This window comes from Marmota monax, unplaced genomic scaffold (genome assembly GCF_021218885.2).
Source record: "Marmota monax isolate L192 unplaced genomic scaffold, Marmota_monax_Labrador192_F-V1.1 WCK01_AAM20220418_F8-fsc00010, whole genome shotgun sequence".
Lineage (NCBI taxonomy): Eukaryota > Metazoa > Chordata > Mammalia > Rodentia > Sciuridae > Marmota > Marmota monax.
In genome coordinates, this window is record NW_026692321.1 from 10,720,414 (window position 1) to 10,792,502 (window position 72,089).

Below are 72,089 nucleotides of genomic sequence, written 5' to 3' on the forward strand. Positions count from 1 at the left end.
CCCCTAGTGTGCTCTTTCATGGCATGCCACTCTTTTCATCTAAGAAAACCACCATATTTACACTTAGGTGCTGTATTTAGTTGGTGACTTATTTATTTATTGTCAGTCTACCAAGGAAAACAGAGTGTCAGTGAGCTGTCATATTTGTTGTGTTCATTTATTCCTCTGCACTCAATAATTATAACATGACGTGCTGCGTTGTGTTAACATATTTGTGCTTGCAATTGAATATTTTACAGTAAATTTCTAAACATGGCAATAGTAAATTAAAGTATATTATTAATACTTAAATTGTTAAATATTGAGAAGATGCCTTTCACACGTTTTATGCTAAGTTAAAATTCCATAATAGACGGTGAGTGAGCCATGTTTCATTGGTTATGTCAACTTTTTATTCAGATGCTTTTTGGATTTTTCTGTTGAGCTATCTTCCTTTCTGCATTGCTTTATAAGAACTCTTTACATAGTATACACACATTAATATTTAGCTGGTTTTCTATGCTTGCAAGTAACTTCTATTTTTTAACCTTTCAGTCTGAAGTGATTTTTAACTTGACGACAAATATTTTTGTGAAAATCTTTAAATTCTAATGTTATTGTTTTTTTTTCAATTTTTTCCATGATATTGAGTTTTATATCTTTAGATAGTATTTCACCACTATAAACTATTATCCTCTTTTATATATTTTTTCATATTTAGTTTTAACACCATTGAGACAATATGTAAACATTCTTCCACTAATTTTAACTGTGAATTCGTCCTATACAAACAAGTCATATTTACACGTCTGTTTATGAACTCTTTATATGTTTTAGTGATCAAAATGCTACCAGTATCATAGGTATTTGGTATTTTGTGTATGTTAAGACAGACAACTCGGTGTCACTCCTATTTAAAAGTTCCAAGGCTATTCTTAGACTTTTTCCACAAAGTAAATTTTAAAAACAAATTATTAATTTCCAAAATATACTTATTTAAGAAGACATTGAATTAGAGATTCTTTTGGGGAGTATTAGTATGTTTATTTTTCAATGAAAAAAAAATGGAAATGGGGATAAAATTAATTTATTTATATTCTATTTTACTTACTTATGACATGGTTTTCCATTTATACAATCAAACTTTTCATAGGTATTGTTGAGTTTTTTTATTGCTATTAATATTGAGATTTTTCTATCTTTCAGAACATCTTGCTGATGGGTTTTACCATGGCATGTAAAATAGCTATGAACATTTCTAGGTTGGTCTAGCATTCAGTTACTTCATTATATAAAAGTTTTAATGATATAAGTTTATTAATCCATAGATCAATTTGGATCTAAATTGATCCAATTCTTAATTTATATGGTAGTATAAATGATTTTTAAACTTTAATTTGTGATTATTTAGTGCTAATATACGAAAATACAATTGGGTTTAATACATTCATTTTGTATACTAAAAATTGTTAAAATTACACATTAATTCTAGTAGATGGTTTATAGATTATCAAATCTTCTCATAATATAACATTTTATTTCTCTTTCCATTCAGGAGAAATTTATTTTTCTTGTCTTAATATACTAATTAGCATCTCCAGTACAATGTTGAATAGGATTCTTTTAAATGAATAGTCTTCCCTTGTTCACAATCTTTTTAAAATATATTTTTTAACATGGACACAAAGTCTTTATTTTATTTATTTTTATGTGGTGCTGAGGATCGAACTCAGTGCCTCACATGTGCAAGACAAGTGCTCTGCCACTGAGCTATAACCCCTGCCCCCTTGTTCACAATCTTATCAGATAATATTCAGACTTTCAACATTTAGCATGAAGTTAGATGTAGTTTTTTAATAGATGTTCTATTTCTCAGCAAGTTCTTCCTCATTCCTAATTTATTGAAAATATTTAAAAGAAAAGTATACTGAATTTGGACAACCATTTTTTTTCTGCCCATATTGCAAACACTAGATTTTATAATTTTGTTTGTGGACATAAAAAATTATATTGATTAATTTTCAACATTGAACCAATCTGACATTTCCAGGATAAAGTCTTTTTGGTCATACTATCTCTCTCTCTTTCTTTATATATAAATAAATATATATACACACATATGTGTTTATGAATATATATTAAATAATGAACACATAACATATATATTCAATATTCAATACATAATATCATATACTTATTTAATAAATATATGTTATATACATAAATCTTTCTATCTTTTTATTTTAAATACAAAATATTTTTAAAGAATACTTTCTTTACCCATGGGGCATATTGGCCTCCAGTTATTTTTCTGGTCTTTGGTATTGGTATCTGGGCAATTCTGTTCACATGAAATGAGTTACGAAATACAACTCCTTTATTACTTTATGAAAACATTTGTGTGGAATTGGTATTGTGATCTCCCTTAAAGGATTCATAGAATTCATAGATGTGTAGACATCTAGGCAAGAGAATTTCTTTTAGAAAAGTTTTAAGTCATATACATGTCATATATTTTATGTAATATTTTAAACCATATATTTTACACATTTGTACATATATTTTAGGCCACATATAAATTGATTTAAGTCATATATAAATATCTGTTTATTTATCCCATCTAATTTTTCTTGGATTAGGATTTGAATTTGTTATTTCCAAAAAAGTTTTTAATAATTTTCTTTTTTATATTTTGATGTCTGTATATTTTAAAACATTTTATTTTTCTAAATTTTGAAGAACTAAACCTTTAAAGTATCTAAGTTTAATAAATTTGGGGGAAATAGATCCTTTATTAAACATTTCAATTTTTAAAAAAATACAATTGAAGCACAATATTGATTTTTCCATCACTTTCATATCAATTTATAGCTTATATTTTCTTAAATATCTATTAATTTTATCCTCCTACATTGGTACAATAACATATAGAACATTCTAATGATTTTCACTCATTACTCTAATACACCCCTATAAACTCTAAATGCACTGATACTGTCATTACAGTGCACTCAAAATATGCCAAAATTGTTATTTGTATTTTTTTCTCTTATCAGACTTGCCAATTTTAGTTATTTTGTTGGTCTTATGAGAGAACTGAATTTTATTTTGTTGAGAAAATCTACTGTTTTTTTTTTTTTTTTACCTTGTTTCTTTTATCCTTATTAATTCCTTCCTAACATTTTTGGTTTCTGTTGCTGATTTCATTTTCCTTCTGTTTTGGAAGTTTCCAATCTTTCTGGTAACTGACTTTCACATGTTTATTTAAGTATGTCTGATGCCTTTGAGTTTCACCTTGACCACAGCATGATTCCCTCAAGGAATCCTCTGTATGGAGGAGTCTCACTAAAAACATTTAACAAAGCACTAGACTGATCATTTAAATGATAGTATACATAAGTGTATTCATTTTCTGCTGGTCCAGTAGTGTTTCCAATCACCTGCATTTCCACTGCATGCCACATACGAACATGGATGCCAGGTGGTGATGATAATAATAAGGGTACCATGATGGACCACTACCCACAGAACTCTCCTACGTGACTAGTCATCCTAGACCACCATATCTGATCTCTACTTCACTCCTGCAGCTTGCTATTGCAGATAGGAACACAGGCCTACAACCCTCTTGTATCCTAATTCAGTCTCCCTAATCTCTAATACCTTTATGACTTTATAGTCTAATTAGCTCTTCCATTCACTTTTTCTCTTAAATTTATAAAAATTATCAAGATATGCTGTAATAGTAAATGTTATTTGAAAACATGTTTGTGATGGCTGTATAATATTCCACCATATGATCAATGGAACAATTTTTATGTTGTTCAACTTTTTAAAAATTTTTATGGAGGTACATTTTTTGTGGAGGGTACCAGGAAATGAACTCAGGGATACTCAACGACAGAGCCACATCTTCAGCCCCATTTTGTATTTTATTTAGAGATAGGGTCTCGCTGAGTTTGTTAGTGCCTCTCTTTTGCTGAGACTGGCTTTAAACTTGCAATCTTCCTGCCTAAGCCTCGCAAGCTGCTGGGATCCCATGTATGCACCAATGCACCCAGCTGGAAGTATATTGTGTATGCATCTCGATTGAAACCCTGGAGTATTCTAAGGTAAAATTTACAAGCAAAACAATATGATATCTTAAGGTTCCCTTGGTATTGCTAAATACTTTCCCCAATAACTAATAATTTTGTAGTTTTCTATTTGTGATTTTTATGAACTTGTGCTTCTCCTTCTCTACATAATACTTTGTAAGTATTTGTAGATTTTAGTGATTTTCTTACTGGTTTATGAGAATGCTCACAAAGAAAATATATCATTGCATACTTTATATGTAATATAAATATTATTTATGGAAGGCTCTAAATTTGTATCTAGTCAAATATATCAGATTTGACTTTTGTGTTTTTTTGTATTTATATCCTTGTAAATTTCATGTTATTTGTATGATCAATTAACTGTCCCTATGTACATGTTATGACTTATAATTTTGCAAATATATATATTTCACAAATAAAGTATTTGAGGAGACATTTTATCACATTTTAAACAACTTATAATTGTTTAGGGTACATTATAAAGTTTGATGATTTCAGGAGAATGTTTTTCTACAAAATGAGATTGTTTACCATAATTTGTTGAATAATTTTCATACTACCCATAGGTATGTGATTTGATAATGAGTCAAAATAGGCCACATAGAAAGTAAAGTGTACATTAATTATATTTCCATATATATAAAAAACTGAAAAACATAGATCTTTGATTTTTCAACAGAGTCTCACAGTTACTTTATTATTTCAAGAATTCAACATTTCATGAAATTGAGAAGTTCTTTCTTCCCAAGGCCTGTTTTGGACACTCAGAGTTGGAAAACTAGGAGAAACTTATAAGTGTGTTCTTTCTAATTCTGTACAAAATACCTCCTGAAATGATCATTTCAATAAATTCTCCATTCACCTCTTAAGACCTTGCATTTTATTGATTTTTGAATACCTAAGGCTAAAAATAATCATTTCAGCCATGCTGGATTATAAACTGGCTCTCCATGACTCAGCTCATGTAGATTAATAATTGGAGGCTTTTTCCTCTGTAGTAGAAGTAAGTAGCAATGAACCATCTGCATTTCTAAGGTCACCTCCCCCAAACTCTCTTTCATGCCACCTTCAGTCTCACAAAGTCGGAACACTGACTCTCATGAGTAAGTGACCACCCCCACCTGGGCCTCACTAGCACCTGGCTCTCTCACCAGGAGATTGAAATCATACCACTCAGTGATCAGAGCAACAGGGCCATTGTTGTAGGTACAAAATTTGTCAAGTTCGCTCAATGTGGAATATAAGGCACATGCAATTAAAATAAATTGTAACAGATAGCATGGACACTAACGGTCACAACTAAGCTTCAGCCTATCCATTCTGTATTAAATTCTTTGTTTTCCTCTAATATAAACTGACATTCTGTGACTGAGAGGACCATATTTGGCTAAAACCATGCAATGTTAAAAAAAAAACTGGATGAGTTTGGGTTATTTAAACATATCCTTTGTCTTTTAAATGAATTTTATAATATGCAGGAGCAGTAGTCCTGACTTAAATTGCACTGTACCATTTGTTTTCATACATCTACATTGCTCTTTTGTAAAATGATAGGGAATATACACAAGTATGTTCCTGAGCCTCAAAGTTTTGCATAAACAATCTTGTAAGGTGAGTTCACATTCTGTGACTATAAAGGAAATTCTTCATGCACACAGGTGTCTATCACATGGTCTGATATGGTGTTCTGTGCTTTCTAGAGATAGGATGAAAATCTGACCTTCTGTAAACAGATGATTTCAGATTCCACTCTCTGCTCTGCCATCGCTGTCAAAGTCTCATGCTGTTGCAATGTGCATAGCCGTTGGTTTTTAATGTTATATACTGAGGTTTTTTTAGTTGTTTCCCAAGGATTTTTCAGAGCAGCCTGCAACCTCAGTGATGCACTACCTAAAGTCATCAAATTCACAAGGACATTATTCTTCTTCACTATCTGGGAATGTTCTGTCTTAGGGAAGAGCCTTTGCCATCAAAGTGAGTGTACAACCCACATAATACCAAATGGCAATACTAGTGCTCTGGATCCCTGGCATTACAGGCATGCCCAAGGTAGAAAAGTTGGTCATAGGCTAATCCTGCTTCCAGCATGTTTAAAACAGAAGGAACAAAAGTATATTAGACTGGCTAGAATTAGGTAAGAGCTGATTCTTTCCACATATGCAGTGAGACCATATTTCTGGACCCTCATCCTGCCACTGTGTCTTCAAAGCTTATATCCTCATCTATAAATCCAGACTTTGACTTGGTATCTTGACATCAATTCTAGATTATGCCCTTTGCTGTTAGTGGAGTTCAGCCTTATCTGTACCATACTCTGAACTCTGTGGTCGACTGATCTCCTTTTCCTACTTGCCAAGTATTATCTCTAGAATGATCCAAATAAAGTTCACCAGAATAAGATTTTCACCTCCAACTGAATCTATTAAGAATAATAAAATAGCTTAAGGATTGATTTAATCAATATTTGAAATTAGAATGAGCTGCTGGAGAGCTCAGTGCTGCCTTTGCTCTTCTCATTTCCATTAATCCAAAAGAAGATAAATCATATTAACTAAATTTGCGGTTCTATATTGCATGGTTTTATAAACTAAGGAGAAATGATCCAGAGAGGGGAATTGGAAATTGGTGGCCATGGTTAACAAAAACCACAAGACTCATCTCAGCAGAGGAGAGGAACCCCTAAAAGAAGGCCTTGTGTTTGCTTTTTTTTTTTTTTTTTTTGACACTTCAAGGAGAAATAATGGAAGCAGAGGAGGCCCGGCAAATAAACTGGGGGATTTACGACTCATGTAGACAGATCACACCATTGGAAAGCTGCAATCTGTAAGGAAGAAAAGCTGACCTGGTTCCAGCAAAATGCATGGAACCATGCTTGGTCCTTTGCTGGCAAGTAGTTGAACTTAGAAAATAGCTCACGTGTGAATAATTCAGGCACCAGTTTTAGATATATTTTCCCTGTTCAGGGTCACTAGTCTGGGCCCTAGGAAACAGTTGGACACTTTGCTGGTTACTATCAGTGTGATTTGGGGCAAGGCATTCAAACCCTTTGAGCTACAAATGCCTTATTGATACAATGAGGATAATAATCATTTTTTATTTCAGAGGGTTACTTGAGATTGAGATGAGAAAATGCACACAGAAAACTCAACAAACGTGTTTGTTATCTCAAAGTGCTTGATGCATGTTAACAGTTTTAAGTTAGTATTTTTGAAATGATAAAATAAATGTATGAGAAATAAAAGCTGAGGTCCAGGCCAATTCCCAAACTGTTGTTTTAACCCACAGGAAGAAATGATGAGGCCATGTCCCAGGTAGGGATGATTAGAGGAACAGCTTAGAATAACAGCCTTCAGAAATCTGCAGTCTGGAGAAAAGTGCAAGGATAAGAAATCCATAGATTCCAGCAACAGAGGCACACACTCCGCAGAGTGAAATTCCGAGGGGGAAAGTATCGCTGAGTCTGCACTGCAGTTAGAAAGACCCGACAGAGGGGTTGATGCGTGAGGTGGTGCTGTTAATATGAGTGAGTCTGAAGAATCCTGAAGACCAAGAACAATGTCTGTGAGACCAAAGGGCTGGAAACCCTGGGGTGGGAGATTCGATCTATTTGAAGTAGACAGAGGAAGAGGGAGGAATGGAGGCAAGACAGGGAGGGAAAGTGGAGCAAGATGGGTCTAGTTTGTGAATGCCTTGAAGGCATGCTGGGGTGTTCCCATCACTTGGAAGATGAAAGTGAGCTGGACGATTTTACACTGAGAAAGGGCCACAACCACGGAACAGGATGTCAAGAAACCTGCAAGTGGCAGAGGTGACGTGGCTTTCCCCAGTCCAAAGTAGCCCTGAAGGAAAAAAACCTCCACAGCAGATAGTTTAAGGTTCAACCAAGTGGCACCTGCGGTTCACAGGGCTATTCTCTGAGGAGGCAGTCAGGGAGTACAAGCTACAGATCCCAGAGCTTCTGACGTTGGACGGACACTCGAGAGGATGTCCCGAAAGGAAGCCTCTTGCTGTAATCAGTCCCTGATTCCCTGGCCCATTGATCCAGAGGAGTTTGGATGGAGTCTTCCCAGGGCTCACAAATCCAGGACCTCTACAAACTAGAAAGACAGAAGCACCTTGAGAGATGAATGAAGCTGTCGGAAAGGAAACCCAGAGCCAGTGGGAACTGCTCGTTCTTCAAAACGTCTTTCTTGAAAAAGTCTGGGAAGGATCAGTGGGTAAAGGGTTCATATGTTCCATTTGGGGAACAATACAGAAGACAGCAGGAAAACAAACCCTGTCTTTGCAGATGTAACACTAAGAATGAACTCCAAATCCATGCAGTCCCTGCACCATCTTGGATATGCCTGGACCGTGGGATCGAGGACCTCCACTGTAAGTCCCTGGGGAAGTTGAAGGGATGTGGTGAGAGTCATGGATGCAGTACAGACACCACCAAAGCTTGCTCTCTCTCAACTGCCCTTTCAGGGGCTTTTCTTTGTGTCATTATTTTCTGTATCTTTAGAGGAGAAATATTTGGCTGATTTTAGTGCAGGCACTTTTCTGAATGCCGTGAGCTCATTTTAGTACAGCTTTGAAGGATCAACAAGATAGATGTAAAAATAACTCCCTGGCTGTTTTATTCAAAGAATATTGGTAATTGATTGCTACAGTCATACTTGAGAGGCTTTGACTGTTCAATTCTCAAAGGAAGTTCAAGCAAGTATATGAATTAATTCGTTTCAGCCAACAGGTATTGAGGATTTGCAGCATCATTTAAAATCCAATGGAAAAACAAAATTCTCTGTTATTCTTTCCTGAGCTGCAAACTGCACTATCAATAAAAGACGACTAATTTTCCAACCTCACTGCATGTTGATTTCCCATCAGCTTACTAGCCCAGAACAATAAAAATTTTTCTTATCACCTAAACTCTAGGAGTTTATCTAATATTCTCTAGAACACAAGCTTACAACCTTATGAAGAGACATAAATTATTAAAACTAAACTCTAGCCATGTCTTAAACTACTCATTGGATGCATAATAGAGCTCCCATGATTATGGTACACAATGAATGAAGAGCCAATATGGATGACGTGATCTAGGATGCAAGTCAGCTTCCCTGGGGTGTCGAGTAAGCACTGCACCCTCTAGTGCCTCTGTTTACCCATCTGTAAAAATGACACAATGGTTGTCCCGGAATCACTTCAGATAATTTAGGACATATTTTTAATGTGCTCCTGAAAAAATGTAATATACAATATGAAAGTCTGCTGGCGTTATCGGTATTGGAAATGTTGCAATTTAGACTGAATTTTACGCTGTCAGTTTAAAAGACTTGTTTTCAGCACTGGGTTCACTAATGCCTGACGCTTTCTAAAAATAACCAGCAATTTCAGTAAATTGTAAAAGGAGAACATTTGCACAGCTTCCTGTCAGTAAAGGCCATTATGTGCTTGAAAGAAATACCATTTAGATATGACAAACATAAACCAGGAAATTCTCTGTAACTAACATTGTTCAGCAGAGAGAACATTCCCATAGAAACTCACCGTGTCAACACGATCTCTCTGGGATGTAAAAAGACCTTTATGAGAACAAGGGAGAGTTCAGAAGACTCCCTGTAATTTTTAAATATTTTTTTTCAAGTATAAGTTATTAACTACCTTTTATTTGACAATAAGTGCTCTCTATATGGTAATGACTCCTCAGAGTACATCCCCAGTCCAGGTAGCTCTGTTGGGATTAAGTTTCGCTCATTTAAGAGCCAACTTTCTCAAGGTCATACATTTGTAAGTGGTGAGACAGGATTTAAATTCCAAAGTAAGTGTCTTTCCTTGACACCAGGAAAGATGGTCAAATTCAATATATTTAAAGAGGTCAAGCATTAAGTTCTAGTATCAAGTATAAAATGTCTCTGGCTTCATTCCCTCTCCATTCTCCTCTTCTTCCCCACACAGTTGTGATGGTGCTCAAATGGAGATATTTACATTTAAAGAAACAATGTGTATTGCAAAGTTTTAGGCAGTATGAGCATCACCGTGTTTCCACCAAACATTCTACAATCATGCCTGTGTTTCCTCATTTCCTCCTGCTGTGATGAAGCGGGAAGTCTCCTGCCACAGCCCAGTCATTGGCTTGTGCCTGCCCCAACCCCACTTTCTCCTATCCACACAAGGATTTTGCCCCTTTCCTATCTTCTTTCTCTCCACGTCATCAGTCTCTCATGTTCTCCTGGACCTTGCCCGTCAACAGACATTTTGCAGCATCTTTCATAAAAAAAATGAAGGTTCCTCTTGAATCCCACATCCTCTCCAGTTATCATCTGTCTCTCTCCCTTCCCCTCTAAATATGTATACTGAGTTGCTCACACATGTTCCTATAGTACCACATACGACAGTCTTTGATCTATTTTAACATGATTCTTTCCTGTCCTCTGAAGTCAGCAGAAATTATTCCCATTAAAGTCATCACTGACCCATTTTAAATGATTTAATTTGTTTAGAAGGGGCACCGGGGATTGAATCCAGGGGCACCTTACCACTAAGCGACATCCCCAGTCCTTTTTATTTTGAGAAGGGTCACACTAAGTTGCAAGGCTGAACTTGAATTTGGAAATCTTCCTGTCTCAGCTTCCTGAATCACTGGGATTGCAGGCATGCACCAACGCACCCAACAACTTAATCTTATTCAGCATCCTCCATCTCCCATAGTAACCCTCCCCAAATCCCCTTCTCTGTTTCTGTAGCACCACACACCAGCTGGTTTACCCACACATCAAGACTCTGAGCTCACTGAGATGCAAACTCCATCTCCTACACAAGTATGTCCTCAGCTTCTAACATTCCTATCATTACCTTCCTTATAGAAGTTTTTATTTATTTGCCTTATTTGTTAGTTTGTTTTGAAATAAACTGTCTGGACCTCCAGTTTTTTTTGTTAATTTGCTTTGACTTTAATATCAATTTAGATGGAGAAGATACTCTATTCCCCCCAAAATATAGTTTTCTTTATTTCCAGCTTAACAACAATTTATTTATGATGTGTTAGTTTGGGAATTCATATACATATATGTGAAATAAATGGTAGATATGTATCATTCTATCTTTAACTTTTGTAATTTATCACTCAATAATGATGTTCGTACTAGCCTCACAGTGAGGCTACTTGCTCTAAGTCTTATTCTGCATCTGTCCTAGATGAAGTTGTCCCATCAATGTAAATGCATTAAAATGTATCCTCTGTATTGCACAGTTACACACTTTTTGTTTGTTTGTTTGTTTTGGTACCAGGGATTAAATCCAGGGGGGGCACTTAACAACTGAGCCACCTCCCTGGCCATTTTTTTTTTTTAATTCTGAAACAGTGTCTCTCTAAGTTGCTAAGACCAGATTTGAACTTGCAACTCTCCTGCCTCAGCTTTCTCCCAAGAATTATAGATGTGCGCCAGCACTCCCCCTTACTTCTGCAAGTTTTGACAAATGCGCAGTTGTATAGCCACCATCACAACCAAAAACATACGGTGCAGTTTCATCATCCCAAAGAATTGCTCTGAGCCCTGTGCGGTCAAGTCCTCCTCAGTCCCCAGCTCTGAGCATGTGCTTTTTGCATAGGGAGTTAGTCCTGCCTTTCCCAGAATGTCAAATAAATGGAGTCATGTCATATGCATTCTCTTGGGTCTGGCTTCTCAGCACAAGGTTTTAGGAATTTTTCATGTCGCGTTTATCAGCAGTTCATTTCTTTTTGTTGGTAAGTAGTATTCTATTATATAAATGTACTACTTTTTATTTATTCACTGTTTGTGGCAGGTAGGCTAATAATCTATTTTTAAAATATTTTTTAGTTGTAGATGGGCACAATACCTTTATTTATTTATCTTTATATGGTGCTGAGGATCTAACCCAGTGCCTCACCTGTGCTAGGTGAGTGCTCTACCACTGAGTCACAACCCCAGCCCCAATCATCTATTAATAGTCTCCATGTTCTAATCCCTGGAGGCTGTGAATACATGACTCTGCAATCAGAGAGTTGGTAGCACTGGAAAGATCTGTGGCCCTCCTGGTGGCTCCAATGTAAGAGGCTATATGGGGATCAGAATGAGGCTTCCAGGGTCTAAAGATGGTGCTCAGCTGACAAGCACCTCAGTCTTGAACGACATGAGCTGAGTATTCTCAAAACAATGCAGCCCAACGGATCCTTTGATTTTAGTCTTCTGAGTCCTCTACTAGACTTATGTCCACCAGAAATATAAGATAATGAATCTGTGTAGTATTAAGCCACTAAGATTGTGGAAATCTGTTACAACAGCATTGAGAAACTGACATGCTAGTGGAAAGACACTGGGTTTTTTCCTAACTTGAGGTAATTAAAAAGAAAGCCACCATAACATATAAAGTACACATTTCTGAGTGAACTTGAGCTTTTATTTTCATTAAGTGGAATTGCTGAGTGTTGTATTCAATTTAATATTTAGTACGTATTTCATTTATTAGAAATTCTGAAACTGACCCCCAAAGTGACTTCATCATTTTGTAATTTCACAATTAATGTATAAGAGTTCCACTTATTGTAAATTCTCATCAGCACTTAGTATTAACAGGGACTTTTGTAAAAAAAAAAAATTTCAAAAACATTTATTTTTTAGCTGTAAGTAGACACAATATCTTTATTTTTATGTGGTGCTGAGGATCTAATCCAGTGCCTCATACATGCTAGGTGAGTGCTCCACCTCTGAGCCACAACCCCAGCCATGACAGGGACAGTTTTTTACTTGTTTGTTTACTCCAGTTTAAGTATATGTCATAATCTCATTGTAGCTTTATTTACATTTCCATAATGATTAATTACTTTGATGTGGTGAAGTATCTGTTCAAATTTTTTGCCAAGTTTTAATTAGGTTATTTATTTTCTTATTATTGGATTTTGAACATTCATCTATTCTGGTGTATTCATTATTCTGTGCTGTGTAATTAACTCAGTGGTTTTAAACAGCACACTTTTACGATCACATAGTTTGTGTTTCAAAAGTCTGGCCATGACATAATTGAGTCCTCTGTGAAGTGTCTTACAAGATTAATTTAAGATGTCACAGGCTACATTCACTTCTTGGTCTCACCTTGAGCTCAGGATTCTCTTCCAAGCTTTCCAGGTTCTTGGTAGAATTCAGTCCCTTGCTGCTTTAGATAGGACTCAGGACACTCTTTTCTTGCTGAATATTGGCCAGAGGATGCTCTCAGCTCCTGGGGCCACCCCCACACAGGTCTCACAGCATGGCTCCTCATTTCTTCAAAGCCAGGAGAATCTGTCTTTGGTTTCTGTGATGGATTCTGAGTACAGGAGTTCCTACCAGTCACATTTCCCATAAAATGAAACCTAATCAAGGAAGTGACTAGCCTATCACTGTCAGGCTAGAAGGTCTGCCAATGTTCAGGGGGAAAGGATTATCTAGGGTTTATACACCAGGGCTCAAAAATTGTAGGAACAGCTGAAAGTCTGGATGCAAGGCCATTGTCAGCAAGGTGTTTTGCAAATATTTCCCTGCATTATTTCACTTTTGGCACCCTTAAAAACCCTCTTAAGAATAGAAATGGTTAAATTTGAAGGCTAATTTTTCTTTTACATGTTGTTTTTGGTCTTGCATCTAAGAAATATTTGCCTAACCCCAGAATACAAATATTTTCTCCATTTTTTTTTCTTCTAGGAGCTTTACATTTTAGGTTTCACCTTTGAATATTAATTTTTCATTAATTTATATGGTATGTTACAAGAGTGTGAGCCTAGGATTTTGTGTTTTCCACATATTTATATAGATTGTTCCAAAGATGTTTGTTGGAGTATCATCTTTCTCTACCGAATAGCCCTTGCAACTTTTTCAAATATCAGTGTTTAATACCTATGGGGGTCTATTTATGGCTCCTAAATTCTTTTCCATTAAGCTACGTGCCCATCATTTCACCAGTGTCTGAACTACCTTATCTTATGTTAGGCATTAAAATTAGATGAAGAAGGCTGGGTGCAGTGGCGCATACCTATAATCCCAGAGGCAGGAGGATCACAAGTTCAAAGCCAGCCTCAGCAACCATGAAGCACTAGGCAACTCAGTGAGACCCTGTCTCTAAATGAAATACAAAATAGGGCTGGGGATCTGGCTCAGTGGTCGAGTGCCCCTGAGTTCATCCCTAGTAACCCCCCCCAAAAAAAATAATTAGACAAAGAAGTCCTTCAAATGGATTCTCCTTCAAAATTTCTTTGGCTATTTATATTTTTATGAGGTCACATTTATTTTATAGGATAAAATCTATTTCCCTTACTAGGCATTTTAAATTTTAGAATTAGCTTATCAATTTCAACAAAAATATTTTCCTGGGATTGTGTTGAATCTAGAGTTCAGTATGAGGAATATTAGCATATTAATAATATCAAGGCTTCCAACCTATGAACTTGTTACAGTTCCCCATTTATCCTTTAGTATCTTTTTTAAAAATATTTTTTTAGTTGTAGTTGGACACAATATCTTTATTTTATATATTTATTTTTTATGTTGTGCTGAGGATCAAACCCAGTGCCTCCCACATGCTAGGTGAGTGCTCTCCTGCTGAACCACAACCCCAATCCCTTTAGTATCTTTTTCTAAATTGCCGTAGTCACCAGCATAGAGTCTGAATATATATTTTGTATATTTTAATACAAATATTTCATGTTTATTGGTGCTACTACAAATGCTATTTTTTGAATTCAAAGTCCAATTGTTCACTGTTAGTGTATAGAAATACTATTAACATTTACACATTGACTTTGTGTCCTGACACACACCATTTTTTAGTTCTAGCAAAATTTTTAAGATTCGTTGAGATTTTTCTACCTAAATGGTCACAGAATTTGCAAATCCACACAGTTTTATTGCTTACTTTGCAATCTGTATGATTTTATGTCTTTTGTTTAATAAAAGAAGAGAATATGGAAACATGCCTTACCCAAATTTTGGAGAGAAAAAGTTCACTCTTTCACATTAATATATTGTTAGCTGTAAGTACATGGCAGTTTTTTATTATTATTATTGGACTAGGAAAAGTTCCCTCTATTCCTAGATTGTTGGAGAGATTGGACTATTAATGGATGTTGACTCATATCAAATACTCTTTGTGCATCTGTTAAGAGGATTATAAGGGTTTGTTATTATTCTGTTGATGTGATGAATTACACTGATTGATTTCTGAATAATGAACTAGCTTGGCATTCCTGGTATAAACCTGTTTGACTAGAATATATATCTTTTTTAATAATTACACTCTTTGGCTAAAATCCTAAAATGTTTGCCCCTAGTTTCATAAGGCTTATTTTTCTCTCATTTCTTTTAATTTAATATTGTTATATGTTTTGAATTTAGATTGATCTCAACCTCATAAAAATAAATTTGGAAGAGTTCATTCTTCTACCTGGAAAAAAATGTATAGATTTGGTATTTTTTCTTCATTAAATGTCTGATACAATTTGCCAGTAAAACCATCTAAACCTGGAATTTCTTTCCTTGGAAATGCTGCTTTTTATCATTCTTTTAACTGAACATTTATTTATGTAAAAGCTACAGAACAATTTGGTTTGTTTATTTTCTGAGTGAGCTTTGGGGTTTGGGCTTTAGAGGAATTTTACTTCGTCTAACATACAGGCCTGAAATTATTCATAGCATACCTTTGCTTTCCAATTAACATCTGTAGGTTCCCTAGTGATGTCTTATCTTTTATTTCTGATGTTGATAATGACTGTCTTTTTTTTTTTAGGACTTTTTTTTTTTTTAGTCTGATAGCTATGGATTCATCACTATTTAGTGACATTTTATAAGAATCAATTTTCAGTTTTGTTGACTCTCTTGTTTCCCTGTCTTCATTGCACTGAATTTTGCTCTCAGTGTTTTCTTTTTCCTTGTAGTGAGTTCAATTTTCTTGTATTTTCCTTTTTCCCCTTACATTATGGTTTAGATCTGAAATGTCTCCCCAAATCTCACTTGTTAATCTAGTGCTGCCTCTAGGTTCAGAAGTGGGGCTTTTGGCCAATGATTAGTTCAAAAGGGCTCTGGTTCATCAATGGGTTAATCCATTGGTGGATTAATCACTGATAGCTGAATGGACTATGGGGAGGAAGGGTACACTTGGAGGAAGTAAGTCACTAGGGGTGTGATCCTGAAGGTTTTTATCTTCTCCCCAGCTCCTTCCTCTCTTCTCTTCTCTCTGTTTCCCAGCTGCTCTGAGCTAAGCAGTTTACCTGTGCACACCCCTCCAACCATATCATTCTCCATATCCCAGGACCAAGAACTTAAGCTGGTAGACCATGGACTGAGAAGTCTGAAACTGTGAGCCAAAATAAGCTTTTTCTCCTATAAGTTGTCTTGTCAAGTATTTTGGTCTCAATGACAAAATGTTGACTAACACACTATTTACATGGATGGACACAATACCTTTATTTTGTTTATTTAGTTTTTTTTTTTTTTTTATGTGGTGCTGGGGATAGAACCCAGTGCGTCATGCATGCTAAGCAAGCACTGTACCCCTGAGCCACAACCCCAGCCCTCTACTTCCTTTTTTGAATGTTGTTGCCTTTCCTTAGATTTCAGGTTAATTGCTCGCTTTACAGCTTCACTTTCTGAAATAGATAAGAATTAAGATTTTCAAGCTATGGATTATTTTATATTTTTTTAAATATTTAAAATATTATATTTTTAAAACCTGGATTTTCCTGTCATGACAGTGGGACCAATATTCTTTCCAAACTTCTATATCCTAAATGGAAGCTAGAAATCCACAATTTTTTTTAACACAATGGAAACAATTTTTATAACACACTAAACAAGCCAATCTAGAAATCAATGAGAACCCTAGTTATGACAGATGAATCAGTGATAATGTTTCCAGGAAGTGTCCTATGCTCAAGATAATTAAAGAATCTCAAGGAAGAGTCAGAATCCATTCCTGTTCTTAAAGAGCTTGCTCTGTTGGGAAAGGATAGAACCACAGGAGAAATGTACAAAGAGCCAGTGCCCAACCTCTTTTCTGAACTCCCCTATTTCAGCTTCAACAATAGGAACAGGCTGTTCTGAAAGACTGTGGCTTGGGACATGACCTCATGGGATGTCACCCAGCCACCTCTGAGGAGCATTTGAGTTTGTGGGGAACCTTAAACCACCACCCAACTGCAGGTGTCTTCTTTTAACAGACCACTGCAAAAAGAGCATACTAACAAAACCTTAGGCAACAGATTGATAGAAGTTAGAATTCAATCTGGCTCAAAAATAGTGTTGAAAATAAACTATCTGATTCTCATTGGTCTTTGATGATGGTTGGAATACCCATTGAGTGATTAATTTCTATTTCTGTTGCTTATGCCAAGGTGGGGAGAAGGATTAAAAATGGAGATGCAAGTAGATAGGAACAAGAGGACAATCGGGAGCACAAGAGCCCAAGGAATGGTTAGCATTCAAATACATATGGAAGCAAATAGTTTTAAAATTCTCTGCAAAACCAGTTTAATCTTGGGTTATAGCATAATATGCTGTAAGGACAAACTTGGCTTTTGAAGCAGAGTACAGAAGAGAATAGGGTGAACCAGATGTTCAGATAAATTGCTGAGGCCCCACAGCAGTTTTACTTAATGCCACTCTATCATCGGCTTTAGTACAATTTAAGATCGAAAGCACAGTCAGACTGACAAACACATTTGCTCAAGACCTTCTCCGTTATAATTCCATTAATATCTCTGGGCCCAGAGCCAGACAGAAACATCTGTGAGGGATTATGATTTTGCAGAGATAAATGTGCAGATGTTCAAGATTATTTTTAAGAAAATTTATCTCTAAAATGTCATGATAACTAAAATGAAAAAATGATAAAATGTGATCAGGAATGATATAGAAGTGTTCGGGGAAAAGTGATTTTTAAATATTTAAATTGAATAAAACCAATATATTTACATGATCAAAAATTCGTTAAACAAGGGTAAAAGAAAATTTAAAATTTTTAACCTCAATTTCTTGCCCCCCCAAGTTTCACTTCTCATTTAGTTTCCCTTACAATAGTTTGTTTCTGTCTTTCAATAATTGTTAGTGGTTTTTCTCACTATTTTAATATATAAACTAATGGCTCCATTTCTTAAGCTATTAACATTATTCAAATACTGTGCCTTTATTTAAATTTTAAAATATTTGGATGATTTAATTGTACTTCTTCCCCATTCAGTTTCTTATTTGTGTTCATTTAAATCTCCCAGTTATGATTTCAATGTACCACCTGTACTTCCTCTAGCTCAGGTCCACTATTAGATCACATTCCGTGCCTCAGCACTATATAAAATGAGAATAGAGTGCCTCTGAGTCCTTCTCCTACACCAGCCTCACTCACTGTAGCCCCAACACTATTTCACAGTCTTCAATTTATTACATTTAAATTCTGCTTTATAACTATGATTAAGACATCCAAGCATTGTGTCTAGGAGGATAATAAATCCGAAAACCCAGTGAGACAATGCATCACAATCAAGTGGGATTTATCCCAGGAACAAGAAGGACTTGGTTTTCATTTTAAAAGGAGAGTAAATACAAATCATCCTATTTATAGAACAAAATGTACATTTTAATAGACGCAGAACTATCATTTGACAATTTTTACCATTCACGCAGGATTAGAAAACAAACTCTCGGCAGGCACAGTGGTGCATTCCAGCTGCTCTAGAGGCTGGGGCAGGAAGATCACAAGTTCAAAGTCAGCCTCAGCAACTTAGCAAGGCCCTCAGCAACTCAGCAAGACTCTGTTTCAAAATAAAATATAAAAAAGGGCCAGGAATGTGGCTCAGTAGTTAAGAGCCCCTTGGTTCAATCCCTGGAATAAAAAGAAAAGAAACTTTCAGCAAAATAATCAGAGAAGAGATCATTGTGACTCAAATTACGGACATACATAAAGAAACCTGCAGCTGTAAACTGTGCAGTAGTGAGACACTGACCTCCCTCTCGTGCTCAGAAGCGAGACAAGAAGGTCTGCAACTCCTGCCACAGCAAACTGATGTGCTAGTCTGTGTTCTAAGCATAGAAAAATAGAAATATAAACATTGGAAGGAAAGAAGTAAACTGTCTTTATTCACAGAAACATGGTTGTTTACAAAGAAATATACAAGAATGTTTTAGCACTGATAAGTAAATTTAGAAAGATCAAAGGATAGGGAAAATGATTAAAAACTAAACTGTATTTCCATATTCAAGCACCAAACAAAGAAGAAATCATTCCAAAAGATTGCAATAGCATTAAAAACATTAAATTTCTTGGAATTACAAAGATTTCCAAAACCTCTAAATTTAAACTATAAAATATTGCTGAAAGAAATGAAAGAATACATACATACATTGAGGGATATACCATTTTCATGGGTTAGAAAACATTTTGTTAACATATCTATGGATTCAGCACAATTCTAGCCAAAACCTCAGCTGCCCTTTTTATACAAATGGCCTATTCTAAAATTTATTTGGAAATGGAAAGTATTTACACTATTTATACTACGTAAAACAATATTTAAAAGGAAGGCTGAATGGAAGGATTCACACTCTTTTATTTTGAAATTGACTGTGACTGTGAAGTTAGAGTGTCAAGACAATGTGATTGAGCTAAATGGATAGAAAAATAGATCAAGGTAACAGAATAAAGGGTACAGAGAGACCCTTCTTCTATGATGAAGTCATTTTGGATAAAAATGCCAGGGCAATTCAATTGGAAAATGTTAGTGTTTTCAAAACTCCTACTAGAATGACTTGGCAAACCCTGGGAGAAAAGTTTATCTTTTCCCTAACACTGTTTACAACAATTCACCTTAGGTCCAAATGTAAGAGCAATCACTTCTAGAAGAATATCTAGAAGGAGAGTTTCCCAACTTTGAAGTGGGCAAACACTATACATAAAGCTAGCCAAAAAGATAAATAATAAATTGGACATCATTAAAATTTGTAACTTCTCCATAACAAGGTTGCTGTGATAATCAAATGCTATCATGGGTATGTCAATAGTATTATCATAAAGAATGAAAATACTATATAAACAATATAAATACTAAATACATTTATTTACTTTCAATGAATAGTCTTTATCAGCTTGCATTCTGAGCTATTCAATCCAAGAAACATGTTTTAGTATCAACTATGTCCAACCACCAAACGAGGCTCTAGGAATAATTAACCAGGTCATACTCTATGACCAGTACAAGGAACTGGCTGCTTGCCTAACAGCTTAAATTTGCTACTTACTGAATATGAGAAGAGCTGTCCTGGGGATAAGCAGAGAATATAAGGACATTATAGTCATTTCATTCACTTAAAGCTTTTTTAAACCTGTTCTAGGACCCAGAATGAGACAACCTAAGTGAACACCTAAAAGCTGAGGAGAAATCATCCAGGTGGAAAAATGAAGCATGGTGTTTGGGAGATGAAGGACAAGAGGCAGGTTGAAGTAAAGAAATATTTCATGCAGATTTTTTTTTAATGCAATGATCCTGGGGAAAGAGAAAGATGGAGATTTGATGGAGACCCAATTGTGCTCAGGATAACACAGGGACAGTGTGGGTGTGATAAAGAAAGAGATGAGAAATTAGGCTGGGTGTGAAGGCTGGAGTTGCTTTTTGAATATTATATTTAGGAGATTAGATTTCACCATGAGGTCAGTGAGAAGATAGGGTTGTTGGTTTGTTTGCTTTCAAGCAGGGAATCACGGGACCCACTGGACATGGCTAGCTGCCCTGTGTAGGGCAGGCTGTGCATACTGGCAGGGCTGTGGGACACTAAAGCTGGAGTCAGAGGCACCTGTAAAGAAAAGGACACGTGCAGATCATAGGCAATCATGCCAGAACGGAGTAGCAGCAGGTCTGGAGGGCACTGAGCACAGGAAGTATGAGGGAGACTTGAGGGAACTTCACTTCTGCATGTGAAGAGTAGGAGAGGGTAAAGAGTTGGGTACATCCCCATTATGCTGGGTGTTAAAACTTGGAAAAGACCTTAATCCTGTGTTGCAGGATTATCAAAATTAAGTGGGAAAGCTTGTCCACAAATTTGACAAAAGGTCATTCTTGGTGGATAAGGAAAAGATCTTCAGTTTAAATTTTAGAGTTCAAAGAGAGAAAAGGAGGAGAAAAAAATCATCCAATCATACTCATTTTAGACCTTTTCTGTTTTTAAAATTTTAGACCTTTACTTTCTTTCTTTTTCTATTTATTTATTTATTTATTTATTTATTTATTTATTTATTTATTGTGATGTGGGTGAGAGATGGTCTCACTATGTTGCCCAGACTGGACTCAAACTCCTGAGCTCAATGGATCCTTCTGCCTCAACCTCCCAAGTAGCTACATGGGCAAGTGCCACCTGACTTTAGTTTTGAATGCATTTTTATAAATTTAACTTGAAGAGAAAGGAAAAGACTATATCTAAGGGAAATGAGGGCTTAAGAGTAGAGGTTATTTATTTACATTTATAGTAGGAAATTTAGAACTACATTGTATAAAAGCTTTCCAGGTTAGCTAGAAGTATATTAGTTTTCTGGGAGTCTCTGAGATCTTAGTCTACGTCGGTGGTGACCTTGAGTCTATGAAGCACTGAACTTCAGAGCTCTAAAGTTTGGTTTAGCAATGTTCAGGAATGTAAGTTAAGGAGCACAGAAGTTGGTCCACTGGATCACTTCATGTTAATAATTTTTCAAGCGAATGTGACAAAGCATAATGAGGAAAGCTGATGTTATTGGAGTGAAAGGTCATGGTGTATACTCTGCACATAGAAAGGAACACGAACAGGGAAGCTGAGAGGCAACAAGCCAGTGTGGGAGTTTGTAGCCCACACATCTTGATAAGGGTAGAGAATTTAGCTACTCAGCAAGTCATTGAAAGGCACTTGCAAGGACAGGACGGGTTCTAGTTAGAGAGCAGCAGGTTGAAATACAAGATCTGAGAAGTTGAATAATGAATGCTAGGTGTGGCAAAGTCCAGAAGTGTGTAAATGAAGCAGGTGGACATAAAGTCTGACCAAACCAATAAGGCGAAGGTTTGCAATGGCCATCAGAGAAGACATGGAAAGACTCAGAATCATGGCTTGAATGGAGTGGTGAGGAGAGTCAAACATGGGGAGATGAATAGAAGTGAAGAAGGAGCAGAGGAATGGCACACAGAGGTGACTGCAGGCAGATGGAACAGCAAGGCAAGGTCACGGGCGCCCAGAGGAACATGGCAGGTCTTAGAACTATGAGTGCAAGCGTACCTGGGGGCACAGGGCAGAGGAAGAGACGGCCTGGGAGAGAAGGAGACTGCAGAGACGGGGACTTCCACTGTATCACAGAGGAACTTGTGAAACTATATTTCTCAACAGTAAGTAAACAAATAGCTAGATGTTCACAAGCATGTGTCCAGCCTTTGTGATTTATGTAGCAGGTTGTATACCAGCAGGGAAGTGAAATGGTACTGTTATCATATCTGATTTGAAAAAGTTATTCTTCATCTTCAGAAAACTTCTAGAATGAGAGACTTGATGAAGAGGTGACTTTAAAATGAATAAAGATATTTGCAGCAAGGGGAAAAAAAACGAGAAGACTGCCGGAGGAGACAGAGTTGGTCCATAATTAATATGAACATCAATCTTTTTGAAACGTTAGGAGGAAAGCCTATTCTTGCTGAAATAATTTGATTCACTGCCTCTTAAAATAGCACAGGAGGGAAGAGAAAGGGGCATTGGCAAGAAGAGGAGTGTGAAAACAAGAGTGCCTGCTGTCTTCCCATGTTTCCTTTGGTGCACAAAGTCCTAGGAGGGGAGATCCTGTCTATGTTACATATAGGGTCAGTCTGCTCCTGGCCCCATCCCCTGGGAGAAGCTGTCACTCACTCGTTGTTATGGTTTAGATATGAAGTGTCTCCCAAAAGCTCATGTGCAAGACAATACAAGAAAGTTAGAGGTACAATGGTCAGGTGATGAGAGCCTTAGCCTAATCAGTGCGTTGATCCTCTGATAAGAATTAAGGGTAACGGGTGGTAAATGTAGGTAGGTGGGGAGTGGCTGGAGGACCTGGGTCACTGGGGGCATTCCTTTGGCTTATGTTTGTCCCTGGTGAGCAAGAGCTTTCTGTTTCCTGGTTGTCATGTCCTGAGCTGTTCTCCTCCTCTACACCCTGAGTAGCAGAACTGGCCGCCATCTATACACTGAGACCTCTGAAACCATGAACACCCAGTAAACTTTTCCTCCTCTGAGTTGTTCTTTTCAGATCTTTTGGTAACAGTGGCCAAAAAGGTGACTAAAACACTGGTTCAAGCAGTAACGATAGCTCTGGGAAACAGGTGTTCCTTGGTCGATGTTTATTTCAAATGAAGTTCTGTTCCACTGGTATTTTAACCCAAAGAACCATCTTCATGATGCAATCTAGCAACATTCCAGACAAATGGTGACAATATGTATCACATAACATCAATTTGGCATATTGCACAATATAGCATTATAATTATCTTTTATTGAAAGGCTTTGGGATAGGAATATGCTATATATGTATCATTCCTGCCCATCCTTATACCAGCCCTATGAGGTAGACATACCCCGCATTTTGGAGAGAGGGAAATAGAGACCCAAAGAGGGTGTCAATATTTTAGAGGTAAGTGGGATCTTTGTGGCTGTGCATCCTGTGATCTTGTCACATGTCACACTATCTTCTGAGCATCAGCATCTCTAGTCAATGGCACTTCCTTAGAGAGGGTCTACAGATGACATGACAAATTACACCCTGTTGCAGCTCACAGCTATGCTCTTTCCACCTCAGTGGCTCTGTGATCAGAGATCAAACTTGAGACCCCAGGCTAGTACAATAAATCCATGCCATCCTTTACAACCATACCTGAAAGCTAAGCTCTGTCAGGAAGTGACTCAAGGCAAAGTGGTGATTTTTGCCCTTCCCAATACTGGAGAAAGACAATATGCCTAGTGATTCTCTTCATTCATTCATTCATGCATTCATTCATTCAACATGCATTTAGCAAGCACCATCTATGGGCTCTACTATGGTGGACATCCAAAAGATACAGAACATTAAAAAGGTGTCTGGGCCCTCAGTGTGTTCACAGGTGAGGGAAGGCAAAGCCAGCCATGAGGATACGCTACTGCAAAGCAGTGTGGCAGAGCAAGGATATTGTCATGCAAACTCTAAGGAAGTGTGCAGAGTGAGAGAAACAGAGAGGAGCAAGTGTGTCATAGTTGGGCCGATGGGTCTGGCGGAATACCCCTGTTCTCACATTCACTGACTGTTCACTGTTTCCGCAGAAGCGATGTACATCAGCTCTATGCAGGCCTCAGTCAGGTTGGTCCAGGAGCAAAGGAAAGATCAAAGACTCACCTTCCAAAATCATCTAATTTTACATTAAAATTTTTTTCTATTGAAATTCTAGCTATACTAAAATAAGAACAGAATATACTTGTTATTGCTGATTTCTCAAACTCAGTCCTCTCTTTCCAGATTTCTGAAGATACCTTTATTTTGAATACAAAAATTAGGAGTTGTACTCCCTGCACACAACAGAAGTTCTGGAAAATATAGGTAAGGTATTCTGTTTCCTTTTTTCTTTATAAAAATATAGTCTGGCAGCAAGCTCTGGTGAGATTGTTTTGGATGTTCACAAAATTCCCTGGGTTCTCTTTCTGTCCTTACAGAGTATGTTAAGAGAACTACTGATGTTCCAGATGGAACTTGTGTGGCCTAGGCAGCAAAAAGAGACAAGCAAAGAAAAAGTGACTGCCCCAGGGGTGGGCAGCAGAAAGAGGGCTGCACCAGCCCCGTCTGACTCCTTGTAAAGCAGCTTCTGTGGAAGACCACACAATAGTTTCTATTTATGTTTCAAAGACAACTAGTGTGTCATAAACTCATCTAAATGGACTCCCACCTGTGAGGTTCTAGAATAAAAAAACAATTGAATAACCAGTACTGCAGGTGCAAATATTACTCTCATACAATCACCAACATTTATTTTTAGAAAACTGCATTGCTTTGGTGTTTTAGGGAAACATTTATAAATCACTATGTTAATAAATTCTAATATAACCTGAAGAAAAACAGCTAGTGTGTTCAGCTCCACTAACACTAACACAGAGATGTTTATGGCTCCAAAACCAAAAAGACCTGCAGACAGACAGGAAGGAAATTAAGGTATTGCTGATTCATTTGTACCAACTGATTCAATTTATGAATTTACATTCATTATATTATTCTGCTTAATAACTTTATGTTGACATGTATAAGCACTGGTTCCTAAACTATGTATCTTTCTCTTAAGAAAAATGCAAAGGGTGGAAAGGAAAGAGGCTTATATTTTTGTGCTTCGATTCACTAAGCATTAGAGAAAGAAAGAAAATACAGCATGAAGCAAAAATGTAATCTGATTTGAAGTTGGTATTCTCTGCCTAGCAATTCCAACTAGCAAAGCAATCTACTGACTCAAAATAGTACCCTTCTTAAAGAGGAAACTGGAATTTGTGTACATGTGGGTATTTATGTATGTATTATGTATCTACATATGTATCTATATATGTATATATATGTATAGTATATACATTTAAAATATAGGCATATGTTATGCACAGGTGTCTTGAACATCTCATTTAACATCTCAAACATGTATTTCCTTCTAAAATAGGTGCTTGTATTTTAGGTGGCTTTATTTGTTTGCTTTACTTTTGCTAAAGAACACTACCCACTCCTTGAGGCAAATCCTTCCATCAGGAGGAGACTGCTCAGTATTTTATGTAGGGGAAACCTCGAAATGTTTATCATCACAGGAATGAATTAGTTCATCAAACTATTTCCATTGAAAATATTTGATCAACTTAGTCTCATACAATCATTTTAATCTCAGTCATTCTAATATTTGAATTTAGTAATTGCTGAGTCTACTATATTTTACAAAAGTACCATTGAACATATTATAGCAAATTAAATATTTTTCTAATTGAATAGCTATTTTGTCAATTTGTATCTATTTATCAGCTATAATACATGATAAGACATTAACTTATATATGTTATATAAAACTGACCGCAGAGGTCCCCAAGCTTCAGCGGGAGCACACATTTGTATTCTCAATGCTTGCAACAGTTGGTGGGCAATTATAATCTTATGTAGTAAGTTTTGCAACAGAAGCAAACGATCTGAACCTTGATTTTCTGAAATATAATTTGAGTAGGGAAGGTTGAGGGGAAATATTTAGACATGGCCAAACTCAACATCTTGGTTCCACAAAAGTGAGTAAACACACACACACATACACACACACACACACTTTCACTTGGGCCTGCTACTCTAACACAACTGAAGTGGATGATGATGATTATTTTTCCTAAACTAATTACTTTTTGGAGTTCCTTAGTGGAATAGGTATGAGAGTTACACTCAGTCTTTTAAAAGGGCTTTGGATTCTTCTCAGCTCTTCAAAAAATATGTTTACACAATTGTTTTGAATAAATATTAAATCAATGTACTATGCTAGTTTCTAAGAGAAGAAAACTAAAAATCATTTAAGTGCAAATATTTTATTCTTCTGACTTTGGAAGAGTAACCAGGTCTTTTTTAAAGCTGATATGCAGCATGGAGTATGTGTGAGTGAGCATATGTACTTGAACATGCATACCTGTAGGGGTAGTGGGGAGGAGGAGGTTTATATTTCCTGTTATTTTTTTTTAAATCCCTTTAAAAATGTGGTATACTTGCAGAAGCTATTGATGTTTCTTGCACCTCTCATTTTAAAAGAATGTAGAGCTCCTGCTTCCTGAAAAAGAAAAAGTTCTAGGAATGGTTTCTAACATCTTTGAAGATGCTTCAATCTGGCCACTGGATTAGTTTTTATTTGAGGGAGGCAGTACCTGCTGTGGACGCCTACAAGGCTGGACAGATGGAGAGGAGCAGATGTAGACTGGGTGATTTGGACATGGTGCCTCGCTGTTAAAATGAGCCCTTCACACTTCTGTGATCAGGGTACTGTGAGAATGCAAAGTCAGTATATGTGAAGTGCGCACCCCAGTGAGTGTCCTGAAAGTACAAGCAACCACTATCATTTAGTCATTGAAAAATACCTTGTTAGTTATCCCTCTTTCATTAATTGACTTTGTTTAATTAAAATCAACTGAAGTATAAGAAAAGAAGCGAACTTCTAGTATGAAAAGGAAATGACCATTGCAACAGGCCCCATCCATTTCCACAATGTTATTTACAAATATTCCTTAAAATTTCAAGTAATTTTTTTTCTTGCCCAGGGTGTAATTCAGAAAGTAATGAATATTAAATAGATATAACTGACAAAATATTAGCTGGATAAGTTAGGTCTAAATAAGTTGGACAAATATTTTCAAAATATTCCTTTTATTCCTTGATAAAGAAATATTTTGAGTTTCTCTAATTGAAACATTTTGAAAAGTATGTTTTCTGTCAAGCTGTCTAAAACATATCTTTTTCTTTCTACTATCTCTTTGCAGTGGAAAAAAGAGAGAACATTCATGAATAGAACTAATCAGACTAAAGTACAAGAATTTGTAAAAGTGTGAATTCCACTTGGAAGTTATAAAAGAAGACTTGTATAAATTAATAAATATACCATGTTTCTAAAAGAAAGATAAATATCATAAATGTATCAGTTCTCCATAGTTAATATATCAAGTCAAAATACCAATAGTATTTTTCTTATTAGTCACCTAAAAAGTTGTAAAATCCATCTAAAATAAATATTTTTAAAAAATGAGAAGCAACTCATCCTAAAATATGTTAGTGTGTAGTACAAAGTTGAAATGGTTTCAATAGAGGAGTAGTTCATAGATTTTGGTGGAAGAGGGTGATATTCTAACACTAGATCATTTCCTTGACTAAAACTTTCTATGCATTTAACCTGGCACCACAAATCATAAAAATACTTTGATTTATCAAAATATTCCTACTAACTGAGTAACAACAGGGATTTAGGTCAATTTAGATTCAGGTGACACCATTTACCCATATAAATAAAGCCTTCCTGAACTACACCGTGAAAATGTAGAAAGAATTATGGGTATATCAGAAAGTATAACAAAAGAAAGCAGTATAAATAAAATAAAAACTTTCAGAAGAAAGAGAAAATGACAATTTCTAAACCTGACTTATAATTTGAACCCTGTGTGGACTCAGCTCTCTCCAACCCTCCTTTGTGGGACCTGCTCCTTCACAGTTTTCCTCTTGTCCAAGAAGATGTATCCTTCATCCTGGTTATTCTATTCCTCTGTACATCTCCTAATTTGATATCCCAGGTTCTCAGCACAAATCCAGGAAAGGGAACAATAAGAAAATGATAGCCTTTATTCGGGGAGCCTGTTGCTTTTTTCACAACTACTTCCTAGACCAAGCAAGGTGTTTGTAGCTATAGGTCCTCAGTTCTATTCATTGAATAAACAAATACTCGGGGGAGAAGAAGGATGGCAGTGGCCATCAGTGGAGTTGGAAAAGGCAACAGCAGGGAAAAAAAATGATTGAAAACTCACTCAGTTGCAATTTGCAGAAGAAGAAACCGGAGATCAGAATAATGAAATAAGTCCTTGAGACCACATAGCTTACTAATGCAAAGGACTAAATGAATGGAAGTTAGTTTTTCCACTTGACACTTTTCTGAATATGCCAGAAAACCCAATGCACAACTAAGGTTGCAACTACAGATCTGATCATTCAAAAAAATTCTCTTCATATTAAAAAAAAGATGTAGACATTCTATGAACTTAACCAGAGAGGGGTTTTGAGGCAAATACATTCTATCTATAGACTGAAAATAATTTTGTCAAGTTTCCTGAACTTTGTTTGATGAGATCTGAACATAATCTTTTTGCCAAATATAAGGTTGATTTGGGGTGGAGTAGGATAGGAACTCATTTCTCCTTGGTTCCTATTTAATGCTATTTCCAACAATGCTTATACTGACCAGAACATTTCTTCCTAAAATACAAAGATACTGAGGAAAGGAAACAGGACACAAATTGCATCCAATTTTAAGAATAAGTGAAGAGTATTGTAAAACACCATTTACTTAATCAACATTTATTTTATTCAGCTTCTATTTATAATCACCTACTGTATCAGGGCCCAATACAAGGTGCAAGAGATGTAATGATAAACAGAAGCTATCCCTGTCCTTATAGAATTTTCCATGTAAGGATCAGACATGAAATTAAGATATCACAATGTGTTCTCTTGGGATCCAGCTACTTAAAAATATAAACGTGACCACATATCTGGATTACCCTGGTTAATTAAAAACAGCTTAGGAATTGAGATCTTCAGACAAATATATAAGTAAAAAATAATCTTTGATGGAAACTATGTTCAAATGATTAGCCTCAAGAGTTTATTTTTTAATTTATGTTTAGAAAAATTTCATCTTAACAACCACCAAGATAAACCAGACTTCAACCTCCTGAACAATACAAGTCTCATTAGAATGTGCACAAAGTTGACTGCAATGAAGAAAAAAATAAGATCTTTAAGAAAGATAAAGTAGAAAGTTTTAGAAATTTTTGAGGAATAGCAAGTTCTTTAACATTTATCAAATGACTATACAGATAGCTACACATATCTATACTGTTAAATGAGTTTACATATCTATTATCTCGTTAGGACTCCAGGACCTGATACCTAAGAAGTTTGATATCACTGTGGGGTGGTAATGGGGGAAGCAATTTTCATCAACTCTTCTATGGAAGAAGAAATTCTTTTGTACAGCAAAATGACAGAAATGGTGGTTCTTCCAGAAAAGCACAACTAATACAGGACAAAACTAAACAAGGACACCATCTCTTGGTGGCACCTCATTAAGATGAGTCCCAGGGAGTGCCTAGAAATTCCGACAGGCAATATTCTCTTCCTCAAACTCTGTATTTTCTTAACTGAGAGAAAAGAAAGGAGGACCGTGGAAAACTGAACTCTAAGGGAAAGTGATGCTGGCCCAGTCTGACAAGATCAGAGGCCGGGGTGACAGGAAGAAAGACTTTAGGAGAAAGCCAGACCCAAGGAGAACTTAGAACTCTTTTTAAGAACAACAGACCTCTTGTGCTGTGACAAGAATTGCTTATTTCCTCTAAAAACTTTGTTGAAGTCACATATAACGTTGGCAGATAGTCTTAGAGGATTGCTGTACCCCCAAGCATTATGCTCCTGGCTTTATGTCTTTGCCTTTGTATCTTCACAATGAATTAGCCTTGTCATCTCTTCTGTCCCTGACAGTTTGACATGCATCCATGTGTCCCCACAGCTGTACCATTCTTGACATCTAGATGAGGCTCTATGGCAGGAATCTCCTTTTGGATTTGTTCCTTTTTTTTTTTTTCTTTTTTTCTTTCTTCATTAGCCTACCATTCTTATTTGTGGAACTTCCAAAAGTACAAATGATCCAAAAACCTCGCTCTTTTATTTTTTATTTTCTTTTTTAGTTGTAGATGGACACAATAACTTTATATATTTATATGTGGTGCTGAGGATAGAACCCAGTACCTCATACATGCAAGGCACACACTTTACCACTGAGCCACAACCACAGCCCCCCAAAACCTCTCTTTTAAATGAGAGGAGAAATGTGATATTTATCCAAAGTACAACTTTTACAAAAGGGCTTGTGCTCACACTGGTGAATCTCAAGCTTGAGGTAACATTGGAATAATGTCAAGGTCTTGGTTGTCCTTAGATCATCATCAAACACCCAGTGCTGGTCTACACAGGGCAGCAATTGAGAAAAGTCAGGAGGCATTTCTGATGAGGGAGAAATCAATGTTTCCTGGCCTTGTCTCTCTGCTTTTAATTTCCACAGATGTGTAAGGTTGCTGTTCTGATCAATCTGACCAGGCATATGATAGCAATAATTTATCACGGAGTCACTAGAATTAAGGAATATATGGGAAAGTCAGCTACAAACCTAGGTGAATATTGACTTTGTCATTGTAACATAGGGAGAAGATTTGGGAGAGAAAAAGTTAAGGATAGAATTGCCAAATAGCAATAAAAGGTCAAAGGAAACTGTGTAAATCCAATTGCCCTGTCTTAGTTCTTTGGACTGAGTGTTTGGACCATTTTCCTGGTTACACAGGCCATCTCTTTTTAGAACAAAGAGAAAAGAGGATTGATGTCTATTTCTTATAATGTTAGCCACACAACTTCGCACTGTGAGCCGGGTGTGTGTTGATGTGTACATGTACGCACACCCAAAGTACTCAAAGTAAGCTCTGCACATTGCTGCCATAATAGATTTAATCCTGAAAGTAGCTCGGACACACACCCATTTGTCTTTAACTTGAGATCCCTGGCTCCATATCCTACTTTTATGAATTCCAGTCTCCCCTTTGCTTGGGGAATTCAGAGGATTCGTCTCCTAGAGAGGAGCTGAGTTTATTGCCCTTGGCTTCCTTTTTTTTCCTTCAACCAGTCCTTAGACTTTCTGAAGGAGCTGTTGAAGTTCTAAAAATGAAGAGTAGCTTTTTGCAGAATCTGGAGAGGGTTGAGGTGGACAAACAAGAACATCTGGATTTCTGAATACCTGGATTTTCTAATTGCAACACAAGGAGTGTCTGTTGGGCCTCTGCATAGGCTTTTTTAAAGTTTTTTTTTTTTTTTTTGAGAGAGAGAGAATTTCAATATTTATTTTTCAGTCTTCGGCAGACACAACATCCTTGTTTGTATGTGGTGCTGAGGGTCGAACCCGGGCCGCACACATGCCAGGAGAGTGCGTTACCGCCTGAGCCACATCCCCACCCCTGCATAGGCTTTTAATGTTAATTTCCTGCTTCACTAGAAGCCTTAGCCACTTCAAAACATCCCGGTTTGCTGGCCTCTATTTGGTACAAATACTGCCCTGAAGATATTGGGGTCCTTTTCATTAGGAATCCCAGCATTTACAAGGATATCCAAACTCAGGAGCATCTGCAAAGGGAAAATGAGAAAGGGTGGTGACAAAGTGCTCCAAGCTGATGGCAGAGATAGAATTATTATTAATGGGAAATCATTGAATTTTGGTTCCAGTTAAGCGTGAAACATTAAGCATTCCTCTAGCGTTTCTCTCTGTGGTATTAAATTGACTACAAATTGTGATTTTTAATGGAAAATATGATGAAGCATTCAGCTGCAGCCCAACCTACTCAGCTCAAATTCCCTCTTCCATTGTTTATTTGCTATTTTAATACTCCAGGCTTTAGAAACAAGAAAACGGTTCTTAAAGGTTTTGGGAAAATTTGCTAAGAATCCAAGCTAAGTGAATCATCACCATTCAATGTCACTTTTTAAAGTTTCCACTTAGCTTTCCATTAGGTCAGAAAAGGAATATTTATATTTTTTAGTGCATCTCAGCTCTTTGGGTACAAGCATGAAATGGCTTTATTTTTCCCAAAAAAAACTGCTTCCCAACTGTGCTGTGTCATTCCCCTTCCCTAATGGGTAATATCTTTCCTAATAATATCTTAGTCTTACTTCTAGATTGTTATAGCTTGGATCTGGAATGTTCCCCCAAAGGCTTATTTCTTGAAGACTTGTCCCCAGCTGATGACACTACAGGGAAGTGATTGAGACCTTTAGAGGCTGGACCTCTCTGGAATACCTGGGTCACTGGGTATGTGTCTTTGAAGGTTTTATTTTGTTTCTGGACCTTTTCTCATTTTTATATACTTCTTGGCAATGATATGAGGAGCTTTGTTATATCATGTATCCCCTCCCATGATATTCTGTCTCACAACAGGCCTAAAAGCAAAGCAGCCAGCCACCACCCATGGACTGAAACCTGTAAAACCATGAGTCAGAATAATTCTTCCCCCTTAAGTTGGTTTTTCTCAAGTCACTGTGATAAAAAGCTGACTAACACAGAAAATTGGTACCAGAAGTAGTATCACTGCTGTGACTGCAATTGATGATGTGGTTCAGGAGCCTTTGGAACTGGTATGTGGGAGAAATTTGGAAAGGTTTAGAGATGCAGAATAGAGAATCCCTAAAATGTTATAAGAAGAACTTAATGGACAATTCTAATGTGAACTCAGAAGACCAGAATAGTGCTATGGATACAAACAGTAAAGGTTGTGCTCATGAGCTTTCAGATAAAAAGTGAGAACTCCATTGAGAATTGGACTAGAAGCCTTTCATGTCACATTATGGCAAAGATCATGCCTATATTTTGTCCATGCCCTGAAACTTTGTGTGAATCTGAGTTTAAAGATGATGGACCAATTAATCTGGCAGACAAAATTTCAAGGCTGCACAGCATTCAGGTAGTGGCATGGGCATTGATGGGTTTTTTAGACAGATTGACTGTGAGAATTTAGAGTAAAAATCAGAGCAAAAAGTTTTGAAATTTTTACAGTTTGTCCCCAAAAGAAGCAAGTTTAAAGTTAGGGCCAAGGAAGCTGTGGTTGCCAAAGAGATTAGCACCTCTAAAAAGAAGCCAAATATTTTATACCAAGTGCCTTCAGAGCATCTCAGAAATTTTCCAGATGCTATCCCTTGCAGGTTCAAGGATGTAAAGTTTAAATTTGTCTTAAAGACTTTGCTTTGGAAGGGATCACTGGGCACTCTCTTCACATAGAGCCACCTAAGAAGTTGTTTCCCTAGGATTCATTTCATCATGCTCAATTGTCCAGGCACTCAGAGGCCACAGCAGCCAAGATTCAATGGAGCCAGGCTACTGCTCAAGCATTTGGCAGATCTTGGTGTCATCACATGATGCTAGTTTTGCAGGAATGCAGAACACAAGAGTTATGGGGCCACAGATTCATCCTCTGAGATTTCTAAAGAAAGCTCAGGAGGCCAGGCATTTTATAAGAGAGCCAGAGTCCCTGATAGGGTGATGCTTGAAGCTATGAGAGTAAAGGCAAAGCTTCAGTGGAGACCCCAAGAATTTAAAGATGCCAGAAACAGGGAGCATCTACCAAGGTAAGCTACAAGCAGTGGCCAGACCCAGTTCAAGAGGAGAGCCATGTGGGCTGCAGCCAGCAAGACCATTCAGGAGGAGCTGCCCAAGCCTCCATGAGCTCATCTTTCCACCATGTGCCCTGAATGACAGACATGGAGGTACAAGATTTGCTTTGTTCTGATTCTTCCTTGTTATTCTCGTATTTCTTCCTTTTGGAATGGGAGTTTTATCCTGTGCCATTGTGGGTTATAAGTATGTAACTTGTTGATTTTAAAAAAATTTTTTACAGGAGCTCACAGCTAAGAGTTTGCCTTGAGTCTCAGAGGAGACTTTTGGACTTGGATTTTTGAGCAATGCTAGAACTATTAAAAGTTTGGAAACTCTTAGAGCTGGACCAAATTCATCTTGCTCTGTGAGAAGGGCATGAGCATTTGGGGTCCAGTTTTGCTCTGGAACATCACCCCAAAGACCTATGTGTTGAAGGCTTGCCCCCAACTGGTGGCACTACTGTGAGGTCTAAACTTTAAGAGGTGTGTCCTAGTTGGAATAGGTGGTCACTGGAGGTGTGTTTTTGAAGGGCTTATCTTGTCCAAGAGTCTCTTTATCTCTGAATCTCCTTTCTGGTCACCATGAGATGAGTAACTTTGCTTTACTATGTATTCCCCCCATGATATTCTAACTCACTACAGATCTAAAAGCAATGGAGCTAGCTGCCCATGAACTGAAACCTCTGAAACCATGAGCCCCAATACATTTTTACTCCTTTAAGTTGTTCTTTTCAGGTATTTAGTCACAGTGGCAGAAAGGCGACGAACACTTGATTTTCAGTCACATTAAAGTATAGGGGAGTCCTATTCTGGTATACAGACTTTACTTGTAAAGTATTGTCTACATCTGAATTAAACTTCTTTTCTCCTTTACCAGTTCTGGAGTGTGTTGTGGGCTGGGGAGAGAAGGGGTGGCTAGTTCCAGATAATCTCTGACTCCTATCTGTTTCCTAGGTAATAGTTTCTCAGATGTTGCATACACCAAGGAATGATGGACAGATAGGACCCTGCCTGATTTACATATTCTTATCAGGAAAAGAAAAAAGTTAGAAAATTTGCTGCATTACTTCAGCCTCTTTGACACTCTCATGGTCTCTTTTCTAATTCTTTACTTGGCAACATAAGCTACTCAGGGGGTGATAGGCAAGGTCACCAGCAAAGAAGACAGGCAGGGAAGGGTATGCAGTGGCAGCATGCATCTCACAGGCTTTCTACATAATTTTGAGTGATTCTCTTGGAACTCATCCCCTTCCGTTGCTCATAGAAAAAGAAGCACTCTCCTGGTGGGAAGTAACATCCTTCAAAAGGCTGGTTTCCTTTCTCTTTGTGTGCCCTGTGTTGGTCAGTGGTGAGCACTTGGCAGGGGTGGTGATGCTGGGTTAGTTCTGTGTCTTTCAGCAAATCCTGCAGGAATGGCTGGAAATGAGATGCATTCACTACTTCTCATTCTTTGGTTGGGACTTAACTTTTCATATGATGAGACATGAAAAAAATCTCAATTAATAGCATCCTAAATTTAGTTGTGACTATAATCTTTTGCTCCCCTGCTTCTAAGAAGAGTCTTGTTTAGATAAGAGCAGTGTGAGTACCTCTAACCACAGCTGGGCAGCTGTATTCTAATCATTCCGCTCTTAATGGAGCTGCCTTGGTGTAGTCTTCAGTCCAAACAAGCTTTTCCGTGCATGCTGGTTTCTTGGATAGATTAACCTTTCTTTATGTTCCTAGCTAACGTGCATTCAGTTTCACTCAGCACCTGTCCACTGCCCCTCATTTCCACACACATACTCTCTCTTTCATCAGTGATTGCTCCATCTCCTACCTTGAGATGGAATTGCTGAAGCACTAATAAATCCCCATGATTTCCAACCTATCTTCACATGCCCCGACTTGCAGCCTTCCCTAGAATCCCTTTTTCATCAGGAGAGAGCTGATCATTAATCTTCCCTTTACGGACAAATGCAGCTGAAGCCCCAGGCCCCACGGCCTGATTCTTCCCCTTTCCTCCTGACCTTCTCTCTCATCTTTACTTCTTCCAGTGTATGGTGATGAATAATTCAGAGGTTTGCCTTTGCTCCACCATAGGTGTGGATTCTCTAAACTCTTCAAGGCAGTGTTCAAGCTAAGTGTCTCTGTATGACTCAAGAAGTTAGTATCAAACTCGGCATAGAGACTAAAGGTACCTTCAAATGTTTGCTCCTGACACCAAAAGTTTTATGGTTAAAGTGACCACAAGTGACACAGAATTCACCAATCAGAAAATCCAGTGCCCCATTGGGCTTCTGTTATCCTAGAAATCATAAGAGAAGATAGATTATATCAACAGAATGAAGGGTTTATCCTAAACCAAGTGTTCATTTTTACTGAGTTAGACAATGCCTTTTCAAAGATGGAGAGTATTTTAAAAGTGTGTTTGATTTCATTTTATTCAGCAAGCACATTAATGAACACAGTCCTTAACCTTGAGAATCTCCCTGCCAAGGAGGATGGTCAAACATCTACCCAAGTAGTTCCAGGAAAGGTCGATGGGATGATGGGCAACATCCTGAGAAGGAAGAGTTTGGGAGCATGTGAGGAGGCCACCTGGGTTAGAACCTGGATGGTTACTGAAGTGGGTGGTGCAGAGCCAGGGAGGAGAGCCTGAGCAAAAACAAAGAAAGTAGAACTCAGGGTGCATTTCAGGAACAGCAATTAGTCCACTGACTTTGAAGACTGGGAGCTGAAGGAAAAAAGGGGATTAAAGAAATGGGGAGAGGTAATGCTGAAGACCAGATTTAGTTTGGATCTGATTATATAAGCAAAAATGTGTTGCTTAAGAGTCCCGGAGGAGGAGAAAGTCCAGTTAGACAGTTAGACGTACTCACATTTGATTAGGACAACAACCCAAAGAGGTAGGTACTGCCCTTATCCCTGTCCCACAAATGAGGAAATTGAGAGTCTAAGGAATTTAGCCATGCGCCAAGGATTTGGGGCTACCTACAGACCAAGTAGAAACTGAACCCACTGCTTATTACTCACGCAGCCTTTGACGTCAGATAGTTTGTGCTCAGGTTTCAGGCAAGGGCAGGTGTTAGGGCTGCAGGACTTGGAGAGATAGTAAACTAAATTAGGGCTGCATTTGGGAGTGCAGACAGGGAAAGATTTCTGGAAGCACAGAGTGCTGAAGGTGGAGCGGGGAGCTTTATGCTTTTCATAATGTGCCAATGCCGGGAGCACTGGGTGCCACAGAAGTTAGATGAAAGTGGAGTAGTGCTTCAAAGGAGTGAGAGATTGCCTTCATCACAGATTAAGGAAGGCCTCAGGAATGAGCACAGTGGCCTTTTGCTATCTGTATACTCTGCTGCATCCCTACAGCCCAGAGTCAAACATGCCATAGACAGCCGTGCTCAGGAACTGAATGAATGAGGCGTGAATGAGTGCACGTAGGATGAAGAGGAAGAGTCAGGCTGAACGGTGTACTGTGAGGACATATTTCCTCTGTGTATACTTCTCCTTTCTCCTTAGATGTGGTCACTCCCCTCAAAGATGTTTGCAAATGATTTTTTATTGTGTTCATTTCAATAAACATATCCTACCTGGAAGACTGACTTTCTGCTAGAAGTCTTATCTATAGATGTCTATTCAGGGCTGCAAAAGTGGTAGAGCAGGAGAAGAAAGGGACTCAGAATCAAACAGACTTGGTCTTGACTCCTGCCACCTGATTTTGGACAAGAGAGATACCTCAACCTTTATTTCTCCATCTGTAATAAAAGAGTGATCAACAGCTCTTGAAAATAACCGTCCTTAATGTAATAATTAGTCTATTTTCACCCCCACAAAAATACAAGTACTGGGCATGCGCACCATGCCTGCTGAGTGTATGCTCCAAGATTTAGGAGGAAAGTTCAAACCCAAAGGAAAACCTGACCACCACCATACTGGAAAACCATTTGCTTGGTATAAAGAAAAACTGATCTAAATATGGAATTTAAACATTAAAATTTCATTCTTAGAGTGCATGGCTGAATTGAGTGATGCTCTGGGATCACTCCATTATGCTGTTAAAATCTCTGCTTCATATTGGAGAAGTGTGTTTAAAAACTTGATGATCCAAGGGGAATTTCATAGTGGCAAATAGCTGCAATGGGGGGAGAATCCTAATGGACTGAATGATCTTAACAACTGCCCATTGGACTCTTTCTAGCCAAGTCATTGTTTCCCTGTTGTGGTGTTGCTTCTGAAAAAAAAAAAAAAAGTCTGATTGTGCTGAGAGCCATAGCCAAGTAGGAATGACACATGGCAATTTCCTTGTCAGCCTACCCAATGTTGCTTAGAGGGAGGACTCTCCATTGTGGAAATGGGCTTGCCTTGGACCCAGGTCATTTGCAGTGACATTGCATGAATGTTTGAGAAAGGTGACCCTGCTCAAGGACCAGGGCGGATCCAGGTTTAGGGCGGTTCCAGGTTTAGGGTGTGGATCCTGCTGAGAATAGGGCGGTTCCAGGTTTAAAGTGGATCCTGCTGGGAATAGGGCTTATTCTGCTGCCTCGGGCCCCACTCCTTGAGTTCCCCTTGAGTTCTTACGGGATTCAGAGAGTATTTGGGATGCAGAGCCCGGTGGAGTGTGTGGATTTTCCCAGAACGTGCGTGTAGAGTGCCGGTGAGAGTTCAGGAATAAAGAATTGCTGTTTGAATCTACAAGGCGGTGTGGTGGCCCGGTTATTTTGTGCCCAGCCAGACTGCGGCATGATTGAATTCGCTATTGAACTTTCATTTCCTTGGAATAATAATATAACAACAACAGTAGCAAAACAGAGCACCAAGACCCACCATCTACTGAACATCTTCTCAGTGTAAGTACCAGAAAAGGCACATTTTACTTGATTGTACTTCATCATCACAAAACTTTATGTGAGAAAAATTATCACCTGCCTTTTAGATATAAAACGATTGAATCTTAGAAAAATTAAATAAACTTTTTGACATCATCTTCTAGTAAGTGCTAGGCCAGGATTTGTATCCATAGCTATTGATTTGAAAGTCATTTTGTTACCCTTCCTTTCACAGTACAGGACATACTTACTCTTCACAACCTACAGTCCTGGAAATTTATTGTCAACAAATGCAGCCGACTATGGGCTACTACTTGTCTGCCCCACCTGAGCTCTGTATGACCTGGATTCAGAATGTAGCTGGGCCTAAGAAAAATGCTTTCCTGTCCCCACCAATAAGGAATGGGCTCAGAGGTACAGCCAATCCCATGTCCCACTGAGACCAGGATATGTCTTAGTTTTCATTCATAAAGCAAAGTGACTCTATCTGAAGCTTGACTCCTACATGGCTTGATTTATTTCAGGGATCTTGGAAAAGACACCCAGTGGAAAAACCCTATAGTCTAGCTAAACATTTGTCAATTTTGTTGTTCATTTGTAAGAACCTACTTTTGGTTTCATTTCATCTCATTTTTTTTCCATCCTCTATTTTATCAATGTCTGTTTTCACCTTTACTACTTCCTTCCTTGTTCCTGTTTGGGGTTCTGTTTGCTCTTACTTTTCTAGTCTTAGGACATGAGGTTAGTTATTATTTGGGGACTTGTTTTTAATATATGCATTTATAGCAATAAAATTTTCTCTAAGCATTCTGTTCCCTTTGCCCCACATTTGTTGAGATTTTGTTTTTATTCATCTCAAAGTACTTCTAATATTCCTTGTGACTTCTTTGATCTACCTAGAATTGTGTATTTAATATTCACATATTTGTGAAATTTTCAAATTTTCTCATGTTATTTATTTCTAATTCTATTCCATTATGTTCATACAGTGTACTCTGCATAATCACATCTTTTCAGGTTACTGAACACTTTTTTGTGACCCAAGAATTGTCTGTCTTGGAGAATGCTCCATGTGTGCTTGAGAAGAATGTGTATTCTGCTGCTTTAGCATGGATTGTTCTATAGAAAACTACTACATCTAGTTGGTTTATAATGTTTTCCATGTCTTATATTTCCTTGTTAATCTTCTGCTTAGTTCTATCAATTATTGAATTCTATATCTTATTGATATATAATTCACATTCCACAAAACACATACAACTCAATGGCTCTTAGTATAATCACTAAGTTGTGCAACCATCACTCCTACCCAATTACTAAATATTTTTATAATCCCCCAAAGAAACCCCATTAGCCATCCACTCCACCATTCATTCTCAGAGGCCACGTTAACCTGCAGCATGATTTCTAAGGGCTTGGGCCCTCACAGATGAATTTGAGATTGCTTCCTTTGGCTCCAAGTCACTCCTTTTAAAAAAAAAAAATCTCGAACATATTGACAAGCAAAGTAATTAAAGGATAAAGTATGGACTATTACTTAGAATTCAGATGTACATTGAAATTAGAGGTAGACAACCTGTATTCAAATTAAGGAGCCACGACTTGGCACTCCATCCATAGAACATGCCACCTCCTCTATTATTTTTCTTACCCATAGAAGGAAATAATGGTACCTTTACAGAATTTTTAAGCAAAACAAGTGAAATATTGGGATTTATAAGTAAAGGTCTATATGGATGTGAATTGTTTTTCCATAACTCCACAGGGGAGTTATGGAGCTTGCAGTTTGCCCAAATCCTCAAGTCTGGAATAGAAAATGATAATCTCCAGAGACATGAGCCCATGAAGTCCACCTTCTTCAGCTTGACCATCTAGATGGAAAGTGATTGATCCTTTTCTACAACATCTTCAGAAGATGGTCCCAACATTCCTTAAGGTGTCATTTGTAAACAGGTGTTCACCAGCCTCCAATCCTTGCATCACTGCTACTTCTCCGGGATCTGGACATGCAGTCTGCTGCTGAGCAAACCTAATAATCTTGACAGTGGTCAGCCCTGTGTTGTTGGGCCACAATCTTTTCCCAGAATAATAGCACAGGAGTGACCAGCTCAGGAATCATCACAAAATAATCTCATATGCCATAACAACATTTCCTACTGCAGTCTCATCTCGATTCTACCTCTGGTGGCAAACAAGATCTGGTCAACATCATCAATCAGATTATCTTGCTAAGAACTTAAACTCAGTAACCAATCACCTTCACTTTTGTGGGCAAATTAACTCAGGTTTTATCTTACTTTATCAGCCTACTTTTCAATATTGGGATCCCCTTGGTGGCTAAATTCCTAATTATATCCATACAAAGTTGCACTGGCTAGAAAATATACTAATTACCTAATATTTCTTTGATCTGCTGTGTCAGAGCCAAGGGTTGTTGTCTAAAAAGAAGAGATTATGAAAGAAAATAAGTACCTTTCTCAAGGCCACTAGCTTAATTAGTCAGTTGTGAGACATAGAACACTGGCTCTAATTGGTCTGCACATTCAAATCATCAGGGGTGTACTTACATTTTTGATGCCCAGACATGTACTACAGATCTATTACATCAGAATCTCTTGGGGGTAGAACTGAAATCAGTATTTTTAAAACTCTTGATATGACTCTAACATACAGCCAAGAGCCAATGATTTAGAAAATGATTCTCAAACTTTGATGCACAATAAATAGCATTACTTAAGGATGCTAAAATGTCAATTCTGATTCAGGAGGACAGAATCACGGGAGGGCTGAAATTCTACATTTCTAACAAGCTCTGGGGTTGGTAATACTACAGATCCATAGGCTATACTTTGAACAGCAAGATCAAAACAGCATTAGTTTTGACTTTGCTGCACATTAGAATTCACTGAGAAGCTTATAAAACTCTCAGTGCATGGATGCACCTGATATCAGACTAAATTAGACTTGGCAAGAATGGGACACTGATATTAGTGTTCCTTAACATTCATCAGATGATTCTACTGTTCAGTGCATTTGTGGAGCAGTGACTGAGAATTTCAGCCCTTCTATCCTGGTTTCATCCAGTGAGCAGGAAGGATGAACCATAGAGAAATTATAATTCACATAACATTTTTTTTAGAATAACACACAAGTCATGTCTGATACATCTCTAATTCATCAGTCAATCCTACCAGGTCAATCTTGATCCATATAATGAATGCACATACTTCCATGACTGCCCTCCAAGAACCACCATCATTTCTTGCCCTGAGGATGGGATAGCACTTCAACTGAAACCATCTCCACACTGAAATGACTTGCACATTGAAACGAACTCCCAATGGGAAAGGCCTACTAACCAGAGTAGTCTCCCAACTGGAATATTCTCCCAATAGGAACAGCTTCCTGACATGCTTTGTCTGTCCTGCCTTCCTATGTCCTCTAACAACAGCCAGATTGGCCTTTTTATAACATTAATTACATCATGAATTATATCATTAATTAGATCATGAAAGGTCATCATGATATTCCATGGAACTAAAAGATAATCCACATCCTTGACCATGACCACTAACTCTTCTTTTTTTGTTTACCCACCTAGATCTATCTCTTTTCATTGGTCTCTGAGGCCAGTCTTCACCAGCTTGTCCACATAGGTCTCCTTGCTGAGTGTGAATATCCCAAGAACATCCATTTTGGGGACCTTTGCACTTGTCACTTGTTTACAAAACTAATCTGCACACAGTCAATCCCTTTTTGTCATGTAGTACATAAGTGCCACCTCTTATGAGAGGCTTTCTTTGTCTACTACCCTAAAATTCCCATTCTATTCTTCCAGTCTCTTTGAATCACATCACCATATTTTATGTTGTTTTTAGATAGTATTTAACATAGCTGACTCATTCCTGTGTTCAATAAAATGTTTACGGAGCACCTATCATGTTTTAATGGCTCTTCCAGGAAAGAGTGATAGGTACGTGGGCAAGACAGTCAAGTTCATAGCCTTATGGAATTTACAGTCCAGCTAAATTCTCACTTGTGGCCTGAATTATCATATACCATGTTCTCTCTCTCTCTCTCTCTCTCTCCCCCCCACCCTTTTTTGGCTGCTGCCTGTCTCCCTCTGCTAGACTCCCACATAGTAGGGATCTTGGAAAATTTTCCTTCACTGTGTTCTTGGTTTCTAGAATACCCATAACATCAGTGATCAAATAAATGTTTAAGATTAAGTAGCTTTAAAACACTGAAAATTCTGAGATTGATGAATTCTATCGATCAAAGCACAAATTTTCTTTTCTTCTTATCCTTTAACCTCTTCTTAACTCACTTTATCTCCTAATGTCAAGAGCTTTTGAATAAAATCTAATCCCATGTTATCCAAAATATAGACCCCAGAACAGCATTACTAATATCACCTGGAACTCTTGAAAATGCATTCTCAGGCCCTATCCCAGAACTACTGAACATGCATTTTATGAGATTCCCAGGGGATTCCTATGCACGTTAGAGTTTAACAGCAATAGATATTCCATAACCCCTTTGTTAGAGGCCAAGAGAAGGGACTCTCCCAGGAATGATATGCAATTCTTCTGACCCATAGCATGAAGCTTCACAAGTATCATATTGGTATTTCAGTAAGGGACTGAGACACAAAATCTGTAACCTGAAAAGTGTCCCCAATGGCAAATATTTCTGGAAGAATCGCCCTTAGATAGCTACCAAATCCCAGTGTACATGTGCCTACCACCCTTTCCTCTTACTCAACCAAGCACCTGTTGCCAAATGACTTCCAGGTGTGAGTGGTTCCTCTCTAAAGCCATTCCTTGATGCACATCCAGATCCTGTTTCCTCCACACAGAAACTCATGTTGTCCTTTTATTCTCAACCATCAGGCAGTTTCCATTCAAAACCTTTCCTTAGAGAGGGCTGTTCTCTGCTCACCTTTCAAAAGATAACAGGTGTCCTTTGAGAATTAAGCTGTGCATATGCAACTCTGAGGGCTTTGGAAATGCAGCTCCACCAGCACAGCCCTGGCAAGCACTCTGACTGCTGTTTTCCATACGGGTGTTATTCTGACTCTGCAATGCAGTAGATTCTCTCTGCTGTCAGGGCTAACCAACTTCTGGGATGTCACATCCTCACCTGACTCTATAGGAAGGCTTGTAGTAAAGCTATTCCATTTCTAAAGTACGTTGCAATATGTGTAGCAGATTCTATTTCTTTGACTTAGCAGTTAATAAAGAAGGGGGTATTTTAAAAAGCTGCACTTTACCTTCTGTGTTCAAGCATCTGCATGTAGATCCCCTGGCTCAGGCTAACCCTGAAGATGTTACTCCCTTACGGGGCCCCAGATAAATTCACCTAGTCTCATTCCAGCCTAAAATAACTAAAAAGATAAGAAAAATCTAAAATGATAAATATAAAATAAATCACTGAATTCTCCTCCTGAAAAAGTAAAACTGAATCTTCTCCCAGCAAAACAGAATTTTGAAAGGCTATAATTTATACTCAAAAATAATGAAAAGACATCATTTACCTGGCCTTCATGTTGGTGGAAGCAGCAGGGATTTGGGAATGAGGCAGATTTGGGTTTGGATCATGTTCTGCTGCTTATGACACTGCAACCTGGAACATGCCACCTGATCTCTCTGACCCCAAGGATTCTGTGTCACTGTAGGGGACTAATCCACTGCAAGGGGAAATTGAACCTGCCTGAGACCTGGGGTGTGGTAGGCATCAATAGACACAGTAGAATGATTCCAACAGTTGTAATTATTAGTGTTCACAGCCTTCACCAGCAATAGTAGCAGCAGCATATAAATACACCATCTACATTCACCAGGTAAGTGGCTATGGATCTGGGATTTAAATGGACTTAAACACTGAAGGTGTGCAAGTGTATACATAATAGATGAGGATAATCAGTCAACAGGAAACATTAATTAGCAAATTCCTAAACCATGGCTTCACTTACAAAGTCAGTAAAGAGGACAAGCATCTATTGGCTCACAAGGCCGCATGGCTGCTAATAATAAGAGATGCCCCCTGTGAGCACAAACATTCCTAGGTGTCAGTGTGGGTCAGGGTTGGGCAGACAGGACCCAGGCTGAGGCTCTGGCCTGGATAGTACCTCAGGATTTCAGCAGACACAAGCAGGAACAAAATTCGGAACCCTCACACATCAGATGGAGCACTAATCTCTAGTGTATATAAAGAACTCAAAAAGCTAAACACCAAAAAAAAAAAAAAAAAACAAATAACCTTATCAACAAATGGGCCAAGGACATGAGCAGACACTTCTCAGAAGAGGATATTCAATCAATCAACAAATATATGAAAAAATGTTCATCATCTCTAGCAATCATAGAAATGCAAATCAAAACTACTCTAAGATACCATCTCACTCCAGTCAGAATGGTAGCTATTATGAAGACAAACAACAATTTGTAGGTAAATAGGTGGAGTTGGAGAAGATAATGCTAAGTGAAGTTAGCCAATCCCCCCAAAAAACAAATGCCAAATGTTTTCTCTGATATAAGGAGGCCGATTCATAGTGGGGTAAGGAGGGGGAGCATGGTGCCATTTCCAGTCTCAGGGATCATTCTTAGGCTTTTTCCCTTTAATAAAAGCTTGTCTCAAGATGGGATATCATATCAATTATAAGCAACTCACAGATTGGAACAAATCTCAGAAAGTTAACCGTAATGCATGACATAGAGTAACTTAGAAAACATCTCTGGGGAATTACCTGGAAAGAAAAAAAAAGTTCTGTAAAAGAAGCCTTTTTGTCCTAAGGTGTTGGGGCCTATACTTGCCACAGAGCTGCGGGTGTGTGAGGAAACAGCCTTGTGACTCTGGTCTTGTGATATTTCTGTGTACGTGGCGATTTGAGTTTGAGAAATGGCTTCCGTATATGTGCCTGTACAGTTATGAGATATGGCTTCCACAAACGTAGCAGGATATTAGAATAAGTCCCCAGCAACAGGGACGTGCATATTTCTTATTGGGTCCCATCTCGTCTCTCCTCTACTTCCTACTTTCCTCTGCTATAAAAGTCACCCCCCCACATAATAAAGTTGAGCTGCTGTGCCATCACAGCTGACTCAACTCCCGACTCGGTGTGATTTTTGGCCAGGTGAGGTGCCAGGGGCCGGGTCGAGACACTCATCATCTCGTTCAGCCCCGGAGACACTAGCTGGTCTAGTGCTCTCCCCTAATCTCTGTCAGAGGGCGGTTCCGACACTGAGGAAGGAATTTGGGCTGCAGCTAGGAAAGAGGCTGGGGAAGCCCCTCTTGGAGCATCTCAAAGTGTCCAAAATGGGCAGTTCCTCATGCAATATCAGTGTTTTCATTGTCACCATTGACAACTATACCCTGGTGCCAGGGACTTCACAAATGTCATCCATGATCCTCGCAGTAACCCAGCAAGACAGCTCATCTTCCCAACACTTTCAGTCTCAACTTCAGGGCTTCTTGATCCCTAGGCTATTCTAGAACATTCTAAAAACACCTCACATTATTCCCCCACAGCCTTTTTCAGATCACATAATTATTTGGACCGTGATGTCTTCTTCTTCTTCTTCCCTGGATTCCAAGACCATAGGATAAGAACCATGTCTTCTTCATGCTTATCTTCTACTCTTCAGCAACCTGAAAAATGCCTCTATCATAGCTATTCAATAAATATTGTGACTCATGAATGACTGAAATGAGTGAACATCACTTAACTATTTCTGAACCCACTTTATCAATGAGGAGACTTAGGCTTGGCATGAAAGTTCAGCTCAAGGTCAAGATCTAGTTTTAGTAGCTTAAGGACAGCTGAGCCAGTTCTCCCAGGTGCGTCGGCCTCCAGAGCTCCCTCTTGTCCACTCCACACTGAGCCTGGCTCAGCGCTGGGCAGGAACACACTTGCTAGTGGAGTCTGAGGCATCTGTCTACTTCTTCCTCCTGATCCTTCCACGTACAATCTAGTGTCTTTTGATCTCTGCCCTGGACTCTTGCTAATTGGATTTGCCAGGGCATCGTCACATCAAGAGTCAGTCACGAAGTCACTCTCTCTGCTGCTGTTTTTCTGGCAAAGATAAGGACTCATAACAAATTTTTTAAAATGAAAAGAGACTAAGGTCAAGAGTAGTTGTAGAACGCATATCTAAGAGGCCCCATCAAAGCAGAAAACCATGTGTGGCTTGACGGTGACTTATGTCACACATAAGCAGCAATGACAGAAGAGTTCTGAATGGTTGAGAGGAAAACCCAGAGTCTTGGAGGCCATGGGGCAAAGGGTGAGAGCCTGAGGTGCTGGTGAGGGGACCTGAGCCCCCAGGTCCTCATTGGGCATGATGACAAAACCCACTAAGCATGATTGCTCCAAGGGCTAAGTCATATATTATATTTGGAAAATGATTGCAAAAGCCTTCATGAGTATGAAAAGTTGAAGGCTGACAAATAAAGATTGAGAAGCGAACATCTTATTTCCTTGGACAGGCTGACCTCACAAGAACCTCACAAAAGTATATATATTTTATGACATTTGAATACCTGGGAACAGGGAAGTTATCTCAGAGTAGGGAAGTCGTACCTTTGTATGCAGGAAACATTTTAGGTTTGAATTCTGCAGACTGTGCCTATTCAAGAAAACAATCCTCAGGGAATCCATCAGACTCATCCATAGCTCAAGGAGCAGCTTTAAAGTTGTTGGCGTCATTTGCAGCACAAACTTAGATTAAGCAATTTATAGGCAGGAGAGAATGTCTAATTTGCACATAACTGATGGCAGGAAGATGAAAGATGAGTTCATAATATTTCGGCTGACTCTGCAATACAGCTTGGAGTCTTTTTTCTAATTTCCTTCAAAATTCAAAGAAAGAGAAATACAAGCAGAACAATTTCACTGCCTAAGGATGGGACTCTGCCCTGTGCTCCAAGCCCTATCCAATTTGCTCCTATCCTCCCAGTTCAGTCTCACCTGGAACAGGGCCATGGTGGAATTTGCTTTCCAGGGTATCTCACAGCACCCCCGTGTCTACCCAGCTCTGGACTCTCCTTTTACTCATGAATTTACTGCACTTCATTCACAGGTGCTGGGTACTGGGAGATTCTGGGAAATGTGACCTCAGAGATGACATCACCCACAGCCGACTACTGTGACATGTGCCTCTCCCCAGTTTCCATCATTTGATGTCCTGCTCCTCTTTCCCAAACATTGCTATTTCTTGATTTCTCTTCTGAACCCTGTAATCAGGCACAACTTTCCTCCTTGCTTTGTGACTCACTGAATAGCTGTCATCTATTAAAATTCTGTAGCAATTCCTAGGGTGGGTGCAATACTTTAACAAGTGGTGTGGGCTAAATGCTCTGGACAAGTCACCTGGCTTAATTTTCAAAATAACACTATGAAGTAGATAGTATCATTAAGCTCAGACTTACATAAGATCACACAGAGCTGGAGGTGCAATGTGTCCAAGGTCACTCAGCTGTGTGTGATGAAGAGGGCTTCAAACCCAGGCAGTCTGGCTTCAAACCCAGACCAATGCAATTGGGCACATCATCTACCTCCACACTTGATCTCAGCCATTTTTCTCTAGGCTGTGACTTTCATGAAAGCAGGGTTTGTCTCATTCACCTCTCATTCTACCCTGCCTACCACCCACTAACCCCTGTCAAGTGGGATAGGTAATGAGTCTGTATTTGTTGGATTAAAATGAATTCCATAGATACCCAGTTTAAATTTATGACCTTTTGGATTCTTATACCACATCAGCTCACTTTGTACTTCAACATTTTTGCAGTTTCATTTGCATAAACTCTTGGTGTTTGTGTCTCCAGATGTCTTATCACGCTACAGAGCTGGCTGAGTTTACTTTGACTCATTCAGCGGCTGTTACAGGAAGTGGGCAGGGAATTCGATTTGTCCAAGAGGCTGAAAAGCATTTTAGAGGATGGATGGATCAACTAAGAAGGCTCCTGGGCTTTGCCAGGAGGACACAACTCAGGAAATGCTTTGAACAGAGGTCCCTGCAGACTCATCCTTCTTAGCCAGAGGCCACCTGGAATGGTTACCTCTGTCCTCACATCACAAGGTCCAGGCTGCAGGATCCAACCTAAAAATTCAGCCACATTTTCTCTCTTAGCAATTCTGGAGAAACTTTTTTGCTAGGAGTCATAAGTCTGATTGCAGCAGAGTAACTAGGGCATTGATCTTGTAATAGTGCCTGATCTCTAGTCAAGGCGTTCACTGAGACAAAAATGTGTAGCTCCCAATGACAATAAGTCCACACAGACCTCAGGAAACTGAAGGGGATAAGTGTGAGGGGCCTGACAGCACTGCTCTTAGGATTTAAGCAGAATAAAGCAAAAGACAGCCATTTATCCTGTAATTTGTAGCTATGGTTTTGGTCTCTAGTGTCCCCAAAATGCTCATTGAGTATTAAAGGCTTGGTCCTCAGTGAGGTGATACTAGGAGGTAGTGGAAGTTTCAAAGTTTTTTCACGTCCTAGCATGAGGTGAGTGCTTTTGCCCTACTACAAGCCCCAACCATGATGTACAGGATTGCAAGAGCAATGGGACCAGTGGGTCATAGACCGAAATTCCCTAAACTGAGCAAAAATAAGTCTTTATTCTTTATAAACTGATTATCTCAGGTATTTTCTTATAGTGCCAGAAAGATATCTAATATGTTTGGTAAAAAAAAAAAAAAAAGTGTGTTTTCTCATTTACTGGATTAAATTTCTTAAAGACATAAAAATTATTTGGTACTTTGTGATCTGAATAGGTAGGCAGTAATAGCATGACTATGACTATAAACCTCATCAACTGTGACATCATAGTTTTCAAGGTCAAAGGAATTGGCAATGAAATTGGGACACTGACTACCAGTTTCCCAGTACTGAACCCATATCTTATTCACTTCCAGCAAGGGGTGGCTTCTCAGGAAGCCCAAATATAGAAAAAAATTCCAATACCAAGGAAACAGGTGAATAAATTTTGATATACTCATTGAAATATTGCACATTAGATGCATAAACTACTACAACACATGACAACATAAAGAAATGTTTCTGCCACAGTATTCAATGAACAATGTGATGAACAAAAGAGCACGTACTCAATGATTCCATTTCTGTGAAGCTCATGAATGTCCCGAACTCTTCTAAGCAGAATGCACTCAGTGGAAGGAATATTGAAGCAATAGGCTTGTTCTGTAACTACATTATTTCCCATTTGAATATTTTGCATGTGATTTCCCTCCCCCAGCCCCAAGTGCCTGGTGGGCACCTGCTCATCCTTTAACACTTAGCTCAGTGACGACATTCAGAAAAGCTTCCTTTACCTACCACAGAGGACCTCTGGTAACTGGATACCGGACACTAGTAACATGTTTCCTCTGGAGAAATGGAGTGGATTTATGAGCACAATGGCTAGTAAAGAATCCTACTGCTACTGGATACTCTTGCTGAATGGGTTACCATTTAAAATAGAACTTAGGACAAAAAAATAAGTAAAGGCAACAGTTAGGAACCTGAGTTAGCAGTTTACCACAGTTTGGAATAAAGGGATAAATGTTGGATAACCTCCCACCCCCAGGAGCTTTCTCCCTCCCACCCACCACAACCCAGAGGGCACTATTTCTTTCTAAAGAAGGCAATAGCAAGTGAAGAGAGACTTCTTTTAAAAACTCTACAATCTGGTCAGAGCAAGGCCCTTACTTCATGAACAGAGCTGATGAAATGTAAAATATACAAATAACAGAATTGACTTTATTACCCAGACTAAAACTTGACTGGACCAAATGTCCCAAGATGGAAACCCTTTTACTTGCTTTCTGGGGTCCCTCAGGCCTCTTCTGCGTGATGATATCCCTCTAGAAGGAGATATGGAGAATTATTATAAAACATCATGCTTTTCACCTTGAAATCAAAGGATTTGACTTTGGAAAGCTTGGAACATTTTTACAAAACAGGATCCAGAATTGATTATGGATAGCATAAATTTAATGTTACCATAAACTGAAAACCACAGCTAAGATGCTGCATTCTAGAATCTTAAAATCCTCCAGTCTACTCTTAAATTGCTCTCATAACAAATGTGAACTGGTGAGATATTTATGACACATTCAATCTGTACATGACATGAAAATAATACATAGTTCTAATTCTATTCCATTTACCCTCTAATAAATTATAAGTAGGAAGAAACTGCAACGAAAGGATGGATCTCAAGTTTCACAAAAGGCTATGGTTCAAGCCACATTTCTAATATTTTGTAATGTGATATTTAGCCCATCACTAAATTTTCTAAATCTTAACTTCATCCTTCACTGTAAAGCAGATTTTTTTTGAGAATTGCCAAAATTTGCAGTCGAAAAGCATCAAATATACAGTTAGTGTTCAATAAAAGCTTTCATGTCCTTTGTGTTTTTTTCCTTATGGTATATTATTAGTATGGCTTACAGAAATCATAAAACTATTACCTCTCACGTCTCCAACAAAGCAGCAGAACACGAATCAGTTAAAGAGTCAATATGATGTAGTTGTTGAACTTTAGTATAGAAAAAGCCACAAATAAAATATTCTCAGTTACTTTGGGAGAATTTACCTGTCTTTATGAGTTCTGATTTTGTTTATAAGAGTGATAATAAGTCATCTCTTTTTGTTTTGGACTAAATATCCGTGTTTCCTCAAAAGTCATATGTTGAAATCCTGACTGACCGATGGGATGGTATGGGGAAGTAGAGCATGTTGGAGACAATTCAGTGATGAAGGTATAGACCTCTTGTTGGGATCAGTGCCATTTTTAAAGAGCCTTGGAGAGCTCTGTACCCCTTAGCCCTCCCTCTGCCATGTAAGGACACAATGAGAAATCGGCAGTGGAAACCTGAAGGGGGCCTTCACCAGAACAAGACAAGCTGGCATCCTGATTTCAGACCTCCCACCTCCAGAACTGCAAGAAATTAATGCCTCTTGCTGATGAGCCGCCTGGGCTCAGTGCATTGTTTTGTGTCCAGACTGGCTGAGACACCTTCTTACAGGCAATGTAAGGATTCGTGTAGCAACTGCTTAGGATCCTCCTTAATTGGAGTAGTCACTGAAAAAGCAATTGCTTTACTTCTTCATTCCTTTAAAAATAAGTACATTTTCTATTTTCAAATATAACTTTCTGAAATTTGTTGAGATAATTGGAGAAAATCATCAGAAGAAGGAACATAAAACAAAAGGACAAGCACTAAGCTGTAGTGTGCATTCCTTGATTCTGTTTTCCAAACCAGGAGCACCATCAGCAAACCCTCCTGTGGACCCAGCTGCACTTGGCAACTTGTCAGTTGTCAAATGTCACCTTGACAGTCCTCCTGGCCCTCAGGGCTTTGTGGATTCCAGGTAAGATGTGGTTTTCCCCATTCTTTTTGTCTAGTTGACTTCTTCAAAACATAGACCTCTCTCTGATTTGACCCCTTTAATTGATCTGGGCTTCAGGCCAGCTCCCCAGTGCTTTCTGACTAACCCAGCAACTCAGGCCTTGGAATCTACAGCAGGTAAGGCCCTAGGCATGTACGCTAGAAAACGTGTTCACAGTCAGAGCTAAGCTGTATACCCTCAAAAATGTCCATGTTGGAATCCTGACACCCAGGAACCTCAGAATGTCATTTTATTTGGGAATAGGGATGTTACAGATAGAATTTTTTAAGATGAGATCATACTGGATAAAGGTGAATTTTAATCTTAGCTTGGGCCACTGGAACACATTATCACAGAATGAATAGCGATATTTTTTTTTCTGAAGAAAATAAAGTTTTAATTTTATTTTAAAAAGATATTATACTACTGTCCCTTGAGTCTTTACTATGTAGAGATGAATTATATTAAATAGATTTATTTTCTTTTTTTTTTTAATTTTTTTTAATTTTTTATTGTTGGCTGTTCAAAACATTACATAGTTCTTGATATATCATATTTCACACTTTGATTCAAGTGGGTTATGAGCTCCCATTTTTACCCCATATACAGATTGCAGAATTACATCAGTTACACATCCATTGATTTACATATTGCCATACTACTGTCTGTTGTGTTCTGCTGCCTTTCCTATCCTCTACTAGCCCCCCTCCCCTCCCCTCCCCTCCCCTCTTCTCTCTCTGCCCCCTCTACTGACATTCATTTGTCCCCCTTGTATTATTTTTCCCTTTCCCCTCACTTCCTCTTGTATGTACTTTTGTATAACTCTAAGGGTCTCCTTCCATTTCCATGCAATTTCCCTTCTCTCTCCCTTTCCCTCCCACCTCTCATCCCTGTTTAATATTAATCTTCTTCTCATGCTCTTCGACCCTACTCTGTTCTTAGTTACTCTCCTTATATCAAAGAAGACATTTGGCATTTGTGTTTTAGGGATTGGCTAGCTTCACTTAGCATAATCTGCTCTAATGCCATCCATTTCCCTGTAAATTCTATGATTTTGTCATTTTTTAATGCAGAGTAATACTCCATTGTGTATAAATGCCATATTTTTTTTTATCCATTCATCTATTGAAGGGCATCTAGGTTGGTTCCACAGTCTCGCTATTGTGAATTGTGCTGCTATGAACATCGATGTAGCAGTGTCCCTGTAGCATGCTCTTTTTAGGTCTTTAGGGAATAGACCGAGAAGGGGAATAGCTGGGTCAAATGGTGGCTCCATTCCCAGCTTTCCAAGAAATCTCCATACTGCTTTCCAAATTGGCTGCACCAATTTGCAGTCCCACCAGCAATGTACAAGTGTACCCTTTTCCCCACATCCTCGCCAGCACTTGTTGTTGTTTGACTTCATAATGGCTGCCAATCTAACTGGAGTGAGATGGTATCTTAGGGTGATTTCTCTCAGCTCTGGAGATTGGAAAGTCCAAGATCAAGTTGGCAGCGGGTCAGGTGTCTGGTAATGGGCTGCTTCCTGCTTCACAAATACTGGCTTTCCCTTTGTCTTCTCACTCAGAGGAGCACAAAGACAGGGAAAAGGCTCTTCTAACTCTCCTTACGAGGTTGCCAATCCCATTCATAAGGGCTCCACCCATATATCCTAATTACTTCCCAAAATAGGAGTGAGGGAGTTAGGATTTCTATGCACATTCTGGAGTAGCACAGACATTTAGGCCATATCAACACTTACCTAACAACAACAGTAAGAATCACCACACAATGAGAGAGGAGTACAGGGGAAGAGAACACTATGGATATGCTTGGTGTCATGCTGCCTGCAGCCAGCCACTATCAGAAACTAGGAGAAACTTGGAACAAATCCTTCCCCAGGGTTTCAGCAGAATCATGGCCCAAATGACACATGGATTTCAAACTTTCTGACTTCCAGAATTGTGACATGATAAGTTTTTATTGTTTTAAGCCACCCAGTTCCATATCACCTTGTTGTGGAAGCCCTAGCAAACCCAAACTGGCTGATAATCAATATGTTCTTTTATAGCCACCAGTTGTCCAGATTATTGATTTTTCTGATTGGTACATAGATGGTGCATCACTATTCTGAGTCCTCCAGACAACTCTGGCCTCCCTGCCCACTCAGACTCTTGGGATGCCTGGACTTTGCCTATGATACAAAATTAAAGCCAACTACATCTTTAAAGCTACAACCACCTACTCAGACTGGATTCCCTGTTTCCTGCAAGAAAGTTTGAAGAACATACCCATTCTCCTCAACCTACTGTTATCTCACTGCTTCTTATGATCACACTATTTTCACATGGTAAATATTTACCACCTAGTTCTCCAGCGAAGAAGGCAAATTATTTGTTACATTTGGAGACTGGGAAATCTGTACCCCTTAGCCCTCTCTCCACCATGTAAGCAAATCCTCTGCCTGGTGATCTGCTTTCTGGGTTTCAGGTGGCTGCCTAATGAAAAACCGTCATCCCTACAGGCCTAAAATAATACCGGTCGAGGGGGAACAATTGCAAACTACAGTTTTAATATGGACCCTGACTTCCCAAGGAGATTATGTTTCAGAACCTGTATTTGTGCATTTCAGTTACCATGGATACAAGCAGCCATGTGGGTAAGTAGCTAGCTGTTAGGTAGTAGTCAGAGGAGACCTATGATTACCCTAGATCTCAGCTGATTCAAGGAATAATAAGATATCCTCTATCTGATACTCAACTATTCAAGGTAACATCCAGAGTAGTTTACTTTATTCCAATAACACTATTAAGTCACATTTGTTGCATTAATGAATGAATTGTTTATTTAATGGATATGTACTGAGGGTCTGAGTGTGAGCGTATGGTACACAATCAGGAAGGGATATCAAAGTACACAAAACAATCAGGAAGGGAAGTCAAAGTCAAATATATATATTTGATATATATATATATATATATATATATATATATATATATATATATATATAGCTTTATTCTCCAAGGATCTCATTCTAGTTCAGAAGGCAGGTATCCATTATGGTAAATTTTAAAAGAGATAAATTTTCTAAACTACAAAAGGAACCATTCTTGGTAGAACAGAATCAAGATGGAAAAGGCTACACAAAACGAAGTGGGTGGAAGCTGAGTCCTAAATGGTGGGTGGGCTTGGGAGGGTGGGCTTTGAAGATAAAGAGCACCGTTAGCATTGAAAGAAGGGGGCATGGAAAATACAGAGTCATGAAACATCACGAACGCTAGGAGACTGCTAAGAATAATTCTCTTTCAAACAGACAGTTCTGGCATTATGGAAAGTACTAACGAATAAAGCCTCCAGAGTTTGAGAATCTTAGTCATAGGAACAGGGTCAAAATCTGGAAAGAGCTCCTCAGCATGGGAGCAAACTATGACAAAATCCACAACTCCACATCTTTAGAAATAGTGACATCATTGTCAGAGCAAAAACCTAGCAAGTTAAACATTTCAAATGACATTAAGTTTACTCATTTCACAAACAGATTTCAATAGTCTTTGGAGGACACCCCAGAAGAATAAATATCAACTGAGAATGAGAAAACAACTACTCCCCCCAAAAATACCACATCCAGTTACTAGAGCACTCTGAGAAAATGTGCACATATACGGTCCCTCCACAATGTCCCTCTAGTCACTGAAATCAGCCAAGGTTTCTAGTCTACTGTTTGTAAAGGTAATGACACTAGAAAGCATCTCTTCAAAACCCTTACGTATCAAAAGCTGTCTTCATCAAGTTGATAGTTTCTGCTCATTTAAAAATTTTGTTCATGGAATTATCTATTTCTAAAAGCCCAAGTGGAAAACAAGATATCTATGTATTTTCACTTTGCTGGTGGTTAATTAAACAGATGGTGACTTCCTTATCCTGTGACACTTCTGTATGATGAACAAGATAAATAAGTTAATCAGAACACAGTTTGTATAATTAAAATACATATGTTATTTAGACATAAGGAGCAGAAACATTATTATAATAGGCTTCAAACTGAAAATCAAATGAAGATATTAAGTAGAATTACAAAAGAGTTGAAACATGTCCAGAAACTCCGATAATTTTCCAAAGCTGACAAACAATGGCCAATAGGTATATATAGAAAGGTACTCAACATCAATAGTCATCAGGAAATGCGAATCAAAACCACAGTGAGATATTACCTCACACCTGTTAGGATCTATCAGCAAAAAGACAAGTGATGACAAGTGTCAGGTACAGGGGAGAGAAAGGGAGATCTTGTCCACTCCTGGTGGCACCGCAAACTGATCCAGTCATTATGGGAAACAGTGTAGAGATGCCTCAGAAAATGAGAACTAGAACCCTATGACTCGGGACATGTATTCTGAGTACATATCCAAAGGATCCAAAGGAAATGAAACCCGTACCTTAAAGAGCTATGTGCACGCCCATGTTCATTGCAACATGATTCCCAATAGACAAGACAGAAAGAATCTGAGCATCCATCAACAGATAGATCAATAATGAAATTACTATGTTAAATATTATTCAGTGCTAAATATTATTCAGCCTAAAAAAGAAGGAGATTCTGCTATTAGTGATAACATAGACATACTTAAAGGAAATTATGCTAAGTGAAATGAACAGGAAGACAGATCACATGATATCATTAATATGGAATTTTAAAAGGTCTAACTTAGAAAAATTGAGTACAATGGTGTTTGCCAGATAACAGAAGGAGTGGTAGATTTGGGAAGATCTGTAAAAGGGTAAAACCCCTCAGTTATAACATGAATAAGTTCCAGATATCTATAGTGCAACAGGGTAACTTCAGCTAATAATAGTGTCTTTCATACCTGAAATCTGGGGAGACAGTAAATCTTAAGTATCACAATACCTACAAAAAATGACAAGTGAAGTACTGAATTTGTTAAGTCACTTGATTGTGCAAATCATTATACAAGAATACTTATGTCAAAACACCATGTAGTACACCTTAAATATATACAAGTTTCGATTTGTCGATCATACCTCAATAAAGCTGGAGAAAACAAAAATCAAATAAAATACTGGAAGGAGTCTGTTCTTGTAAGAATGGGGGCCATGAGTCTCACTAATGGACGATTTTGATAGTCCTTATACATTTCTGCAAAGACACAGAAAAGCATCAATATATGCAATTTAAATCTTCTGTACAACAAATCCATCACATCATCTGCTTTACCGCAAAGAAAAATAAAGCTGCATCTGAACTCTACTTTCTATTACATTTTAACACATCTGAGAGCTTGTCTTACTCTGAAGCACTGTTTAATCTCTAGAAATTGATTTATCTATCTGGCTTTCAGAAACCCACTCACCTTTGAAATTCAAATGAAGCACGCCTGTATAAATGCATGAGCTTCTTTCTACAAATCTTCTCTTTTTGCCGGGTGTCTTGAGAGAGCAGAGGGGACACCTGGGAAGCCTATTGCTTTGCTTTTGCCCTCCCCATTTCACGGCGTTTTGGTAAGATTAGAAATCACATGTTAAGTGTTGGCACATATAAATGGTCAATAAAGCTGCTACTGTGATGTTAGCACTTTGGAGCTGCACCTTGAATTGTGTTTCTACAGAAGAAAATGATTAAAGAAAATTTTTGATTTAAAAATAAGTACACAGCTCTTCTTCCATTAAAAACCTGACTCTCTTCTCAAGTTACAAATAATGCCCTCATCGATTTTTGGTTTCTGCAATGATAAGATTTTATGCTTAGAAAAGGATTTATTGTAAGGCTTAGTCTTCTAGAGCTCTTACTGGCACAGGTCCCTTATGGCTCTGAAATAGGAAAACAATGCATTTCATAAAGTTTGCTGAATGAATGTGTTTTAGCAGCAGAGAGTTAAGATCATTGACTTCTGTCTTTATCTCTGTCCCCCATGTCACATATGGAGTAGGAAATTAAATTTGAAATACATTTAGTTTGCTTTTAGAGAAGCAAACTTGATGTTCCCAATTGCTTCTGTGCATGGTCACAACAGGTTACTGTTATCTAAGGAATGGATTCCAGGGATACAATGCCAACTGGCCCCATGTCTTGACTTGAAGGTAGAGGGCAGAGTTTGTATAACAGAATTAAATGGAAATGAAGGAGAGGCAAAGGTTGAAATTTACAGAGGTGGAAGTTTGACAGCAGAACATTTTCCCAAATCTTATCTCTTATGGATAAAAATGCATGAGAGGAATTGTCCTAAATTTAACAATGATCTAAAAAATTGAAATGCATTATTAAAATTATTAAATTAATAAAATTATTAGAGATCTATAATTTTTAAACTCAGTTAACTATTTAACTGAAAAATGAATATGATTTTTATTCTTTCTATAGATAACATTCTAAGATAGTATCATAAGAAAGGATAATCAAATAGTACTTACCTATATGAAGAAAGGAAAAATAAAACAGAGGTAGGTAGTTAATAACAAATATGATAGACCTCAACTTTAAACCTTTGTACTGTCATCTGTAGTTTTCATTCTGAATTAATATTCATTTTATCTCTTACTTTACATGTCTCTTGCAAGGAAGATCTCACAAAATAGATAAGCTTCAAACCATAAAAATCTGTATCGGCCAATCCCTGACCCCACATTCACTAAGATCTGGAAATGTCTGTGTATACACAGCCTTGGGCAGGCAGTTCAGTTGGCTTTTAACTATCCTCCCCACCTCCAGCATCTATCAGTAGAGAAAGGGAACCAGGAATAAAATGGAGGTTAAATGTCACTTTTGTTAATGGCAATAACTCTTTAATTAGAGGGCTTTGAAGCATGGAATTAAGACCTGGAGCCAACCTGGGCTTCCGGTCTTTTCCCTCATGGGAGGCAACATGATTTACTGACCAGTGACAATTAGAGTGTATGGGAAAGAGCGGGACTCTTTCCCAAACCAAAGAGCCTATTCCATGGTTTTATTTTCATGCAAAGTGGAAACCCATTGCTATGGTTTAAATATCTCTGAGGCTCCATGTGCTGAAACTCAATTCCCACTGTGACATATTAAGAAGGTAGAAACAACCCGATCCCAGAGTTCATAAAGGGAATATGTGGGGGGGAGGGATTGGGATTTGATAACATCACTAGGTGTAGCCCCCATGACTGTATCCTGATGGCTATGTAGAAGGAGAGAGAAAGAGAGCAGAAGAGACACATGTGCAACCCATGAATGCCCTCTGTCTCACCTTGGCTGTCTGCCAGCAGGAAGGCTGTCCCAGACGCAGCCCCTCAACCTTCAACCTTCAGAGTTGTGAGACCAAATAAGCCTCTTTTTGTTAAAACTTACCCAGTCTGGGCCATTCTATTATTAGTGACAGAAAATAAACTAATATTTCCATCTATCCAAAGCATCTGGGCACACAGAGTTCAAAGATTTCAAAAAAGTAATAGGGAATCCACCACCACAGTGTCTTCTAAATTAAATCACACTGGGATGGAAGAGGGGATGGAGAAGAAGGAGCAAATGTTTCTTCAAATATCCTTCTCCCTGAGTGTTCCTTCCTATAGAAAATGAGCAAAGAGTAATGGCAGTAAAAGATTTCTCACTGTCAAAGGGTCCTGAGTCTGATTTAAATAAAATACCCATTTTTAAAAAATTGATAGCCAAACACAGTAAAAGCTAATAAGTATATTGACCTTACAGATGACATGTATATATTAACTGTTAACCTAACTTCTTAGAGGCCTTCTTAATCTTAGAATAAACATATACATTCTTTGGCCTTATGAAAATTTCCCCAAAGCCAATAATAAATCAATTGCTATAAAGCAATTATTTTTCAATAAATGAATAACCTAGAACTGCCACTAAGATTCAGTTTGCTTCAGTGAATCATACAATTCCAGGAAATTGATTTGTGCAATTTTTCGTTGTGTGTGTGTGGCGGGGGAGGAGTATATATTTGTAGTATGAAAAGGAGCATATTTTGATGTATTTGAAACTATCACGAAGGAGAAATAACCTACAACTTGTAAGCAAGAAGACTATAAGATTTTAACTACATTCTCCCTGGACTTTCACAGATGCAACCACCAAAAAAAAAAAAAAAAAAAAAAAAAAAGCCCAGAACTCATCCAGTTCAAGTCTGTAGTATGGCTCAAGATTGGACTCTTAAGGTAAAATTTCCCAAAGAACACCTTTTCTCAGTTCCAGTATCTGAAAAAATAATTTTCCACTGTCAAATAATTTTAGAAAATTCTGCAGATATTGATATTTTCATGTGCATTAGCATAAAGTAGGCTCTACAACATAATGCAGTATATAGTACTATTTTTACCTTTGTAGCTCACTGTAAAAACCTTTAAGCATAGTGTCTCTGACATGTAAATGCTCCTTGAAGGCAACTTGTGAAAGGTTCAAAGAAGTTCTTAAGAAGAGACCTACAGCACAGTGCCAGCAGTTAGCCCTGTCAGGACTCTGATGCCAGATGTCCTCTTATAATGTGGTGACTCTGTTGTTTGGAGCTCTGTAGTGAACAGGCACACCAGAATCCTTTAAGGTAGAATGTGATACAGAGGATGAGGAGGATGAATGGGGCTTAAGGTGTGATGCTTTTTAATAAAACTTTTATCAATAAAGAATAAAAATCTATTTGTTTGGGTTGGGATTGTGGCTCAGCGGTATAGTGCTCACCTAGCATTTGCAAGGCACTGGGTTCAATCCTCAGCACCACATAATTAATTAATTAAATAAAAATATTGTGTCCAGCTACAACTTTTACACACACACACACACACACAGAAAGAGAGAGAAAAATTTTAAAAATCTATTTGTTCAAGTAGAGTCAGAAAATCAAGTAGAGTCAGAAATTCATTCACTATAAATAGAAGCTCGGTACCATGATACTGTGTAGGAAAAGATGGTGGCAAGTTTGAAGCTTGTTCTAAAAGGACTTAGGTTTGGTTGGGGAAATAACACAAATACATATAATTAAAAACAAAAGGCATTCTAAGTAAATTTAAAAATAAGGTAGAGGACTGCTCTGCCAACCAGTAGACCTATACCAGACCCCAGTCCCATGCTAGGACCACGCTGCCCAACCGCATGAGAGCCAAGGTCCAGGTCCTAGCCCAGGATCACCCATGCCCACCAGCAGACCCACGACAGAACCCAAGCCTATTCCACCTCTATCTTGGGACCCTGCAACCATTGCCATAGCCCTCCCCACACAGTAGCCTTCACCTCGGGAAAACAGATAGGGCATCTCGGAACAGGCAGCCCAAAGCCATTGTAAGGTCTACCCTTTCAGCCCCATCTCTGAAAGTGGTTGCATACATCTTGGGACACCCCCACTACTATTTTCAGTTATCTTCGCTATTGCCACCACCACTTTTAGTTGCAGTAACACTTATCATGGGACACCAAAGTAAGGTACAGGTGATCTGCAGGAACACTGTAAGATTATACAATAGAAACTGTTATACCTCATATCTGCACTGCAAGAAAGGAAGACATGTAGACAACATGAGTAAATAAGGGAGGAAAGTGCCCTAAGCAAACCAAGATACTACAATAATATAATCCATGAATAAATAGCACAGTTGGTAAAATGTTAGAGAAGGAGTTCAGAATGCACATAATTCAAATGATCTATGAATTAAAGAATGACCTATGTGAGCAAATACAGGCAAAAATTGATCACTGCAACAAACAGCTAAGAGAACACATACAGGCAACCATTGATCATACTAACAAAGAGTTAAAGGAGCAAATACAGGTAGCAAAAGACTATTTCAAGAAGGAGACAGATATTCTGAAAAAATAAAAAACCAATCAGAAATTCTTGAAATGGAAGAAACAATAAACAAAATAAAAAACTCAATAGGAAGCATCACCAACAGACTAGATCACTTGGAAGACAGAACATCAAATAATGAAGACAAAATATACAATCTTGAAAATAAAGTTGATCATACAATGAAGATGGTAAGAAACCATGAACAGAATGTCCAATAATTATGGGATAACATCAAAAGACCAAATTTAAGATTTATTGTGTAGAGGAAGGCTCACAGGTTCAAACCAAAGGAATGCACAATCTCTTCAATAAAATAATATCAAAAAATTTCCCAAGCATAAGGAATGAATAGGAAAATCAATTACAAGAGGCTTAGAGGACACCAAATGTAAAAAATTACAACAGATCTACACTTAGACACATTATAATGAAAACGCCTAGCATACAGAATAAAGATAGAATTTTTAAAGCCACAAGAGAAAGGAATCAAATCACATATAGGGGGAAACCAATTAGGTTATCTGCAGATTTTTCAACCCAGACCCTGAGAGCTAGAAAATCCTGGAACAACATATACCAAGCTCTGAAAGAAAATGGATGCCAACCAAGAATCATATATCCAGCAAAATTAAGCTTTAGGTTTGATGATGAAATAAAAACTTTCCATGATAAGCAAAAGTTAAAACAATTTACAACTAGAAAGCCTGCCCTAAAGAACATCTTCAGCAAAATATTCCTAGAGAAGAAAATAAAAAGCAATAATGAAAATCAGCAAAAAGAGGTATTACACTGAAGAAAAAAACCAATAAAAGAAGAAACCAACTCAAGTTAAATACCAAAAATAAACAAAAATGGCTAGGAATACAAATCATGTCTCAACAATAACCCTAAATGTTAGTGGCCTAAACTCATCAATCAGAAGACATATACCAGCAGATTGGATTAAAAAAAACCCAACAATATGCTGCCTTCAAGAGACTCATTTCATAGGAAAAGACATCCACAGACTGAAGGTGAAAGGTTGGGAAAAAATATACCACTCACATGAGCTGTAGAAGAAAGCAGGTCTTTCCATCCTCATATCAAATAAAGTAGGCTTCAAGCTAAAGTTAATAAAAAAGGATAAAGAATGACATTTCATACTGTTTAAGGAAACCACACACCAAGACATAACAATTACAAATTTGTATGTCCCTAAAATGGAGTATCTACATTCATCAAACAAACTCTTCTCAAGTTCAAGAGTCAAATAGATGACAGCAAAATAATTCTGGGTGTCTTTAACACATCTCTTTCACCACTGGATAGATCTTCCAAAGGAAAGTAAACAAAGAAACTATAGAACTCAATAATACAATCAATAACTTAAACATATATAGAATATTTCATGCAACAATGAGTGAATACACTTTCTTCTCAGCAGTACATGGATCCTTCTCTAAAATAGACCATATATTATTCCACAAAGCAACTCTTAGCAAATATAGAAAGTAGAGATACTACCCTGTATTCCATCAGATTACAGTGGAATAAAATTAGAAATCAATGGTAAAATAAAAAAATAGAAGCAACTCCAACACATGGAGACTAAATAATATGCTGTTGAATGAACAATGGGATGCAAAAGATGTCAAAGAACAGATTAAAAAATTCTTAGAGGTAAATGAGAACACCAATAAAACAGATCAAAAATCTCTGGGACACTATAAAGGCAGTACTAAGAGGAAAGTTCATTGCAAGTAGTTCATTCCTTAAAACAAGAAAAAACAAAACAAATAAATGACCTTACACTACATCTCAAAGCCCTACAAAAGAGAAAAACAAATCAACACCAAAAATAGAAGGTAGGAAATAATTAAAATCAGAGGTAAAATCAATAGAATTGAAACAAAAGAAACAATTTTAAAAATTGACAAACAAAAAGTTGGTTCTTCGAAAAAATAAATAAAATTGATAAACCCTTAGCCAGGCTAATGAAGAAAAGGAGAAAGAAAACTCAAACTACTAACATCTGTGATGAAAAAGGAAGTATCACAGCAGACAGTACAGAAATACAGAAGACAATTAGAAACTATTTTGAAAATCTGTACTCCAGTAAAATAGAAAATATCAAAGGCATCATCAAACTTCTAGAGTCATATGATTTGCCCAAACGGAATCAGGATGATATACACAAGTTAAACAGATCAATTTTCATTGAAATAGAAGATGTCATCAGAAGCCTACCAACCAAGAAAAGCCCAGGACCAGATGGATACACAGTTGAGTTCCACAAGACCTTCAAGGAAGAACTAACACCAATACTCCTCAAATTATTTCATGAAATAGAAAAAGAGGGAACACTTCCAAACTCATTCTATGAAGCCAGTATCACCCTGATTCCAAAACCAAAGACACATCAAAGAAAGAAAATTACAGACCAATATCTCTAATGAACATAGATGCAAAAATTTTAAATAAAGTTCTGGCTAATTGAATTCAAAAACATATTAAAAAGATAGTGCACCATGATCAAGTGGGATTCATCCCAGGGATGTAAGGTTGGGTCAACATATGGCAATCAATAAATGTAGTTCATCACATCAATAGACTTAAACATAAAAATCATATGATCATCTCAATAGATGCAGAAAAAACATTAAATAAATACAGCATCCCTTTATGTTAAAAACATTAAAAAAAATAGGGATAACAGGAACATTTCAACATTGAAAAAACTATTTATGCTAAGCCCCAGACCAATATCATTCTAAATGGAGAAAAATTGAAAGCATTCCCTCTAAAAACTGGAACAAGACAGAGATGTCCTCTTTCACTACTTCTATTTAACATAGTTCTTGAAACTCTAGCCAGAGCAATTAGAAAGAAGAAAGAAATTAAACGCATACAGGTCGGAAAAGAAAAATTCAAACTATCACTATTTGATGACAGCATGATTCTATACCTAGAAGATCCAAAAAATTCCACCAGAAAACTTCTAGAACTAATAAATGAATTTAGCAAAGCAGCAATTACATTTCTATCCATAAGTGATGAATCCACTGAAAGAGAAATTAAGAAAAGTACCTCATTCAAAATAGCCTCAAAAAATATAAAATACTTGGGAATCAATCTAACAAAAGAGGTGAAAGACCCCTACAACAAAAACTACAGAACACTAAAGAAGGAAGTTGAAGAAGACCTTAGAAGATGAAAAGATCTCCCATGCTCTTGGATAGGCAGAATTAATACTGTCAAAATGGCCAAACTACCAAAAGCACTATAGAGACTTAATGCAATCCCAATCAAAATCCCAATGACATTCCTCACTGAAATAGAAAAAGTACTCATGAAAGTCATCTGGAAAAGTAAGAGACACAGAATAGCTAAAGCAATCCTTAGCAACCAGACCTTAAACTATACTACAGAGCAAGAGTAACAAAAATGGCATGGTATTGGCACCAAAATAGACTTGTAGACCAATGGTACAAAATGGAGGACACAGAGACAAACCCACATAAATACAGTTATCTCAAACTAGACAAAGGCGCCAAAAACATACATTTGGAGAAAAGATAGCCTTTTCAACAAATGGTGCTGAGAAACTGTAAATCCATATGCAGCAAAATGAAATTAAATCCCTACTTCTCACAAAATTCAACTCAAAGTGGATCAAGGACCTAGGAATTAAACCAGACACCCTGCGTTTAATAGAATCAAAAGTAGGCCCAAATCTTCATCATGTCGAATTAGGTCCTGACTTCCTTAGTAAAACTCCTATAGCTCAAGAAATAAAATCAAGAATCAATAAATGAATTGGATTCAAATTTAAAATCGTCTTCTCAGCAAAAGAAACAATCAGTGAGGTGAATAGAGAGCCTACAGAATGGGACCAAATTTTTACCACTCACACATCAGATGGAGCACTAATCTCTAGGGCATATAAAGAACACAAAAACCTTAACCCCCCCCCCCCCCCAAAAAAAAAAACAACGAAAAAAACAAAACAAAACAAAAAAACAACCCAATCAGTAAATGTGCCAAGGAACTGAACAGACCATCTCTCAGAAGAGGATATACAATCAATCAACAAATATGTGAAAAAATGTTCAACATCTCTAGCAATTAGAGAATTGCCAATCAAAACTACTCTAAGATTTCATCTCACTCCAGTCAGAATGGCAGTTATTAAGAATAAAAACAACAATAAGTGCTGGCAAAAAATGTGGGGAGAAAGGCAAATTCATATATTGCTGGTGGGACTGCAAATTGGTGCACTCAATATGGAAAGCAGTATGGAGATTCTTTGGAAAACTGGGAATGAAACCACCATTTGATCCAGCTATCCCACTCCTTGGTTTATACCCAAAGGACTTAAAAACAGTATGCTACAGTAATACAGCCACATCAATGTTTATAGTAACACAATTCACAATAGCAAAATTGTATAACCAACCTAGATGCCCTTCAGTAGATGAATGGATAAAGAAATGTGGTATATATATATATATACACAATGGAATATTATTCAGCATTAAAGGAGAATAAAATCATGGCATTTGCAAGTAAATAGATGGAGTTGGAGAATATTATGCTACATAAAGTAAACTAATCCCCAAAAAACAAATGCAGAATATTTTCTCTGATATGAGAATGCTGATTCATAATGGGGATTGAGGGGTAGCATGGGAGAAACGGAGGAACTTTAGATAGGGCAAAGGGGAGGGAGGAAAAAGGAGGGGGCATGAGGGTAGAAAAGATGGTGGAATTAGATGGACATCATTATCCTAAGTACTGTATGAAGACATGCATGGTGTGACTCTGTGAACAACTAGAGACATGGAATTCATAATTGTGCTCTATATGTGTACTATAAATTGAAATGCATTCTATTGTCATGTATAACAAATTAGAATAAATAAATAAATACTTAAAAATACAAAAAAATTATAAGGTAGAGTGTTGTAGCTATTGGAATTTGTAGGTATTTCCCCATGTGCAGTCATGGTAATTTAGGTCTTCTAAGGATGAGTAAACTGAGAATGGATGAATGGAGGGATGGATGGATAGCTGGAAGGATGGATGGATGGATGGATAGATAGATAAAACCGCAAAATTCAGAAATAACAAGAGCTAGATAAGGAAATGATGGTATATCAGGATAATTGGAATAAAAACACCACCAATCATACCTGAAAGGAAAGAATTTCAAACAAGATCTGCCAGGTCCTAAACACAACAAAATTAAAAAGGCAAAAAAAAAAAAAAAGAATAATTCTTATTCTAAAAGCCCAAACACTTAGGAAAATAGGCCCAGTTTTTTCAATTCATTAAGCAACTACAGTTTTGAGCCCTTGGGAATTAAGTAGGTGTTGAGTATATCATGTAAACATACATTTCCTTAGATACAGGAACTCAAACTATGGATGGGAGGAGGAGGAAATGGACATGTATACAAACTATTCCAATAAAAAGACAGTGATTTGATCTTAATATAACTCAAACACAAAATCTGTAGAGTACAAAGGAGTGAGTCTAATTGACCGTGATATTCTGTAAAGATTATATAAAGGAAATGTTATTTAGTCCAAGTGTTCAAGAATGAATAAGAGTAAATGAGGCAGAGAACAAAGAAAAAATTCCAGGAAGTTCATATCAATAAGCAGAGGAGAGGTGATATGAGAATGGATGGGTGAGCAAAGAATGCTAAACAGAGATGGAGGCTCTATGTGATGCAAGTAGCCATGGACTAGCCTTAAAAAATGCTCTGGGGAAAACTGTGAAGGACCTTGACTGCTATATTGACAAAGGATTCATGTAGAAGACCATCGTGATTAAGTCTATTTTCGAAGAAATATTTTTAAATCATGCTCTCTGGGCTTTACAAAGTCCATTCAAAACCAATTCATAGAGGAGAAAGGCAGAGGAAAATAAAAGGGTCCTCATCTTCAAATTCCAAATCCCCAAGTCAATCTGATCTGAGTAGCTCTGCTGTGAATCTCACTATGTAGGCTTCTGCTTGTTTAGGATTTGGTTTAAAAAAAGACATCCATGACTCAAAAAAAAAAAAAAAAAAGGTTTTTAACTATAGATTTGGAAATGTAACTCTGATTGTTAAGGAGATGTGTGAGAAAGACAGGGATACTTCCAGCAGATGCAATAATCCAGCCAAGATATGATGAAATTATTAGAGAAATCGGCACAAGTAGAAATGTGGGAACCTCAAAAAATATCCCAGAGTAATAATAAGCAGAAACTGGCTCATTCTGACTGTGAAAATGAGGGCTGAGTGGATATATAGTGATGACTTCAAGGTTGATGTTCAGGGGTATGGGAAGAAAATGGTATCATTCACTGAGAAAAACATCATATGCTAAAAGGAAAATAAGCAATTGGACCTGTCTAATTTTATATAATCTGATTTTAGTTTTATGTCTTGCAACTGGATAAAAATATATGGTTGGATGTCTCAGGAGACAGCCATGGCCTGAGACTATTGGCTATTCAACTGCAGAAAAATAGAGATAATCCCCCAGTGTAAGCCCCCAAAGAAAAATTATTAACAATAAGAGGAATATTAAGATTTTAATATTATCTAGGTATTTCATTTATCCTAGTAAACATTCTAGTTTCATATGCATCATTTTATTTGAATTGCATAAGAATCCTATGAGTAAAGAATATCACCGTTGTAGAGTAGAATAATGTAGCAATTAATATCTAGAGCTGAAATACCTATATTCAAATCTTGGCTCAGCTGTTCACTGTTTTATATAATTTGGGTCAAATTATTTAACCTCTCTGTATTTCAAGTTCCTGATAATAATCCCTATGGCTATGATAAGAAGTGAATTAATGCATATAAAGTGTTCATAATGGTGCCTGGCACACAGCAAGTATTCAATAAATATGAGCAATTACTTTTCACCTCACTTTGCAGATCATGAAATGAAAGCTAAGTAATAGAGACATTAAATATCTACTAAAGGACACCCCTCTAAATAAATGGCCAGTGTTGTCAATGCACACGCCCTCACTCAGCCTTTATGTTAGCCTCATCCATGTGGATGAGAGAAAAATGTCAGGGCTGGAAACTTGAAAAATGCCTAGTTAAGCAGACTAGTTTATAAGACTGCATGATGAAAAAATAATGCAACTAAACTACTGCAAGAAAGGAGGATGGAGTGGTCAATGATTTCAAAAACATCTAAAAGTTTTTTTTTTTTTGTTTTGTTTTTTTTAAGTAATAGGAAGAGGCTGCTAGATTCAGCAATCAGAAATGTTCAGGATCCATTGAAGGGATGCTTTAGGCAGCCCATGTAGGGCAGACACCAAGCACAAACATTTAAGAATGGCTGCACAGGAGGGAAATGAGAACAGTAGCTGTACAGGTATAAATGGAGAAAGAATGGCAAACCAACAAGAAAACTAAAGGCAATTTTTCATAGAATGGGGAAATTTTAGCCATTTTTTTATGTAGAGATAGCAACCACTGATGAGAGAGAGGTTGAAGCTCTTAGGAAGGGGCTGATCAATGAACCAAGACCGAGGAGGATGTAGGAGTCCATTGGAAAGAGACCACAGTGGTACCTGTTAGCCTTAGAGGGAGGAAAAAAAAGGACTCAGTTTACTTCAAGTCAAGAGACTCCATTTGTGTGAAGAATGCTTGTAAGCACACAGAAAAGGGCTCTCTTGGGACCTGGAAGAAGAGTGAAAATTTATCCACAGGGGTAAGAGAGAGTTTGGCAGAATGACTATGCAGGCCCTGCTGATGTCAGAGGAAAACAAGTGGTTAAGCAACTTGAACAAGGAAATGGACGATGTATAAATCTCCCATCCACAGAATAAGCTAAGGGGAGTCAAGTGATATAAACAGCCCTCGCCAATGGGAATGGTGCTTTGGGTTTTCAGGTATTCCAGAGAGCTCAAGCACATTTGCATAAGGGACAGCACGAGAATGTGGGCAAGTGGGTACACAAAGCAGGTCCCAGGAGGGCTTGTGGAGGTCACAGGTATCACGGCATCACTTCCAGACATTCCATTAAAGTCACATCTACAGAACTGAGATCCAAATTCTGACTCTACCACTAACAACTTCACTGACTAACCTGGTGAAAATGTGTTTCCTCCCTTTGGGTTTCAATATCCTTACCAATAAAATGAGACTAACCTAGAAACCCTCTAATGGCCACTTCACTGTAAGATTGCATGAGTCTATATTATAAATAGTAACGTACACTGTCTTCCTTCTCCATTTCCCATGCCTATAGGAATCTGCTCCTAAGCTGACATTAAAAGGATGTATTAGTTAGAGCTCTCAGGATTCAGGCAAGCCTCGCTGACCCAAGGCAGGTGTGCAGCAAGGCTTCAAAAAGAGCTGCTTCAATCTTATCTCTCTCTGCAGCTTTCTCTGTTATTTCATCTCCATGGAGAGAGATGAATTCACTGTGGTTCCAGAGGTTTATGTGATCACATCGGAGGATGCTGTAGAATCTTTGCGTCCCTATTCCAATAGGCTCAGATGGGTTTAGCAGTCTCTTCCAATTCAGTTCACTCCAGACAATTTCATTATATAGGTGCATATACTTCTGGAGGCTCACATCATGCTTCAGGGAAAGTAGTCCCAAGCTGCGCAAAAAACACAATGTTTGGTGGAAACATTGTAAGTGTTTCTACCAAATGGTCACCAACACAAGCAGTGTCAGAGGTGGCGGGTACATTCTTGACTGTCTGTTCTCAGTGCCTCCTCTGCTAATTTAGTCTTGAAAACAGAAAATTGTTTTGTTGTGATAGAAAATAAGACATACTAAAGAGCTACACAAACTCTCTTATAGCTTCCCTATTTTCCTATAAGGTAGAGGGGGGCACACTCTTTCAGTCACCTGTGATCTTCCTTTCTTCCATTACCCCTTTCAAGGCATGTAGGTGAGGCATGTGACTGAGAGGCCTTGCACCTTTTTTTTCTTAAAGAGAGAGTGAGAGAGAGAGGGAGAGAGAGAGAATTTTTTTAATATTTATTTTTTTAGATTTCGGTGGATACAACATCTTTGTTTGTATGTGGTGCTGAGGATCGAACCCGGGCCGCCCGCATGCCAGGCGAGCGCACTACCGATTAAGCCACATCCCCAGCCCAAGGCCTTGCACCTTTAATAAATATATTGCTGGTCAAATCTGGGCTTCTTACTACCCAAGGAGTCACACTTTGAGATGATACTCAGGAGGCAGAATGAGGAACCATTTTTGAAATTGGAATAAATTGTCAATATAGTATGACGTGGAGCCCAGATTACATGGTTCATACTGTGGGGCTAGTGCTTGAAGAGCCCAACAGGACTCTTAGGGCAATTCGTCACATTGATGACCATAGATACTCAATATTTTAAAAGTTGAATCTGATTTCATGACATGATTTCATGTGTTTGTCTTCCCCCAGCCTTATTACCCTACCAAGAGAAAAGTAAGTCAATTCCTAGTCTAATGATTTCAGTTCATTAATAAATATTGTTCCCAGTGGATTTAGTGAATTATTTCACTTGTTTTACATGCCTCCCTACCTAAAGTGGAAGCCCAGGCACAAGAAAATGCCTTGTAAATAGGTTTTCTCATCAATAGATTGAAGTTCAATCATTGACATATCCATTAAGCAAATGTGAACTTACTTCAAATTGAAATTGCAATCACAAATTTCATTCACTCTAAGAGGTAAATGAATTGAACTCAGAAAAGTACTGCACATCAACACAAATAAATTAGAAATGTTCATTCAGAATTGTTGGTTTGAAAAGTGATGTGTGTTAAAATAAATTAACCAAATTAAAACTGGAAGGAAGACATGTTGAAAGAGCACATCTGTTTTTCAGTGAAGTCATGTTAATCAGGAAAAGAATCATTGATTTTCACAAAACAAATATTGCCTTAAAAGAGAGTAACAATTCCATTGTGGATGACCACTGGAGAGCTTACACAGAAGATAAGATCGATCCATGCTACATCATTATTGTGCTCTTTGTTATTAATAAAAAAAATCATGTAAAAGCAAGCCATAGTCAAAAAGCAGCATGAAACCACTTTGTTAAAAAGTCTCCATTATAATCTCAATACAATGTAAGTTCACAC

General features: G+C 37.8%; 1 long non-coding RNA gene across 5 annotated transcripts; it reads left to right on the forward strand.

Moving 5' to 3' along the window:
* The first annotated feature begins 21,832 nt into the window (after nt 1-21,832).
* Nucleotides 21,833-55,164, forward strand: LOC124090626 (uncharacterized). 5 transcript variants are annotated; one of them, XR_006851181.2, is made up of 5 exons: nt 21,833-22,437; nt 24,561-24,641; nt 27,566-28,309; nt 52,107-52,215; nt 54,284-55,164. It is a non-coding gene; the product is annotated as an uncharacterized LOC124090626 (long non-coding RNA). The 5 variants fall into 5 exon arrangements; XR_006851180.2 differs by having other exon boundaries at nt 54,327-55,164; XR_006851182.2 differs by having other exon boundaries at nt 54,703-55,164.
* The last annotated feature ends 16,925 nt before the right edge of the window (nt 55,165-72,089 follow it).